This window comes from Taudactylus pleione, unplaced genomic scaffold (genome assembly GCF_031769625.1).
Source record: "Taudactylus pleione unplaced genomic scaffold, aTauple2 ptg000306l, whole genome shotgun sequence".
Taxonomy (NCBI): domain Eukaryota; kingdom Metazoa; phylum Chordata; class Amphibia; order Anura; family Myobatrachidae; genus Taudactylus; species Taudactylus pleione.
In genome coordinates, this window is record NW_028284707.1 from 2,548,605 (window position 1) to 2,620,693 (window position 72,089).

At 43.9% G+C, this 72,089-nt stretch overlaps 2 protein-coding genes across 2 annotated transcripts in view; one reads left to right on the forward strand and one right to left on the reverse strand.

Moving 5' to 3' along the window:
* The first annotated feature begins 759 nt into the window (after positions 1-759).
* Positions 760-44,003, forward strand: LOC148511446 (1-aminocyclopropane-1-carboxylate synthase-like protein 1). Its single transcript, XM_088442193.1, has 14 exons — positions 760-870; positions 3,779-3,838; positions 7,117-7,187; positions 8,762-8,831; positions 11,847-11,913; positions 14,943-15,040; positions 15,885-15,962; positions 16,727-16,827; positions 19,706-19,789; positions 21,481-21,526; positions 24,807-24,948; positions 30,616-30,758; positions 41,444-41,597; positions 43,919-44,003. The coding sequence occupies exons 1-14, from the start codon at positions 760-762 to the stop codon at positions 43,960-43,962; spliced, it is 1,269 nt and encodes a 422-aa protein (XP_088298319.1). The 3' UTR covers positions 43,963-44,003.
* A 15,171-nt stretch (positions 44,004-59,174) lies between these two features.
* LOC148511447 (1-aminocyclopropane-1-carboxylate synthase-like protein 1) overlaps positions 59,175-72,089 on the reverse strand; it is a 60,642-nt gene continuing 47,727 nt past the window's right edge. Inside the window, exons 12-14 of the mRNA XM_088442194.1 lie at positions 70,455-70,597; positions 67,657-67,810; positions 59,175-59,260 (exon numbers count right to left, since the gene is read on the reverse strand). Coding sequence (XP_088298320.1) covers positions 59,217-59,260; positions 67,657-67,810; positions 70,455-70,597 — 341 coding nt within the window. The 3' untranslated portion in view covers positions 59,175-59,216. The remainder of the gene's footprint in view (positions 59,261-67,656; positions 67,811-70,454; positions 70,598-72,089) is intronic.

The following is a 72,089-nucleotide window of genomic DNA, read 5'->3' on the forward strand; positions in this document are numbered from 1 at the left end:
AAACCTAAGCCCCCCGCTGCGCGAATGTACAAGGACTGAGACGTCCACTGTCCTCGCCGTAGGTGCTGAGATGTAGATTGGCGCATGTTTAGAAGCCGCCATCGGTCGCACCATCAAAACTTGCACAAGCCCTAAGGCAGGTACAGTGTCTCCGTCCGAGTATGGCGTCCTAGCGGTTGAGCATCTGCAGATGCAACCAATTTTTACCGATACGCACGTGACACTATCTCTGTGCCTACGCTAAACCACACTCACTCACCACCCAGGAACGCCCATCACTTATACAAGACATTTCTGATACTTCCGTACACTCTGTAATGCATGCGCTGTAGGCGTCTTCAAGGATATTCACGCGCGATCAGGTGCAAAAAATAAATAATTGCTAAACTGCGTCAACATCGGCATTGCGTGCGGCTGTGAATCAGGGCCCTATGTAGTTCCCACGTCTACAGCTGCTCATGGGTTTTTCTTCCCTAAGGATGTTTATCTGAGTACTTGTTGAAGTCACATGCTTTAACAGTATTATTATTATTATTTACTTCTTTATGTTCACAGAAGTGTACGTTCATTGACTTCTTCGCCCTGGGACAATATATTATGAGCAATATAGTAGTGTATATTAAGGCATTTCCATCTGTCTGTGTGTAATGATAAATATTGTCAATGCAATATATTGACGACATATTCTCTATTTAAGCTCAGGAGTTTTGTTAGAGTTGCAGCACTCTCTCAGTGAACATAAAGAGCACGTTGATCATTATGGAGGACCTTTCTGTTAGAGGAGCAGCGATTGCCACCCATACAGACCTGTGGGAACAGAGTTTTGTAATGTGCATGAATGATTCCTATGACAAAGACTGCAACCCTCAGGTAAGCTGATGAAATAGGGGAACGCCAATTTCTCGTGGATGTGCATCTGCGGTATGCAGGTGCTCACATCTGCAATAATAACAGTAAGCTAACATGGCACTATGGGGTGTTAGTGAGGTCATTTATCTGGCACCTAGCGGCCATCTCTGCTAAAAGAATTGCCTTCCCCCCCTAATGTATTTATGAAAAATAGACTACAGCAGTTGGTCTTGATGTTGTGGAACTATCGGGAGTGCAAATAGATTTCTTGTAAGTGTCACAAAGCTGGAACGCAGGGATGTCCCTCTACACAAGAAATTCTGGATACCAGACAGGCCAATTAGTAATAAATACTGCCGCACAGCAGAAGCCTCAAGAGTTTCCATTCTGTAACAGCATCTATTTAAATAATTTTATAAATAATTGGTGGATTATAGAGATCATTGCATTTTCCAATGCAGATATTTTGAATTCTTATGGAGATGACAGAAATAGCACCAAAAGAGGACATATCATTACCCTATTAAGAACTGCATGGCTTAATACTTCTAAACCTATAACAGAGTTTGCCGTTTGTACGGAGAGTAAAGGTGCGTACACACGCAGCGATTTTTTGGACGACTGAATGATAACGTTATCGTTCAGTCGTCCAAAAAGTCGTCCAGTTTCTTCCCTAAAACGATGAACGATAACTACCAATGCGCTCTCCCGTTTGTAGTTGGTAGTTATTGTTCATCGCCCGAACCTCTGGTCCAACCTGACGATAATGTCAGGTTGAACATGTGCGGTGATGAGGGAGGGTGGCCGGCACTGAACTAAATCGTTCAAGATTTCGTTCAGTGTTTCTGTTCACGGGACGATGTCGTTCAAGGAGCGAATCGTCCCGTGTGTATGCACCTTATGTTTGTGGGTAACAATGACTGTTATATACCCTGTGCATAGTTTTAATTGGAGCTTAAACATATTTGGGATAGGGCTGCAGTCGGCTGCATTATAAAATATGAATTTAATGCCAGATATATATAATATGGGCTATGGTTTCAGTTCCTTTTTCAACAATTTCCTTTTGCAATGCATATCTTGAGAATTTCATTAAATACAGGTAATTATAACAATATATGGTATAGATTTGGTTCACTGCGATGATAAAACAGTGCAAATATAAGATTAGATACATACATATAAATGAAGTGCACAGTGCCCTCCTTTGATGAATTAACAACATGTCTGACACTCTCAAAAAGAACTGGTGAACTGATCTGCGAATAGGAATACAGAAGGCACCTGATAGTACAGTATATAAATAGTGATGAATATAATGTGCAATATAGGTGTGTTCTAGATAAATATATAAAGTGAGCTTATCTGTATTGATTCACTTGCCACAGCAATACCCTATATCAGTGGGTCCCAAACTTGGTCCTCAAGGCACCCTAACAGTCCAAGTTTTAAGGATATCCATGCTTGAGCACAGGTGGCTTAATTAGTATCTCAACTGAATTAACCATATGTGCTCAATCATGGATATCCTTAAAACCTGGACTGTTAGGGTGCCTTGAGGACTGAGTGCCTCATTCAGAGGCGCTCGCAAGCGGCTCGATGTTTATGGTCTGCGCATGCGCCGCGTCCGGCATGCGCGAGCCCCGATGAGTGACTGAGCTTCAGTCGCTGCGGGGCTCGCTACAAGATGGGGTGGCTGTCGATGGTGAGTGACAGCTCTCCCCGTTTTGTAGGCGGAGAGGGGGGTGGTTGGGCAAACGCAGGCGTTCCCAAAGGAACGCCTGGTGTTTGAGGGCGGACCTATCTATTAGAGCAGGAAGTCCACTCGGGCTTGCGGGAGCGGAGACCCTACCACAGGGTCTTGTTGCAAGCCCGATGGTCGCGATAATCACAATGGACTCCAGGCCGCTCACACAAGCTGTGGGTGGTCACCCACAGCTTTGCGAGCGGCCTGGAGAAAAAAAAAAAAACACGCCCTGATTCAGAGCGAGCTCTCGCCAGCAGTGAGCGACTCTGAATCAGTCCCTGAGTTTAGGAACTACTGCCCTATATTAATGATAAAAGCTGAGAAAGCAACACAGAAAAGTGTAGTGCTTATAAATAGTAACACATATTTGAATACATATTCATATATGAGTATGTGAGCAAATAAAATAGCGGGCTTATCTAGGTCACATCTCACTGTGATATCTCACATGGCTTCCAACATAAACGATACGGCTCCATGAAGAGGAATCAATTACAGGATGGTCCAACACGTTTCATCCACAAGATAAACTTCATCAGGGGAGGGGGGAATAGATTTATATAATACATTAGTGTAATTTTTGAAAAGCACTGAACAAAAATTAATCTGTTAATTAAATTGTATAATATTTTATAATATAATACCCCTTTTACACCGCAGCTAAAACCCGGGTTATTGAAGGGTTAACCCCGGGCAGCTCCCTGGTGTAAAAGGGGAGAGGGTTGGATTGCCGGGTAGAGTGACCCGGCAATCCAACCCAGGTAACTAGCAGGGTTTAACACGGGCGTAGCCCGTGAAACCCTGTTGTGAGAACAGCGCACTTCGGGTCACGATGACCTGGAGTGCGCTGCTAGCCGGCCGATTTGTCCGGCTTCAGTGGCGCTTGGAGATGACATCATCTCCAAGTGACCACTTTCACTCCGGAAAAGCCGGATCTATGCAGACCCGACTACGGTGTGAGCGGCGCCGACTCAGGAATATTCCGTGTTGGCGCCGACAAAATTCCGGGTCTGATCCGGATAGGAACTTTGTTCCAACTCCGGGTCAGACCCAGAATGTAGGTGGAAAAGGGGTATAAGTATTGGTTAGGTTATAACATTTAAAAGCATAGGATTGGACTAAACCTGTTCTGTATGAACTGATAGTTACATATTAAATTTTTTTATAAACTTATCATTTTAGGGATTTATCAATCTAGGAGTCACTGCCAACCATGTCTGTTTTGATTTGCTGAAAGAGAGGGTGAGTAAATTATTATTATTATTATTATTATTATTATTATTATTATTATCATTATCATTACTATTATTATCTTTTATTTGTAAGACACAGCAAATGGTCCCCAGCGTCGTACAATGCAAAATTATGCAAATACTGTATATAAGCAGAACATAGAATTGCTGAGATTTAGTCAGAATGTTGACCTTTATTATACCGACACCATAATTTTGACAGGTTCAGAATGTGTACATGTAAGATGTTGACATTGACGTTATATTGGCATGTTCAAAATGTCAATATTGTAAATGTCGACTGTTAGAATGTTGATACGTGTAATTAGGGTTAGGCTACAATTAGGGTTAGGCTGTAATTAGGGTTAGGTTTAGGCTACAGTTAGGGCTAGGCTGTAATTAGGGTTAGGCTACAATTAGGGTTAGACTACAGTTAGGGTTAGGCTGTAATTAGGGTTAGGCTACAATTAGGGTTAGGATTAGGCTACAATTAGGGTTAGGCTACAATTAGGGTTTGGATTAGGCTACAATTAGGGTTAGGCTACAATTAGGGTTTGGATTAGGCTACAATTAGGGTTAGCCGACAATTAGGGTTTGGATTAGGCTACAATTAGGGTTAGGCTACAATTAGGGTTAGGATTAGGCTACAATTAGGGTTAGGCTACAATTAGGGTTAGGATTAGGCTACAATTAGGGTTAGGCTACAATTAGGGTTAGACTACAGTTAGGGTTAGGCTGTAATTAGGGTTAGGCTACAATTAGGGTTAGGCTACAATTAGGGTTAGGGTTAGGCTGTAATTAGGGTTAGGCTACAATTAGGGTTAGACTACAGTTAGGGTTAGGCTGTAATTAGGGTTAGGCTACAATTAGGGTTAGGCTACAGTTAGGGTTAGGCTGTAATTAGGGTTAGGCTACAATTAGGGTTAGGATTAGGCTACAATTAGGGTTAGACTACAGTTAGGGTTAGGCTGTAATTAGGGTTAGGCTACAATTAGGGTTAGGATTAGGCTACAATTAGGGTTAGGCTACAATTAGGGTTTGGATTAGGCTACAATTAGGGTTAGGCTACAATTAGGGTTTGGATTAGGCTACAATTAGGGTTAGCCGACAATTAGGGTTTGGATTAGGCTACAATTAGGGTTAGGCTACAATTAGGGTTAGGATTAGGCTACAATTAGGGTTAGGCTACAATTAGGGTTAGGATTAGGCTACAATTAGGGTTAGGCTACAATTAGGGTTAGACTACAGTTAGGGTTAGGCTGTAATTAGGGTTAGGCTACAATTAGGGTTAGGCTACAATTAGGGTTAGGGTTAGGCTGTAATTAGGGTTAGGCTACAATTAGGGTTAGGATGAGGCCAAAATTAGGGTTAGGCGACATTTAGGGTTAACCTGTAATTTGGGTTAGGCTGTAATTAGGGTTATTGTAACAACACAAGAAGAAAAAAGAATGTCCTCTCTGTTGGCGCACTGAAGGTTAGTTTAAAATATAACTTTTATTCATTAAGCTAAAAATTAAACGTAAACTCATAACGTGAAATATAACAGAAATATTGTATGTAATAAAAATATATTAAATAAGTGATGGTATCTTGTGTCCCAATTAATAATATCGATCAAATCATATATTTACTCATCATTGTGGTTATGCTCTGCATTTAAGCTGAAATCTTATATAAAAAAATCAGTTAATACAGCAAATAAAAAGTGTTCTGGTCCAGCTCTGAATATTGATGCTTGTGATACAATACATTTAATAAATAACAATTTTCTTAATTGCTCAACAATGTTGCAATTCAAAAAACCACAAGTATTTTCTTGCCCACTAGATGTCACTATCGACTAAAAGGACCTAAATAACAATGATGTACATGAGTTTATGATATCAGTCCAGTGAAGTTGTAATTTCTAACACAATATTAAATCATAAAAAATATCAATGACTACATAGAGTTGGATAAAGCAACAATTGATGGCAAATTTTATAGTGAGTATTCTTGATGACTGTATAATTTAAATATAGATCGATTTAGGAGCTATGTATGCTTATTTAAGATCCCAAAATATAGGATCAGTTCAAGTATTAAATCCCTCTTAATTCAAGGAGTGTCAGGTACTGGCAAAATCCCTGACTTTTAAATGTAAATATTGCTTAATGGTTGAGTAATCAAAAAACACTGAGCAATATCTCTGCTCAGGATTAATCTTATGCTGCTAACATACAATATATTATATTGCGTTCTGCACCACGCGCTATTAGATTTGGGCAGTGTTATATCGCAGTAAGGAAAAATGAATTAGTAAGATAACTGCTAACCTGCATGCTGCCTATTGAGTACTACTGACACGTGCACAGCGTATTGTGTCAATGTTTGTATTAAACGCTGTTATATATGAATAATACTAGAACTGAGTAGTCTAAAAAGCTAAACACTGGGCACTACCTCCACTCAAGATTGTTTCTATCAGACAGTACTATTATTATACTGTATATTGTATTTGGTTATGCATCCTGCGCTGTTAGATTTGAGCAGTAACTGCATCACGCCCGGCACTTAGCATGGGGGAAGCTGCTTAACATGGCTATTCCCGTGCATTCTTGCCCGAAATAGTGTCCGTCATGGGAATTAATTAAATAGCTCCCGAGGGCTTGACCTAGGAGCTAAATTCATGTCTACCAATTGAAATGCCCCCTATGAGAACCTAGACTTCAAAAGAATCACACTAAAGGAAGGAGAGTCGCAGTGCATTCTGGGAGTCACGCACTTCCTGTAATATAAAGCATGGTGATATTATTATTATTCTTTTTTTATATGGCGCCACAAGTGTTCCGCAGCGCCTTACAAAGTACATAAACAAAACTGAACAAGGAACCAGTGACTTACAGTACAATACAGGACAAGGATATGCTGCATTAGTGATTATAACACTCAATTAAGCAGCAAGTAGTCAGCAATCAAGTGTTAGATGCCCCTGTGGGGAGTATGGAGTAGAAGAAAGTATAAGGAGAAGCACATGAGGGAAAAGGGTCCTGCTCGTGAGAGCTTATTAATATTTGATGTTGATAGAAATGGACAATCCTATTTAAAATGTGCTTTTTGTCTGCACACATCTGAGTCATCCATTTTATGAGCTAAGCTAATATTCAGCCTATTTGGAACTCAAGCCTCAATGATGATGTTACTGGTTCCTAGTGGTCTGATTCAGGCCACAAAATGGCCGTCCTCAGTCTATGTAGACTAGTGCAAAAACTGTATATTCATACTGATTATAGCTGTTGTTTTACACAGCTCACACGGCCGGATATGAATTATATAGAACCAAGTATGCTGAGATATAATTACCCAATGGGCATGAAGAGGTATGTTACAATTACTGTCATCTACAAATAAAACTATGCATCACATGATATCAAAATATTTTCCGTATACAGTAACATCCTGGTCATTACATGTATGTTGTGTATTTTTCTCTTCAACTTTTTATCTTAAACATGTTTATTCTTTTTGCTTTTTGCTTTGCAGCTGTGCAAACTTCCAGGCCACAGCAATAAGCTGTATGATATGCCACCTTTTACAATACCCCCATTTGAGAGTCTAAGCAGTGGCGTCACAAGGGGGGTGCAGGCTGCACCCAGGTATCATCCGCCGAGGGGTGACGCCAAAAGGCCGACTCCCCCTTAGTGACAGGAGCCGGGTGCTGCACTGTATCATTATGTGCAGCACTGGGCTCCTGACACAATGAGGGAGCCCACACTGCAAATAGACTGCTCCCCAAGGGGAAAGTTCGCACCTCCGGCCCCCCCGGGGGTTCGGGGTGCGTGGCCAAGCCCCCTATCCGCATGGTCACACCCCCTTTTTACCGGCACTACGCTCCTACCCGCACCAGGTGCCACCCAGGGGAGGGACGCCACTGAGTCTAAGGGCCCGATTCTGAGTCTGACTCGATTATCAACAGACCGCACACGTGCCGCAAGAAGCAATCACAGACTGCACATGCTCTGCACCATGTATACACACCTTTACAGAGGATACAAGAGCTGATGTTTTGCTCCATGCGTGGCCGGATCACTCTGTTCGTGAAGTGGGGTGTTTCTGCGGCTGTGGACGTAAAAACAGAGCGCAGGGTCACACTTTAGCATAAGATAGTAGATCTTGCAGTGCGAGCACCCGCATATGCCGGCACTTTGTGTCTGGCTCAGCTTCAGGGTCTATTTAACCTATATGACCCATATCCAGCTAGGGCATGTTGAGGTCTAGTAAAATGTACAGAGTAGATGTCAGTACAGCAATAATGACCTTTGGAATGCTTCAGCATGCATGCTCATAGCATAATCCCCTCCCCCCTTGTCACTCCTCAGCCACCATGTGACCACTGAGGGGCTTTTTCACTGACTGGCTCAGACATGGAGATGCTTTTTTTTCTTTTACATTGGCTGTAATATCAATTTGCCTCCAAAGACCATGTTTTTTAAATCTGAGTTATTGGAGACTTATGTAACCTCATGTCACAAAACTCGCTGTTTACAATAAGTTTGTGTGGGATTGCAGCCTTATTAGCATAATGGATGGAGCCTATATACTCTTGACTAAGGGTGCGGTGTGGGGTAATTGGAAGCTATGGGCCTTTTTCAGAGTTGTACACTGTTTGCATCACTGCTCTATCTTTCTACACAGCAGCGATATATAGGGTCAATCATGCTGAGGTTTAGGGGGCACTGCGACCGTTGTCGCAGACAGAGATCGGCACATGAGCAATATAGATCCTGCGCATGCGCCTATCTGAAAACATCAGAGTTGTAGGTAAACCATTGGGTATACGTAGAACTCTGAATCAGGCCCAGTAAGTAGTGGTGCACCTGTAAGTACATAGTATAACCTATCATATAAGCAAGTAATCGTTCCCTGTAACTGTTACACTGATTATGTATTTCAGCCTGCGAGAAGAAGCTGCCAGGTTCCTTACAGACTATTGTCATTCTCCAGTCCCACTGAATCCAAATAATGTAAGAATTTTTGTTTTCTATGCACGTATCTTGAACTTAGCGCAACTTGCATGAAATACATCAGTGGTTCCCAAACTGGGTGCATGGCACCCTGGGGTGCCTCAGGGCTCTTGCAGGGGTAATACGGGTTGGTGGTCCAGGACCCAATCAAATTATTTATGGTCAGTATTATAGGCTAAACCAGTGCTGGTAACTACCAATCATAAAATACCACATAACTGACCCTAAGGGTGACCTATAAGCACAATTTACTTCATTTAATCATTTTTCTGAATTTGTCAAAAAGAAACTTTTGACCTAGGGGTGCCATGAAGAAAATGCTGATACTCTAAGGTGCCGTGATGTAAGAAAGCATGGGAACTACTGAAATACATGCTTTACAGTGTGATCTCATCCTGGAGCCTTGCTACCTCCCGGCACTAAAGTCCCAGGTCTTCAGTTTTAGGCCTATATTTACTAAGTGGCGGATTTTCAAAGTTGCCAATTTTTGGGCACTTTTAGGATGGCAGGCAATAATATTGAAAGCAAAACCACAGCATTTAATATTTCTTACCATTTTAAATACCATGGGCAAAATCACCGTAAATTGTTGTCGGTCATAGTGCAAATGGTCTTTTTTTCAATTAGGCTTTTTCTTTTTATTGGAGAACCTAGTAAAGCCCCGGATTGTTGTGACAACTGTATTAATATCTGACAGAGATGTATTTTGACACCATGTTAATGAATTGGCCATTAACACTTAATTGACCAAATTTTTCTAAAAAAAAATAAATAAAAAATAACGCTCCAAAATTTGAATTTTTTTGTTTCATGATTGAATCAGGTGAAGAACATCTCTTTAATACTTATCCAACACGATTTAATAAAAAAAAAAATATATATATTTTTTAAACATTTTACATTTAACATTAACACCAATTTTAAATATATAGGTCATCGATATATATGCCCAGCGGCTGCTCCTCTGAGTAGCTGCCAGGTACTCACCAGGGGACTGGGGGGAGAATTAATTTACATTTCCCCGGTGTCTGCTGCTCTCTGCAGTCACCAGGTTGGGGGTCCTGCCGTGCTGACGGATCAGCAGTGATCGACAGCACTGCAGTAACTGTGGGAGGTTGTAGTATGGCCGGGAGGTCCCTCTGCTAGTGGTGGCTGCTGGAAGAAGGTCCCTCTGCTAGTGGTGGCTGCTGGAAGATTATTTTCTGACAGCCGCCCACTGTTTGTTACTGACAGGCCGCATCTTTTGCGACCGTGGGGGGTATTCAATTACAGGCGAAATCGGCCGTTTTCGCCGTCGTTGGCGAAATCGGCCGTGCGATCAGCCGATATCGCGGCTGATAGCGGCCGCGAACGGACGATTTTGCGGCCGATTTCGCCAACGACGGCGAAAAACGCCCGTTTCTCACCTAAAACTGGAGAAAACTTTTCGTGTTTAGCCAAAGTGCGCAACTTACGATTTTTTTTTCCGCTAAAGTATCATTAGGGGGGGCTGTCCAAAGGGTTCTGAAAGAAATCCCCACATTTTTAGCCAAAAATAGGGATTTTGCATTTTTTTTCGCCTGATCTGGGATGGAGAAAACTTTTCTCCAGTTTTTTTTCTCCAATTGCGTTTTCGCCTTTTATTTGGCGAAAATATCGCCGTGTTTTGGCGAAATATGGCCGTTTTCACCTATGTCGAAAAAACTGCCGTTTTTGATGCTAATTGAATACGGCCCAATTAGATAACGCACTGCCTGGTGTGGTCGGAAAAAAATGCGACCACGCCAGGCAAGTGGTTAAAGCAGTTTTCAACTTCAAACACTTTCAGTTCATTGGTTTCGACAACTTTTACAAAGTATACTTTTTTTCCCCTCCTTGTGTCTGTGGCTTGCTACAAAATATCTATTCTATATCAGCCAGGCGAATGAGTTTCTTCTGGCTACAACACACATCTGTGTATTGGACACAGGGCCTGATTTAGACCCGCTCGCGAGCGCTATGCGCTCACAAGCAGGTCGATGGTGGCCCAGTGCGTATGCGCACGACGGAGCCGGCTCCGTCGTGCGCATGCGCGAGACCCGGATTGCGACGGACACTCCGTCGCTCCGGGTCTCGTACCAAAGGGAGCGTGCTGTCGATGTTGAGAGACAGCATGCCCCGTTTGGTGGGTGGGCCGGGGGAGGGGCTGCCCATACTGAGGCGTTCCCATGTGAACGCATCCATTTGGGGGCGGCCCCACTGACATCACGACGTCTCTCCCATCACTCACTGCGGGAGCCGGAAAATGGAGATCGTGAGTGAGCTCCAGCCCGGCTCCGGCAGTGGGCGCAGCAGCCAATGAGAGTCTGTCTGACTCTCATCGGCTGCTAAAACAAACACAGCTGCCGGCGCCAGCGGCTGTGTGTTTGTTCCTAGTAGTGTAGTGCGGACTGCACTTATGTGTGGTCCACACTACACCTCAATCCAGCGGCGCCCTGTAGTGGCCAGCACTCTTACGCAGATGCCTAAGTTTGCCTAGTGGTAGCGCCGACCCTGCTGGGCAAATCGGAACGACAAATCGGGCATATCATTAAGTGTGTATGCCCAATTTGTGTGCTCCCACGGTCGCATGCGATATATTCTGGTTGGCCATGCTGCACAGTCAATCAGAAGATATCGTGTACGATGCCAAGCTGCCACATGCAGCATAGCACCCTACATCGCCCCCTGCAGTATGTAAGTGTGTATGCACTTGCCGATGCAGGATCTTGTCACCCGCCGGATTGACCGGCTACACATCGTTCTGATGTGTAGCCGGCTTAAGGGTTATAAAAGCTTAAACATAGACCGGAGGAAAAATAAAACAGCAATATTTTAATTAAAAGTTAATGAATAATGTGCAGATCATAAAATTAAAGTTGTGAAATGGTGGAGACCCCAATAACTGTTATATTTTCTTGAGCACAGTTTACGTCTGTATTAGTTTACAGTGTACATGTTTACCAGTATTCTCTTTGTAATTGCTTAGGTAGTGACATTATACTCTTCTATATATAGATAATCATCATGAATGGATGTGCATCATTGCTGTGTGCTCTCTCCGCTGTGATTGGTGATCCAGGAGGTAAGCCTGTGACGATATAATGGCAACATGCCTACATTAGTTGTCCACTCGTAGTTACTCAGATGGACAGGTCCGTCACTCTTTTCTAACGACCCTAGAGCTGGGCATGAATGGATAAATAACATTGGCAGATTTGCTTGTTATCACTTGTTTCTCCTGTTTCTTTTCCATTCCTCCGATTCCTGATCATTCCACACCAACTGCCAGTGAGTCCCGGACGGCGATGTCTGGCAGCGTTTGGGGTGGCAGTTGGTGTGGCTCCCCTGTTTAAAATTTGGACTGCGCTGCAGCCTCACCTCTGGAGCCACCATTATCTGTCACACACTTGGCACACAGTCACTGCGGGGAGACTTTCCAAACTACCTGTATGTGACACCGGTGCTTATTGGGCAAAGGCCAAGCAGGCAGGCTGCCAAGGGACACTGACCTGCCATTACTACCACGTTATCACACTCTGTTAATACTGCGCTTACATAAGTAAACATGTCCTCACAGCTGGAAACACACATTTTATTTATTCTTTAATATCACGAGACAATAAAAACATGCAAAGCGCCTAGAAAACCGAAACAAATATTGTTTTCAACTTAATGGAAGATATAATAAATGGGTTAACTCACTTGACAGCTGAGTAGAGACAGGAAAACTAGAAAGCATAAAAAGGGGGAGAGTTATCACATTTCATAAAGAGGACACGGAGAAATTACCCATAGCAACCAATTAGCTTCTATCATTTTATAGAAAACACTAGATAAATGCTCTGTTTGCAGAGCATGTAACAAGTCTTTGTGAAGGAGATTTTTTTTTTTTAATACAGAGTTTCATCTCACAGCCCAAGAGAGTCATAGCTAAGGGCCTGATTCAGAGCCGCTCGCTATTTGTGGTCGTTCGTTTAAAAAATAGGGCTGGCTATTCAAATGAACCGTTCGCTCATTGCGGTCTGTTCACGCCTATAAGTCTGAACGAGCGAGCAAAACTTGAGGTCGAAATTTTGAAAAATACGCCCCCTGGCCGCTCGCATCATACGTCATGTCCGCTATTTATTAGATTAATCGAGTACATCGAACAGCGTATGAACTGCTCGCTATTCTTGTGGTTGGTTTTTCCTACCACTATATTGCGAGCAGTTCTGACTATAAAACAACCAGGTGACGTGGTCAATGACGCTGCTGTATTAATTATGCACACCTATAAAACGCCCGTTTTGACCTTTAAGCACGCCTGCGTTCTGATCTCCACTCCCCGTTTTCAAGCACCTTCCCCTGTTACCACCCACATACGCCTCCTCCTGTAGCAGGCATTCGCTATATAGCAAACAAACGATTTTTGGCCGCACTGACTGGTTCGCGCATGCGTATTACAATCCGTACGCATGCGCAGATGAGCGAACATCGGTCACAACGAACGAGCGGCCGCTTACGAGCGGCTCTGAATCAGGCCCTAAGTCTCTACAACAGTATAAGTGTTGATAAGGTAGTATGCTATTGCACAGACTCCATTTTGTTCCTCTAGGAAGGCTTCATTCCCTGTTCCAAGATGGCCACCAAAGTTTCTACTGAGCATGGGCGGGGCCATCTTGTCTTTACTGTGAGAGAGTGACACAGTGGGAGACGGGCAGCTCCTACTTAGCTCTGAGAGACCCGGCATATTATTCTGCAATTACAGCGGTTACAGCATCTTGCACCGCTACCTGTAAGCTATATACAGTCACTGGCTGGTGAGCTGTATCACACTCACCGCTCCACCCAAACTCTGCTCCATCATAACCAGTGTGTCACAGTGAGTACGGCTGTACATCACATATCTTTCAATCATAAGTCATTCTGCTGGTGTGTACATATTTCTGCCATATCAGAGCAGAACCTCCCCTGTCATACTTCTGAGATTTGATATAAAAATGATTAGCATGATACAAAGAAGATATTTGTAACTTATAAACGTCTTTGTTTATTGTAATCATTTTTATTGTTAGCAATCACCAGCTTTGTGGCGCTCTCTGCGACTGCAGGGAGATGAGGCGGCAACAGCTCAGCCTCTCTCCTGTTTAGTCAGACACTGTTTGCAGAGCTGGGGGCTGGGCCACACCACGGGTAGTAAGCTGCACCCCAAGAGAGCTGATAGAGGCATGACTCTGAGTTTGGGGGGCGTGGCCTTGGACACCTTGGATATGTCCTATGACCAGGAAGTGCACTGCAGTGTTTAAAGATTGGAACTCAGCAGCAGCAAGAGAAGACACAGTGATGCAGGTAGGAGAATCAATGGGCACTGAAGCTTAGTGTAGTAAGGGGAGAGTTACAGTGAGTAGGGGGTGAGACAGGCTCCAAACACTCAGACCCATCTCCATGTGTTCCTCCCCAGCCGTTGACCACACGTCACTGGGATACAGAACAACTGAAAGGGTGTGAATGTTGAAACCACCCCTCCAACTCACAAGCACTACATGCACCCAGAAAAACAGACACAATTTATTGGGCTTGTCCAGCTGGCTGTGTACGCCAAATATGGACATATCATCAAGGATGGTATATGCCCCTTCTTGCTGTACCTCTGGGGGAAAGCAGAAGTATATGTGCCTGGGTTACGACAGGAGGTGTCGCTTCACGGTGATAATAGAAAATGGCAAAAGTACAGCACACAATTCATACACAATGCAGTACATAGCTGGACATAGTTATTAATAGCAAATACAGTTTACACCATGTGAAAGGAAATTAGAGGCAAAGTTTAAGATATTAGTAAGATCAAATCGATAAACACACATCAATCAGTTTCCTTTGGGAGGAATTCAGACACATTCAGCCAATCAGCAGCGACCACATCATGTCATCCACATCCTCCCACCCTCATCCTGGTCCCCTTGAGGCAAAATGCAGCCCATTCGGCATGGGTAACACACAGGTGCATTAGATAAAGATGGATGGAATGGTCATGCAGTTGAGGTGGTATATTATATTTATTATTAGTATACGTGTATTGGCATGTATTTATTGGCCTGTATATATCTTCTAAACTAAGCTCTCTTGTTTTAGATGGCTTCCTCACCCCTACACCGTACTATCCTGGAATAGCTCTGTATGCTGCGGCATATTGTGGATTACAGCCTGTACATGTCCCCCTGAGCAGCCAGGTCAGATATCCCATCATTAATGCTTATTTCCCTGACAGTCTCTTGTATATTGTGCACTCAGGCTTGGAAATCTCTTGCTTTGTAAGTAGAGAATTTAAATATTGAATTATGCCTCAGACCTCACCTCATTTTGCTGTAGCTGGTTGAAGCGCTTGGTCATCAGAGTACATTTCGGGATAGGGTGAAGATGGCGTTGCCCACCAGGTCGAAGGTCAGGAATGCATCACATTCTGGAGCTTGGTACATATTAAAAATGTGGCCAAATTTCGGAAAACCGTAGTTTTCAGACTTTTGGACGCATTTTCCTTTTAGTACATCCCGCCTTCAGTGTGGTAGGTGCTATGGGACATTGCAATAGAGCAGAAAGATATGGGAACTCTATAGAAATTAATGTTTTATGGAGTTTCATAGATATTAAGTTTATCAGTTTTTAAAAGTCGTGTTCCAAAGATAAGGATACAAATATTTTTACTAAGATGCCCCTTCTCCCCTAGCTGGAGGCCTGGTGGCTGCTTGAAATGGCAAATCAAGCTTGCAATCTTTAAATGGTGCCGCAGAAGGGGTGTAAGTAGGAGGAAAGATGACAAGCCACAATCGCCCACCCCCTATGGATATCGACTGGGAAATGGAGGCTAGGGGTCAGGGGCACATTAGTATATTTTCCTATTTCCAGTGAAGCCTTAAGCGCTGATCAGAGCTCCCCTTGGCTACACATTACACATGTGGCTTTATAATTACAAATGCTTGGAAAGAGCTATGAAAGCTTTCTGCAAGGGCCGAATCTCTAAGTTTCATTCTTTCAGTTCTTAGTTAAATAACTGACACGTGCTGATGTCTCTGATAGGTTACAGAAGAAGACGGTCATCCCTTTCAGTTAACGATTCAGTCATTGGAAGAGGCCATGGAGAAAGGAAAACGCCAGGTGAAAATCTTTTTAATTATTCAATAACTTTATATAATAATCTTTAGCACCATTGATATATTGATATGCCTCACAGCCTTGCATTGCAATCTCTGCTGCCTTTTGGGATTTCTATATCTTAGGTAAAGTCAAAATGCACCTATGCTCCTAAAGGTTAAATATGTCACATTACGTTTTCTAAAAAAAGAAAAACATGCAGATTATCTGCTTAAACCACCTAACTAAAGTGTAAATATCCAGAAATGTAGCTCAAAGACTCTGGGCCCCAAGGAAGAATATAAGTAGGGGATCCCTCAGTCTCAGGGCTGGCCCTGGGCATAGGTGACCTAGGCACTTGCCTAGGGCATCCTAGCTCCAGAGGGGTTGTCCAGGGGCGGGCTTGGCTGGGCAGAGGCTGCTACACTAACGGAGCAGGAGCAATATCATGGCACCAGGCGGGTCTGACCATCCATCCGTCGGAGCCTGTGCTGAGCTGTGATTGGAGGAGCACATAAATGCTCCTCTAGGGTTGTAGGGTGGCCTATACAGCTGCCCGGAGCATCCTGAGGAGGGGGGGAGTTTCTTCTTCCCCACTCCAGAGACTAACATGTTAGTACATCTCAGGGCTATTGCTTCCTGATTCACCTTGATAAACAGTGTTGGAACAGTGTTTACTGTGATAACATCTCCCCTATGGTCTCTCCAAAATTTTGGAATTGATGCAAATAATGGTTACAACAATATCTGTTTTCATGTTGCGTTTTACTATATTGTCTCTTTTCCAGGGTATTAAAATCAAAGCGCTGATCCTAATCAATCCCCAGAATCCTTTAGGAGAAATCTACTCCCCGCAGCTGCTGAAAGAATGTTTAGAGTTTGGATACAGGTTTGACTTGTGTAATCTTAGTATTTCTCTATTTATTCACCATAACGTTTCACATCTCTGCGACACCTTCTCTGCCCAATCCCTGTATTCTCTTGTCTTGATATGGCATTTCCACACCTTGCCCAAACCGTAGCAATAACCTTGATCGAATGGCTCAAACTACACATTGCCCTCAGTGTCGGCCGCAATCTTACCCGTGGCATGCTAAGGTAACAGCGCAATAAGAGTATTAGGATGTCAATTCATATGCAAATATGACAATATATACGTTTTAAAAAGGTATAATTGTTTGCAATAATAATATAAAACATACACAATGTCTACAATTCATTTGTAATAACCACAAATATTGAATGAAAACTATCTAAAAATAAATAATATATTAGCAGAAAGAGTAAAATGGAATCACACCCCTCTGAGGAAATCCCCATTAGGGTAAGAAACGCGTTAGGGACTCTCAGTACCACTTTGCTGAAGGGTCTGGACCAGCCGCTTTTGAAACAATTTTACCGGCTACCCGCTGCTGTACCACATACATTTGGATACAATGTACAGCCTCCTGGACATCAGTTTGGAAAACGCCTGATACAAGCTTACAGAAGGAGGTGAGGGAGTTAATCACCAGGGGCTGCTGCCGCAAGTGTATCTCTCCTCCCAAAACCGGACACACCAGAAGTCCAGGACGGCAAGTTACAGCTCACTTGAGAGACGGGAACACAGTGTTATTGCGAGCCGGCATTACACGTGCACCCCTCCTCTGAAACTCGGTACACGCTAAGTCCAGGGCTGCACGGTACAGTCAAACACAAGCGATTGAAGTACAGTGATCCCGGGAGCTGTATTGTATACCATCATAATATCCAAAGCCGGCGTTGTGCCTACCCTCTTTTCTTTTTATGGTACATATAAATAGGATGTGTGCATAAAGGTTATATTATATATACAGTATATATATACAGTATATATATATATATATATATATATATATATATACAAAGAGAATTATGGTCCAGCGTGACGTCATCAGTCCGCGACCTCAGGAGTCCCGGGAACCGAACGGAGATGGAGTAGCTGCCTTGTTTGAACACGCAGCGGGTGTCCACTTCTTATTTAAGGTACTGTACGTTATTTTCATTTGCACTTGTTCACACCTTGACAAAGGAGCTCAGTGCTCCGAAACGTTGGTTTTTTGATTATGTGACGCCATTTAATATATTTCCTCCACAACCAGTCTCTGAGTGCAGCAGCCTTTTTGCTTTATTTTATAAAAATATATATAAATATTTATATACCATAAAACAATCGTAGCTGTAAAAAAGGATTTTTTGAAGTGAGCACACTGGAAGACTAATTAAAGGCACACATCTAATCAAAGCAGCTATTTTCAGTAAAAACTGAACGTTCATCGATACAGACTACCTTCAAGCTATTTTTTGTATAAATAGATTCAGCAAGATATTTTCACATTAATTATTTTACATTTTATTCCTTCTGCTGGCATATTATTTCTTTTTAGATATGTTTCATTCAATATATGTGGTTATTACAAATGAATTGTAGACATTGTGTATGTTTTATATTATTATTATTGCAATCAATTAAACCTTTTTAAAATTTATATTGGCATATTTGCATATGAATTGACATCCTAATACTCTTATTGCGCTGTTGTTACATACACCATTTTTAGTTTTTTTCTGTGGCTTGCTACCATTTCTTTCAACAGCAGCAGAAGATTGAGTGCATAGAGATACACATATATATTTCTACTTTATATATTTATTTATTTTTATAGATATTTAAAAGTTCATTCTAAACAGAAAGTGTGAATTCTAGTCCTTCTAAGCGCCACAGGCTATCTATTTATTTCTAAGGAAATGCGCTGCCTGAAAAAAACTTTCCAGAGAAATAGAACAAAATTGGTAAATGTTTAATACTTCCTACTAGTCGTTCCTTAACCAGACATTCATCCCTGCAATCCATGATGAATGCAGCAGCTAAACATGTTTTCCTCACAAAACCTTGTTCAGCTGCTGCTCTGCTCATCGGTCCCTTCATTGGTTACCAGTATTTTTACTATACTCGAACAACCCTCTGGGGGGAATTCAATTGTTCTGCCGGCGGCTTTTTTTTTACGACGCCCGACAGAGCAATTCAATTGTTGCTCAGTAAGGGCGCGATAGCCGCCGGCGCCGGCATTTCTGCATGCACTCAAGAGTGCCAGGGGCTGCGTCTACGGACGCAGTTTCCTGGACTCGCAAGCCGGCCAGCCGGAGTAAGCCTCAGCTTACTCAGCTAGCCGATGGCCTGGCGCCGATGGTGGCAGTGCTGGGATCGCACATGCAGCAGGCTGTTTGAAAAATGACAGGAGCGGATTGCTGATCCAAGACTTTTTTTGTTTCTAATACATCCCAAAATGAAAATAAGTAGGCATTAAAAAAAAAAAAAAAAAACCTGTAAATTGCTGTTTTTTGTAATGAAGCAGTGAAAATCAGTACTAGTGTCCTCACATCATACAAACAAAATGTACTTAAATGAAGTCCTTCTTTACGTGATTTTTATTTTTTATTTAAAAAACTCCGAAAAAGTAGATAAAAAAGCCTTACTGGGGAGAACGGAGAGAGATATCTGTCCCTGGTAACATGGGTTATAGTGGCAGGCAGGAAGAAGTATAAACTTCTACAATAGAGTAAAACAGCGCCATCTTGTGTGTGGATGTGGTACTTCTGCAACATACTGTATGTCACTTTAACTGTTTATTGTTAACCTGTTGCTTATGTTATGTCTCATAAGAGTCATTTATATTCATGCATTATTAACAGAGAAAACATACAAAAATAATCATGAATATACGATGTTCCCTTTTATCTATGGATAGGTACAGCTTACATGTCATAGTGGATGAAATTTACATGCTCTCTGTAATGGACACCGCTTTCTCTAGTGTTCTCTCCTTCCCTGAGTAAGTATCTTATACATTTCTAATTCTTCTTTGTTTGTTGGTGAGTCATTAAAGCACTTTACTCCCACATTATAGCCTTATATTAACCATGGTCAGTATTTACAACATGAAATCTCCTCTCATATGTCCCCTGGGTGCCCTACAGGACCCTCCTGAGTATTTGTGTGTATGTGATGTGTGTTTAGGAGGGGAGGGGGGTCTTAGGGGAGCGGGCTACATGCAAGACCTCCCTCACAAGTTCCCTATGGTACACAGAGTACCATGCAGGGGCTTCGTCTCCTTCAGTTCATTATGATACATAGCAAAACATTATATATTCTTTGTAACATACAGAAAATCTCACTCATTAAGTCCATCATAATAATTTCTAGCAAGTGCACCCCAGGTGCAGATCACGTCATTGCATGGTCATGTAGCAAAATTTGGAGGGGCCCCCAGTGAGAGTCTGTCCACTAGGGGACCCCACTGAGCTATTATGAGCATACGTAGGCAACTGCGGCCACCATCACTTCCAGCCCAGGAGCCACTGCAGCCCCTGAAATTTTGATAGATCCGCCCCTGGTGCTCTCTCCCTAAGGTTATGTCAGTATGCAGCAAGACCCTTTTTCCAGGTGATAATACACATGTAATATACAGTACGGCTCCTTTTCCAGTCTCATACAAGTGCACATTCTACCCTCTTCCAAAGTTCATTACAATATACAATACACCCTTCCCAAATTCATTATGTTAGGCATTCACATTGTAATTACCATTCTGCTGAAAAACAAGCACAGAACACAGAGTACAGAATTCCACTGCAATGTGTGTATGCATGACACAGAATTATTACTTGCCACACTTAGGGCCTGATTCAGAGACAGACGCTAACGCATGTACGCAGCAGCTGTGTGACAATAAGCAAATGTAGTAGCCACCGGGATTTGTATTGAGACACCCGCACAATTCTATTAATCTCGGTCCCCCAAATGAATCTCACTTCCACGCTACCGAAATCCTGATAATCTCATTCACATCTCTCCCACAAACTCTGGGCCTGATTCACAGCCGCTCGTTCGCTCTGAGCGATGTTCGCACAACTGCACATGCGTATGGTTCGCATTGTGCATGCGCAAACCAGTCATTGCGGTTGGAAATCGTGCGCTCGTAAAACAAAGAGGGGCTGCTAATTTGATTGACAGATGGTGAGTTTTGGGGTTAGGGGGAAGCTTAGAGTTAGGTTTAGGTTTAAAGGTGGGCACTAGGATGAGGGTTAGGATTAGGCTGCGGGGAGGGTTAGGGTTAGGCTGCCGGAGAGGAAGGTAAGGGTTAGGCCGTGGGAGGAAAGGTTAGAATACTCCCCTGCTTGTATTGGGATTTCCGTTGCTGGGATTCTGACCGTCGCATTATCAGCGTTGGGATCGCGTACCTAACCCCATGGCTATATCAGACTTTCCCCAGAATCAACCATGACACCGTTACTGGATACTATCAATTTATAGCAATGCCCCACAGTGGATCCTGACTCAGGAAAGGATCAGTAAGAGGAAGTTAGTGTCTCCGTGGAACCATTTATAACTGTATACTGCTCGCCTTGTCTGACGTGGCTGGAAAAGACCCTATAGATTAGAACATGTTATTATTACGGCGTTTTGACTGTTGACCATTTGTACCTGTCACCTTCTTACATGCAAATTCTTTTTACTTTACAGTATCCCAGATCCAAAGAGAACACACTTTATATGGGGACTCGGCAAGGTAATTTCTGCAGCCATACAACACTGATGATTCAGAGATGAACGCAGTGCACAGCCGCGGCTTCTTTGTACGCAGCGACTGTGCTAAAATATGCAAAAGCCGCTGCTGCATCCAAAGTCGCAGCGTTGGATCAACTGCGTGACCATCGGACATCTGCGTAACCCTCAGGTTACTCAGGATGTCTGGCAAAATCACGCTGCCGGGGCCAGTGAAGCTGCGTCTAAAGACGCAGTCACTGGCTTTGGCGCACCCAGAGAACGGGGCCGCCCACCTCGCCCCCCATTTTCTGTAACGTTTTTATACAAGCGACATCGCAGCCCCAGATCTGCACATGGTCAGATCTACAAACATCAGCAATGTGCTAAACATCGGGTGTACGTATATCTCTGAGTCAGGCTCACCATCTCTAAGAACAGCTGAGACTTTGGGGTCTGATTCAGAGCTGTACGCTTTGCGATGTATTGTGGTTGGGCGATTATCGTCCGTCTGCGTATGTGACTGTCGATCGCAGCGAGTATATAGTTTCTGTGCGGCTGGCAATCAGGGATCGTTTGGGGCAGGTAACGCGTCTGTGATCCCGTACACAAGAAATATGGCTCCGGCGTCTCCATTCCTGCGGCTATTCTGTGCGACATTAGAGTAACTCAGGACAGCTAACATCGAATGATCTAGATATTTGGGTTTGCAAAGATGCTGGTGGGTGCTTCAATGCATATCCCGGTGGCGGCGATATTTAGATATTTTTGCGCGGCAGCTGCGTACGGGATGGCGGCTGCAGTGGCATTAGTCTTCATCTATGATTCGGGCCCCTGGTGGTACCATAGACGTGCAAAATTAATGTATTCATTTGTCTTGGCAAGTCCTATAGTTAGTTAGTTTTCATCCAACTCGCAGCCGGGGAAACTTGACATGGGAGCATCATTGCATCATTGCTCCGATGCGGGGACAGCTGCTCCGAAAAGCAGCTGTACCTCCTCCCCGTCGGCCCGGCTACACATATGAGGTCACACAAGCACACAGCCGCCGGGGAGGCAGTAAGGAGGCAGCGGAGGGATCCCTCTTCGCATCCCCGGAATGATGAATAGGCCCCTTAATATCTAGAGGATATGTACTAAGCTCTGCCGTCAGATAGAGGATATCGCTTTTATTTATGTGTGGCTCACATATTAAACACTTGCCTGGCGCGGACGCATCGTTTGCCACCACACCAGGCAGTGCGTTGGCTGACATAGGGCCTGATTCAGAGTTGAACGCAAACATGGTGGTTTGCAAACGTCGCTGATATTATGGGGTCTACACATGTGCAGGACCCACTCTACGCATGTGCAGAACACGTCCTGCGATCTTGCTCACAGATCCGCCATGATTGACATGCTGCGACGTTTGGGGGGGGCGAAGTGGGGGCGTGGCTGGCTAGCATTCCCGGAAACTGGGGCGTGTCACAGGCTGCCGGGAGCTGGCCAGGCTGAGTAAGTTTCAGTTTACGCAGCCTTAACAATGGAGCCACCATTACGACCGATGGTCGCTATGGTTGCAGTGGTGATCCGAGGCAGCATCTGCAGACACTGCACTCGGATCGCAGATGCAACAAGGAGACGTCTACTTTCTACAGACACCTCCAGCTGCGTTTGCATTTGAGCCGCTTCCTTGCGGCTCTGCAATTCCGCCCATTTCTGAATCAAACCCACAGTCGCAAATATGCGACCTGTCAATAACGCACAGCGGGCGACTGCGAGGAGATAATCTTCCTGCAGCCGCCAATAGAAAGGGACCTCCTGGCCCCTCTGCATCCTCCCCTAGTGTCTGCCGTGCTGCCAATCACTGCCAATCACCAGCATGGCAGAACCCCCCGCCCAGTGGCTGCAGAGAGGAACAGCTGCCGAGAAAATGTAAATTCACCACCCCCCAGCCCTCCAGTATGTACCTGGCAGCTGCTCAGACCCATGTACTAAAAATCGTTCTGTGTTTCCAAGATTTTTTTTTAAATAAAACCGCGTTGGATAAGTTATAAATATCTGAGTGGTATTCTGCCAGGGCACAAAGAAAGAACATTCCTTATTTGGGGCACTCTTATGTAACCAGTGTATTGTGGTAATATGTAAAACTTAACTTTTATTTCTACCTACTTAACTAAAATAAATATTTTTGAAAAAGAAAAACTAAAGAAGACAATAATGGCGAAAGTATTAAAAGATTATATATATATATATATATATATATATATATATATATATACAGTATATATCTACACAATATCCTTAGATCATGTATCACACAATGTGTCCAAGAAATCCAGTCACAACCAGTGTAATAAATTGATTCTGGTATGATATAGGTTCTTATATGGTCCTTAACCGCAAAAGGAATCTGTTGTGATGATACAGAATTCTGTATATAGAATGCAGTGCGATTGTATAATTTGCTCTATGGTGAGTATTGTAATCCAATAGCAGAAGATCATTCAGTATTATGCAGTATTCAAACAGAATACCAATCAGATGTACAACTATATTAATTCCTAGGAGCACCACCAACATCTTATTATTGATATGGATATGAACCAAGAATAACTTACAGTTGGTTATAAACTTATACTACATTACACATATCACAATTACTACTCCTGTGCCGGATCTATTTCCCACTTCCCCTGTTTCCCAACCATTATATAAGTTATAAATAGGTGCTCTTGACCCAATTCAATCATAGCAAAACTCAACAATTTCTGACCGGTTTTTGGAATAAAAGAAATTGCCAGTTAAGTGGTAAAGTTAAATGAGCACTTACAAATTTTAGGGGCGTATTAATTATCAAGGGCCGATAATTTAGTACCCAATTTGCCGTGAGTTGCACTGACACTAGTGCTCATGTTCAGATGGATAGTCTGCACCTCCATAAGGCTGGTGCAATGTTTGATGATGCAGCCGATGATGCGTCCTAATGCGCACAGTGGTCGGATTAGCGCCGCAGCCAGTTGGTGGCTCTGGACGAATCCCATTGGCTGTAGCATTAGCATAAAGACGCAGTCGAAGCGGCATTAGCGCACACCCTTGAATCGAGACCTAAACCAACGTAGATGCAGACTAGTTTGGATTTGAGGCCCAGACTGAATCTTATTAAATTGACCCCTTAGTATCTAATGGATATTTAGAGGCACTTTGTGTATGCAGTCTCAGAGTAACTAAAGCTGGGATCCGTGGCTGTCCATAGTCTGTTTATAACATGTGAATTGGGCCTTTTATCTAACTATGGAACTTTTTCTTTTATGATTGACATAAAGGATTTTGGATTGAACGGCCTCAGAGTGGGGATTCTTTATACAAAAAACCAAGAAGTCCTGGACTCCATGTATCCTCTGGCATTTTTCCACCAGTGCCCAGGACCCACACAGAACATGGTGTATCAGTTTCTCCGAGACAGAGGTCAGTCCCCACTTTTTCTAGCTACCTCCATGCAGGCTGGTCACATAAATCTAGATCTACAGTTTGTTCTGGATCTATGGAGAGCAGTGTTGACACGATGGTGAGTTTATTTGCTAATGAAACGCGTGCAGTCCTGTGGACCAGTGCGTATGACTGTTATAGTGGACGCTCTCTGAACACTTGCTTTGTGCAATCGCTGCCGGGTGCATGAATAGCTGGCACTGGCAATGGCCATGTGTTCCACCATGAAGGGAACTCAATGACCAATGATTGCTCCAGTGATAGATTTAGAATAGAGATGAGCGGTTCGGATTTGCTGAACACTGAACACACCCGAACTTGGAGGTTCCGAGTAGAACCAGGTTCCGTCTGGGGTCTTCCCGCAAGTTTGGAACTCGGATGTAAAAACCAGGTCTCGGGTTTTGGATTGCATGTAAACAGGTGCAAATTACATGATTTTAGCTCAACACTTGATGGCGGTTTTACAAAAAACCATAACTAAAACACAGGGTTCTGCGCACATCTTTCATTTAGAACAAGTAGAGGTGTTGTACATACTAACCAATCAGATTCTAGCTATCATTTTATAGAATGTACTAGATAAATGATAGCCACAATCTGATTGGTCGCTATGGGAAACACCTCCACTTGTCCTTTTTAGAAAGTTTGATAAATCTCCTGCTAAGTGGCTAGAAAGGTGATGGCTGTTTTTATCACTTACCAATGGCACCTGGGTGCTGCTCTTTATACTAGCTACTAGTAGGGTGGTAGGGATCATTTGTGGAGTTAGCAATGGTGCTTGCACCTGGTTTTAATCAGCCACAGAACCTGTGTAATTAATTAGTATCCAGAACTAAAGGGATGATACGATAAGGCTAATAAATATAATAGGTAATGCTAAAACCATATTCAGTGTACTTATTGCTTTTAGTTAAGGGATGAGCGGGTTCGGTTCTCAGAGAACCGAACCCACCCAAATTTTGGGAATCTGGGGCGATCCGAGCAAAGCTCGGATCTCCCAGCCTGCCCCGGATCTCTCTCCCGAGGCAAAACCTCTGCTGTCGGATCTCGAGGTTTTGCCTCGATCGGTCATTTTTTAAAATCCCTTTGCCTTTAATGGGCAAAGCACTGATTGGCTGACAGAGCCGTCTGTCACGGCTCTCAGCCAATCAGCGTTAATCCCATGAATGCAGGGAAAAGACAACTAAAAGAAGATGGCGCTGGTCCCCGCGGTCGGCACCCCCGCTGCCGACACACCTGCTGCCGGCACCCCCCGCTGCCGACACACCAGCTGTCAGCACCCACACTGCTGACACCACTGGCTCCCCCATACTGCCGGCACCCTGCATTGAGAACAAACCTGCACTGAGGACACCGCTGGCACCCCCTGTTCTGCCAACTCTACCCTGCACTGAGGACGCTGCCAGCACTCCCACACTGCCAGTCCATGTACTGAGAATACCGTCAGCAACCCCCGCACTGCCGACACCGCTGGCACCCCCGCACTGCCGACACCGCTGGTACCCTTCACTGAGGACACTGCCAACACCACAGCACTGCCATTCCATGTACTGAGGATACTGTCAGCAACCCCCGCACTGCCGACACTGCTGTCACAGTAAGTGTACTTTTGGTGTATCCAATCCACACTGTTTCCAACCTGAACTGCATCCAACCCATTATGTATCCCGCACTGCATTCAACCCACACTGCAGCCGGCCTCCACTGTATCCAACCCACACTGTATCCCGCACTATGGGCCTGATTCAGACCCGCTCACGAGCGCTATGCGCTTGCAAGCGGGTCGATGGTGGCCCAGTGCGCATGCGCACGACGGAGCTGGCTCCGTCGCGCGCATGCGCGAGACCCGGATAGCGACGGGCTATCCGTCGCTCCGGGTCTCGTACCAAAGGGGGAGTGCTGTTGATGTTGAGTGACAGCACGCCCCCTTTGGTGCGCGTGCCGGGCCCATGGGAACGCCTACCGTCTGGGGCCGGCCCCACTGACATCACAAGTGATGTCAGGGGGAGTGCTTTCGGCTCTGTTAGAACCGAAAGCAGTCTGGGGCTTGCGGCAACGAGACCCTACCACAAAGGTCTCGTCGCAAGCCCGATGGTCGCGATGGTCTTGACCATCGCGATCATCTTCCTGGCCGCTCGCTATAGCTGTGGGTGGTCACCCACAGCTATGCGAGCAGCCAGGAGGCCGCTCTGAAAAACAAGAAGGACGGCCCTGATTCAGAGCGAACGATCTGTCAGAGTGTCCGGCTCTGAATCAGGGCCTATATCAGACCCGCACTGTAACCAACCACACTGTATCCCGCAATATATTAGACCCACACTGTGTCCGACCTGCACTGTTTCTGACTCACTGTTTTCAATGGTCAGGGAGATTTTGGGGAACTGTTCAAGAAAAAGTCTGATTGATCAGGGCTTTACAAGGGACAGTCATTGGTGGCCCGGTACCCCCCATGAGGAAAATACAGATTGGGCAGTGAGAATAGGCATGTGCTGGGGGCGACTAATTGTTTTGACCAAGAATATTCTATGCACAATGTAAATTTTTAGTAAATATCTGAGTTGCATTGTTACTTTCTATTGAACGTACTTGTGAGTTGGTTTGGCCTATACCTATGTTGGTGAACAATATTGTGTGAGGTGGTCAAAATTGACTGGAAATAAATGTTATTGAGGTTAATAATACTGTAGGGACAAAAAAAGGCCCAAATGATGTGATTTTAGCTATTTTTATAATTTTTTGAAAAAAAATCCAGATCCAAAACCAAAACCGAAAAACAAAACACCAAGGAAAAAAATCCAAAACCAGATTCAGGCCCTGATTCAGAGGCGCTCGCTCTGAATTAGGGCGGGCCGTTTTTTTTTTTTGTTCACCGGCCTCCAGGCCGCTCGCTAAGCTGTGAGTGACCACCCACAACTTTAGCGGGCGGCCTGGCGATGGTCTCGATTATCGCGACCATCGGACTTGCGACAAGACCTTTGTGGTAGGGTCTCGTTCCATTGCAAGCCCCAGTGAACTTCCTGCTCTAATAGAGCAGGAAGTTTACTACTGACATCACTGGTGATGTCAGTAGGGCCGCCCACAACGGCAGGCGTTCCTTCAGGAACACCCCCGTTTGTCCAGCCACCCCCCCTGCACGCCTACAAAACGGGGCGAGCTGTCAATCACAATCGACAGCTGCCCTGTCTTGTAGTGAGTCCTGCAGTGAGTGAAAATTCACTCGCTACGGGGCCCGCGCACGCGCAGTGTGCACGCCATGCATGCGCACTGCCTGGCTATCAACCCGCTTGCGAGCGCTATGTGCTCGCAAGCGCGTCTGAATCAGCACTCAGATCCAAAACCAGGGGAGATCCAGATCCAAAACCAAAACAGGGGGTCAGGGCACGGCCGCATTTACCGCTAGGCATCCTAGGCGGATGCCTAGGGCCCGCAGGTCTCAGGGGGCCCGGCCACGGGCCCCCCCGGAAACCGCCTCTGGAGAGAGCTTGCATTTTAACACCACCTCCTCCTTCCCTGTCCTGGTAGGAGCAGGGCTCTGGACATGCTGCTGCTGTGTCTCCTCTCACCGGCCGGTGCCAGCAGCAGCACCACCATGTCCAGAGCCCTGCTCCTACCAGGACAGGGAAGGAGGAGGTGGCGTTTCAGTAAAGGGCCAGTGAACACTTGTCTCTGAAGTGATCGGAGGATATTGAAGCCTCCGATCGCTTCAGAGCCAGCGTTCCCAGTGATGCACTGTCATGACGTCACCCGCGACGTGAGGAGCCTGCGGAGCCGCGACTGCTTGATCAAGTTAGATGCAGTCAGTGCGGCTGCGGGAGCTTCAGCCCGGACGACGGCCGCGTGGAGTGAGGTAATTAGGGGATGGGGATGGGGGACTACTACTACAGGGGCAAAAGGCACAACAAAAGGGGCACTACTACAGGGGCACTACTACTACTACAGGGGCACTACTTTAAAGGGCACAACTACAGGGGGCAATACATATAGGCACAACTACAGGGGGCCCTGCATAAGGGCACTGCTACAGAGGGCATTACATAAGGGGCCCTGCTTAATGGGCACTGCTACAGGGGGCATTACATAATGGGCACTGCTACGGGGGGCATTGCATAAGGGGCCCTGCTTAATGGGCACTGCTACAGGGGGCATTGCATAAGGGGCACTAGTACAGGGGCATTGCATGGGGAGGGGTCTATGCTGACTGCTGAGACGGGAGAGGGGGTCAGTGAAAGAGCGGGTCTGTGCTGTGAGAGGAGGAGGGGGGTTCCGTGCTGAGAATCAGAAATTAATTAGTGCTATGGAATGTTTGAGGGAGGGGGGCCCCAAAACTGGTATCTTGCCTAGGGCCCCATGAGATCTACATCCGGCTCTGGGTCAGGGCACATCTCTACTTTTAGTTAGTCAGACTAACCAATACAGTATGTCCCAAGCAGCTAAGAGCGGAGGGAGGTAACTAATTGGGATTATTAAAGTGTGTGACCTGTATGCTGTGAGTCCTCTGTGCCTCATATATGTAGAGAATGTACAGAATGTAGGTAACGCACATATTATTCCTACTGTTCCCACTCTACCACGCCGCAGGCACCGCCAAGTACTCAATCACTGCACCGCCTAGGGAATGTAGTCGTTATGTCGGCATTCTGAATGATGATTTTTTTTGCAAGTGTTCTGTGGGCGTGTAGCGGAATTGCCGGCTATTTAGAGGTGCGCGTGCACAGACATGGTCTCACTTCAGGCGGATCTCTGGCACCAGGTATAGGGCTGGTACAAATGTGCATTGTCCGTGAAGGCGGCTACTTTAACGAGCAGACCGATAGGGGCGGTGTGCCACATAGATGCGGCCAAATACATAGATCCTCATATATTTCCGAGCTCGCAGTGTGGCCGTCTTGTGTGCTATTCTGCATTGAGCCCTGAATGTTTAGTCTATGAATAGAGCTGGGATGATAGTCGCTCATCTCTATTCTCTGTTACAGTGTAAAGTTTAATCGGCTGCGATCCCATGGTTGGTGCTCAGAAACACTCATTTCACGCATACCGTGTTCCGCTGGTAGATGGATCCATCCGTATGCACTAGCGAACTCCATTAGTGTGTCTAATGGTGCATACATACGGTCAGATTTGTTGTCCGATATAAACGATAAAGATTTTAAAAATCGTTCATATCTGAAAGAAAATCTGACATGTGGGCCTGCAACGATGAACGATGCGTGTTCCCGCTTGTCAGATAACAATATCTGACATCCTCTGTGTTTGCAGTCAGGTTTTGACGATTTCATTCATTTTAATACTGTCTGAAATTGTTCAATCGTATAAAATCGTTGGTAAAATCGTTCAATCGTTCATCTGAAAGATCTGGCCGTGTGTTTGCACCATAAGTCTGATCTGGCATCAGCACGGTCGCCGAATTCTTTCCTTAGCGCATGCGTGGTATCCTGAGGTCCGCGAGACCCATCCACATAAATTGTATGTTACACATACAATGTTTTTCTGATTCCGAAACTCCCCCGGGCCTGACCTGCTCAGGTTTTCCTGTAATCAGTATATTGACAGTTATTAATATTATTGTTGTTATTATTAGAAGAAGAGAGAATGAATCATGTATCCACGTGCTACTCACGGCCCTCTCTGATTGTGGTGTGTTTATAGACTGGCTGGACAATGTATTCTTCCCCATCAATAGACAACGCCTTAAGGAATCACAGATGGCTCTTAGCGCTGGACTGAAGGAGATCGGAATACCAGTGTTCAGCTGGTCCACAGGGATCTTCGTGTGGGCTGACTTCAGGAAAGTATGTTCTCCATCAATACATTGTCACATAAGGGTCATATACAGTATGGGATGTAGTCAGGATCCCGACCATCAGAATGCAAATGGTCACAGTACCGACGGTAAGTATTAGGGGAGGTTAGGTTTAGGCACTAGGGGAGGTGTAGGGTTAGGCTGCTGGAAGGGTGGGTTAGGGTTAGGCTGTGGGGCGGGACGCTTAGGGTTTGGCTGTGGAAGGGGATGGTTAGAGGTAGGTTGCGAGAGAGGTTAGGAGAGGCTGCGTGAGAGGTTAGAGTAAGGCTGCGGGAGGGGTGGGTTAGGGTTAGCCTGCGGGAGGGGATGGTTAGTGTTAGGCCGCGGAAGGGGTGGGTTAGTGTTAGGCCGCGGAAGGGGTGGGTTAGTGTTAGGCTGCGGGAGGGGTGGGTTAGGGTCAGGCTGCGGGAGGGGTGGGTTAATATTAAGATTTGTGTTAAAATACTTACCAAATGTGGATTTTGGCTGTTGGGATGCTACTGTCAGTATCCTGCCTGTCGGCATTCTGACTGTCCGTATCCCGTACCCAACCCTTCAGGACATAGAACAGTGGGCAAAATCCGCCAGCTGGCTGGGTGGGGGAGCAGCGCGACGGGGCCGGGACATTATGAAATGCTGAGGGACAGATAGAATAATAGGAAAACAGGGATAAATCCGATACTCAGCTGTTAAGAAGATCCACTACAAAAGAGGCTGGGCTGAGTTCTAGCCCAACCTAACTCCTCCTTCCAACAATCCCATAGGATCATCAAACCAGCTGACATACATACATTTACCCAGCAACAAGGCTGTCATAAACACTAACACCCAGCAGAAAACCAGCAATCTTATCTATTCTCAATCCTATACAGATTTCGTCTTCCATAGTCACTTGTCATTTATTATTTATTTATTAAACAAATGTTGCGGGAAATCACCTCAAAACTGAAGTTTTTTGGGCGATATGCTATATTGCTTACCAAGCTTCACATTCCATAGCCCGGCCCCGATATCTAACTCCATGTTAAGATGGCGTCAGCCATTGTAGCCTCCAGGATACATATCGCAGATTTTACTGGGAGAGGGATCCCCTGGTGACTGTGAATGTGTAGTAGGCCACCAGGGTTTCCCGCAGCGCAAAGTGAATTGATTGCAACAGGATTTCTTATTGCCGCGAATAAGGGCGATAAGAAATTTTAATTATTGAATCTCATTAATAAATGGGCCCCTATGTCACACGAACATACGTGCACTTTGTTCTTAACTATTGAGTACTTCTTTTATACACATTTATTTATGTAATGTTTTAATTGCTTTAAAAAAAACAGGCAGGTTATCCAGAGGGGTGTAGTGCAAAATGTTGACTTCAGAATGTCGACATGGGTGTTACATTTACATGTGCCATGTCGGCATGCACATTGTGAATGTCGACAGTTGGCATGCTGACATAACATTTTCTACTGTTAGAGCCCTACCCTAGCCCTAAACATAACCTTAACCGCAGCCTAACTCTAACTCTAAACCTAATCTTAAACCTGTAATGTCTGTTGAAAAGGGAGTGCGCTACTGTGCGAACTCCATTTTGTTCCTTCAGGGAGGCTTCATTTCCTGTTCCAAGATGGCCACCGAAGTTACTACTGAAAAAGGGGGGGGGTCATCTATCTACTGTGAGAGAGTGAATCAATGGGAGATGGATGTCTCCCACTTAGCTCTGAGAGACCGGGCGTATTATCCTGTATTAACTGCTGTTCCAGCATCCTGTACTGCTACACGTAAGGTATATACAGTCACCGGCTGGTGAGTTGTAACACACCCCGCTCCGCTCAAGCTATGCTTCCTCATAACCAGAGTGAGGGGGATATGTACCAAAGCTTGGAAAAGGAGATAAAGAACCAGTCAGCTCCTAACTTTACGTGTTTGAAAAATGACAAACGCTGATTGGTTGGTACTGAGTGAACCGGCAAACACCGGCAGCGCGTGCTGATGCGAGCGCTACTGTCTGACAGGAGGAGATGTCACGGCAAAGACCGCTCTGCTGGAGCTGTCTGCCGTGTGTCTCCTCCTGAGAGGGGGGAACTTACCTCTAACACTTCGCGGGCACAGTTCCTGCCCATACCAGCTGTTGTTCTGCGTGATGACCGGTCGGTGCTTCCTGTGACGTCGCTGGATGTGTCACGCGACCGTGTGGAAATAGATGGTTCCTCTGCCCGCGTGTAAAAGGGGGGTATTCCAGGATGAAGTAGGCAGGCGTTCGTGGTTCTTGGTTATAGCAAAAAATATGAATTCATATTTTTAGCTATAACCAAGAACCACGAACACCTGCTTACTGTCAGGAGCCCCAAGAAGAAACTCCCGGGCATCTCTACATAGCGCATCATCCCAGCACATCAACGTTAGTGGGACGCCACTGACATTAACTATTTTTTCATCAAGACTTTATCCTCTGCATTGAGACTTATTTACAACATCTGTTCTGGCCCTTGGACAATACAGATCATAGTTTTTGAACCAAGCTCCCTTCCACCTAACATTGGATCTCACCCATCCCCATCAACCTGTTACTATTATTCTACACACTGGCTCACACAAGCTCTGATCATTCACACTGATCAAGTTAGTGCATGTGCATGTTTTCAGTCCTTCAAGGTTTGAGCACACATCATGTGCAGGTTTTCCAGTTGTTCTATGGCTTAGCATTTTTTACATACCAATAAATATTTTCTTTACCTTTACTTCTGTTTATGTTTTGGTACAATTCATACATGGTTACCATTGACAATTGTCATTTGGTACAAGGTTTTCTGTTTGCTATATTTTTTTATGTTATATTTTATTATATCTACCATTTAGATCCCATTTGTAGACCACCTTTTCCTTCCCCCCAGGTGTATTCTTCATCAGCCAATACTCACACCATTTGTAATTAGTTTATCTGGTCCTAAACAGTACACATATCAGCTGAGCGCAGTATAATTTATTCCTTTGTTGCATTCATCCAGCATCACTGGGCACACACACACACACACATATTTTCACTCTCTTTGTCCTCTATTGAACTAAACACAGCGGTTCAGCACACACAGAGAGTGAGTTTTAAGCGCAGACCTTCTGCATATGTTTACATATGCCCCTCTTTCAAACATTGTCCTAGAAGAATAAGGGATTTTCTTCAGTTAGGTTTTGCTGCTAACCACCAGAACCCCCATCTAAATGAGCGCCTGTGACACCATTTTTCTATTAAAATTCTATTAATCCCCGTACCAGGCTGCACCAACACATGGGGCTTCTAGACATCAGGAAAGGTAGGGAAACTAAGGCAGACCGAGTATTCACAGAACTTAGCAGTACCACTAGTTTACAGACCAATACCAATCAATTCTGTGACACTTTCCTATCCCTAGAAAAACGAATTACTAAAGAATCTAAAATTTGGTGGAACACTAAAACATTGGAATGGTACCTGACAAACAACCTTATACCTAAGGGTCTAAAGATTAAAAAATCTCCCACACATACCGTATATACTCGAGTATAAGTCGACCCGAATATAAGCCGAGGTACCTAATTTTACCACAAAAAACTGGGAAAACTTATTGACTTGAGTATAAGCCTAGGGTGGGAAATGCAGCAGCTGGTAGTGCCCCCAGTAGTAATCCCCCCTGGTAGTGCCCTCAGTGGTAATCCCCCCTTTTAGTGCCCCCAGTAGTAATCCCCCCCTGGTAGTGCCCCCAGTAGTAATCCCCCCTGGTAGTGCCCCCAGTGGTAATCCCCCCTTTTAGTGCCCCCAGTGGTAATCCCCCCTTTTAGTGCCCCCAGTAGTAATCCCCCCTTTTAGTGCCCCCAGTAGTAATCCCCCCTGGTAGTTCCCCCAGTGGTAATCCCCCCTTTTAGTGCCCCCAGTAGTAATCCCCCCCTGGTAGTGCCCCCAGTGGTAATCCCCCCTTTTAGTGCCCCCAGTAGTAATCCCCCCCTGGTAGTGCCTCCTGTAGTAATCCCCCCTGGTAGTGCCCCCAGTAGTCCCCCCCCCCAGTAGAGAGAGACGTAATAAAAAAATAAAAAAAACACTTACCTGAAACCCCCGCTCCTGGTCCCGCCGCTATCAGCTCCTCCGTCCGCTTTGCATGGGAGAGACGTCATTACATCTTGACGTCTCTCCCATTACCCACTACAGGAGCCGGAAGATGGCTCCCGCAGTGGGAGCAGTAGCAGCCGATGCACTCTCATCGGCTGCTGATTACGATTACAACAAACACACAGCTGCCGGCTCCGGCGGCTGTGTGTTTGTGCAGTGTAGCGCTGACCGAACTCCGTCCGGTCAGCGCTACACACATCACTCGAGTATAAGCAGAGGAGGTGCTTTTTCAGCACAAAAAATGTGCTGAAAAACTCAGCTTATACTCGAGTATATACGGTAATTTAGAGAACACTGATTTCATGCTCAAATGGGAATCAATACTCCATGACTGTTCCCGTAACCTAATCGGTCTCATTTTGGAAAAACATCAACCTGAACTTGACACTCTAAACACAGATATTAAGTGCCTTTATGATAAGCTTGAGACTTACAAAGATGATGAAGAATTCATAAATTTAGAAAGACTTACACATAACAGATTGCAAAAACAGGAAGATAAATTAATACTCATTAAAACCTCAAAAATAATCAGAGACAAAGTTGGCAAAAAAGAAGCCATTTTACACAAAGACAACATCTTAAAGAAACAAAAAAAGAAAGCGACACATACCCCAAACAAACATAAACAAACTCTAGTCACCACAAGAGGACAAAAGAGCCCAATATACAAAAAATTAAACTTGACATACCAGCAATTTATGACCCAGTTACACTCTAACACTAAAAACATCACGCAACAAGACCAAGTTAAACAATACAAAGAACAAAGAGAATCCACCTCAGATAGAGAAACGGACATATCAGTTGACACTACCTTTTCCACATATAGCATATACGAAGATAATGAGTACGATCAATTAGCAAGGTTGTCAATTGAAAAAGGTTTAACAATAGAGCTAGACAAAACAATCCCCACCAACGAAAATAATATAATTCAAACTGACCCCCATAGGACTGACATTGACAAAAAACCTGGGGAGCACATTTTTTAGAACTGGATGCAGGCCTGCGAGGATCTTTGCAACACCCAGAACAAAAGGAAAAGAGACGAATCAGGAGAGGGTGCAGAGGAGGGACAAGCAAAACATCCAAAAAACACACTAATGACCAATCAAACAACACAGGGAGAACAGGAATCTTCAATTTAAGCACAGTCCAGCTTGACAATGCACATATTTCCCTCCTTAATAAAGGTTTGAACTTTGCACCTAGAAAATGTCTCAACAAATTTGAGACTTATTTAGACATTCATCGATTTACAAGAAAGCTTACCCTGGCTAAATATTTCACAAAAAATCCTTAGATGCGTCAGAACCAAGAGCCTAACACCACACAGTATAGGCATACAGACCTCAAACCACCTTCCATATTTTACCCTTCGCATATGAAAGGGCCATTAATAGAAACTTTTGAAAATTTAGTGTCTAAGGATTTAGATGAGTTACCAACCAAAATACCACCTAGGAACATGAATTTAACCTGAAAAGAAAAACAAGCTTTGAATGAACTTACTCAAAACGATAAACTCATAATAAAACCAGCAGACAAAGAGGGTGGCCCAACTACTCAATACCAAACTCTCTTGAAAAAATTACTACATGAAGGTTTAACAAAAGGGATTCTAACACAACAGGAATACAAATACATTGACAACCCCCATCCAGTCATTCCAGTAATGTATTATCTACCGAAAATTCATAAAAACATCACACAGCCACAGGACGCCCCATAATATCTGGAAGTAACTCACTTCAAACCTTTCATAATATATCGACATCTTTCTACAACCATATGTACAAATCCAAAAATCATACATCCGTGGCACAACAGACATTCTTCAAAAATTATACAAGCTTGACTGGTCCAGAGATTATTGGCTCTGTACTAGCGACGTAACTTCATTATACACGGTCATTAACCATAAACAAGGAACAGAATCACTTAAACACTTCTTAGAACAAGACACGAACATGACGAACACACAAACCAACTTCATAGCTGACTGTATACAGTTTATTTTACAGCACAATTATTTTTGGCTTCAGGGCAGCCACTACAGACAAGACACTGGGACAGCAATGGGGACCAGGTTTGCCCCGAGCTATGCTAACCTTTTATGAGTAGGTGGGAGGAGCGCACCATCTGGTCAGAGCATAGATTCTGGACAAACCTGGTCCTCTGGAGACGTTTTATAGATGACGTCATGTTCATCTGGCATGGGGACAAACAAAAATTACTAGAATTCCTTCAAGATATCAATCAGAACGACAATAACCTCATCTTCAAGACAAACTGTAGCAAAACACAAGTCAATTTTTGGACATAACTATATATATTGAAAACGATCAAATTTGCACCAAAACCTGCAACAAGCCAGTCGATGTAAATAATTATATATACTCTCAAACAGTGGGCATCACCCAAATTGGTTAGAAAATATCCCGACAGGTCAATTTACAAGAATCAGGAGAAATTGTAGCAACTTGGCCAATTACGTAACACAAGGAAATGTATTAGAACAATAATTTGTCAACAAAGGCTATGACAAAGTAAAGGTCCATAAAACATTTGAAAAAATTGAGACCACTGATAGAAACACGTTATTGACATATAAGACAAAAACAAAAAAACCTTCTGACCTTTTGTTTATAACACAATACAACGATAACTACAAACAATTCAATAAGATACTACAAAAACATTGGCACATATTGCTAGGGGATGAAACCCTTATTCTTCCTGCAAAACCAAAGATTGTATTTAGAAGAGCCCCGAACTTTAAACAAAAGCTAGTACACAGTCATTTGCCATTAAAAGAGCAAACACAAAAAACATTGAGAAGGCAACAACTCACCCCAGGGTTCTTCTATTGCGGAAGGTGCCCACCATGTAAACTCTCAAGGAACTTCACCACCAAAAATACCTGTACATTTACCTCCAAGCAGACAAATATAGAATTCAAAATACAAGTTCATATAACCTGTGACCACGAAGGAGTAATCTACCTCATCACCTGTCCCTGTGGGCAACAATATATTGGAAGAACAACCAGGAAATTAAAAATACGGATTTTGGAACATATAAGAAACATTCGGAGAGGTTTGGATACACATAATCTATCCAACCACTTCAAACTGTATCACAACCAAGACCCAACAGGTATACTTTTCTTAGGCATTCAATCAGTTAAAAAGAATTGGAGGGGAGGTGACCATAATCAAAAAATAAATAAAGAAGAACTTAAATGGATGGTGACCTTAAAAACACTAGCCCCTTATGGACTAAACCTTGATAACGAGGTAAAAGCAGTTATCACAGGGAAAAATGGGTAAAGAAGGGAAGTAGAATTTATTCACAATTCTGAGAATAGTTTTTTTGACAGATCATTTATTTACGGATCCATGCAAGACAATTTCTATTAGTAGAATATACCAATTAGAGATAGCTTTATTGTTATTGTTATTATTATTATTTTTTTAAATAATTTTATTTAATTATTATTTTTATTTTGTATGTAATGTCTATTGTTAATTTCAACATCAGAGCCTTACAAAATTATTAAATTATTACATCTCATCATGTAATGAATATATTTATTTACATCATTACACTTTTTTACACAAAGTACATATCTTACTCAAAACATCCAAATTAGTAATACCCACTTTTATTAGTTTTACTTTATTATTCCCTTAATCATTAAGGAGAATAAATAAAAATAAGTACCAATTGATCGCAATTTTAGGAATAATTTTTGTCTGCTGAACAAGCTCATATTTAAGAGCACACTCCAATTAACCTACTGAAACCACCACCTGATATTACCACATTATTATTCACCACAATTACCTCTGGAAGGATTCATCTTTAACTTAAACAACAAATCCCTTTTATAACCATTCTTATCAAGAAACGACATAAGCCAAGTGTGTGTATATATTATATTATTGATGTAAAATGGAGACTGTGCCAATTATCCAGACAAACCCCCATGATGTCACAAGCTGACGAATAAATACCACCCATAGCAGGACTACATTCACCTAACTCCCTAAGGAAGGCCGCACGGCAGACACGCGTAGGAGATCATTCCCCTATTCATATTTTTTGCTATAACCAAGAACCACGAACGCCTGCCTACTTCATCCTGGAATACCCCCCTTTTAACGCGGGAAGAGGAACCATCTATTTCCACACGGTCGCGTGACACATCCAGCGGCGTCACAGGAAGCACCGACCGGTCATCACGCAGAACAACAGCCGGCAGGGGTAGGAACAGTGCCCGCGAAGTGATAGAGGTAAGTTCCCCCCTCTCAGGAGAAGACACATGGCAGAGAGCTCCAGCAGAGCGGTGTTTGCCGTGACATCTCCCCCTGTCAGACAGTAGCGCTCGCATCAGCACGTGCTGCCGCTGTTTGCCTGTTCACTCAGACACACGACCGGCACTGCGGCTGCCAGCGACACACGCTGTCAGGAGCATACCTCCGCAGCACCGGGTCCACCCAATCCTAGCCCCAAGAAGAAACTCCCGGGCATCTCTACATAGCGCATCATCCCAGCACATCAACGTTAGAGGGACGCCACTAACATTAACTATTTTTTCATTAAGACTTTGGCCCTCATTCAGAGGCGCTCGCATAATGCGAGCGCTCGTTCTGAATGTGGGCGGCCGCTTCTGTGTTGAAGTGTGGCCTCCTGGTCGCTAGCTAAGCTGTGGGTTACCACCCACAGCTTTAGCGACCGAACAGGTTGATGGTCGCGATGGTGAAGACCATCGGGGCTTGCGACGAGACCCTAAGGTTGGGTCTCGGCAATCGCCAGCCCCAGGGAGCTTCGTGCTCTTATCGAGCAGGAAGCTCCCCACTGACATCACTGCTGATGTCAGTGCGGCCGTCCACAAAACTTCCTTAAGGAACGCCTCCGTTTGTGAAACCACCCCCCCGCCACGCCTACAAAACGGGGCAAGCTGTCGATCAACATCGACAGCCGTCCCTTTTGTAGTGAGCTCCGGAGCGAGAGAATTTCTCTCTCGCTCCGGGGCTTGCGCACGTGCAGTGCGGCCGCTGCGTGTGCACAGGGCCTAAACATCGACCCGATTGCGAGCGGGTCTGAATGAGGTCCTTTATCCTCTGCATTGAGACTTATTTACAACATCTATTCTGGCCCTATTATTCTACACACTGACTCACACAAGCTGTGGGCCTAATTCAGACCCGCTTGCGAGCGCTGAGCGCTCGCAAGTGGGTCGATGTTAGCCCCATCCGTCATGCGCATGCGCGAGACCCGAATAGCGACAGCCAAGCCGTTGCTATGGGTGTCGAACCAAAGGAAGCGTGCTGTCGATGGTGAGTGACAGCACGCCCCCTTTGGTAGGCGTGCCGGGGGCGTGGCTGGCCAGACGGAGGCGTTCCCATGGGAACACCTACCGTCTGGGGCCAGCCCCACTGACATCACTAGTGATGTCGGTGGGAGTGCTTTTGGCTCTGATAGGGCCAAAAGCACTCCAGGGCTTGCGGCCACGAGACCCTACCGCAAGGATCTCATCGCAAGCCCGATGGTCGCGATGGTCTTGACCACCCACAGCTATGTGAGCGGCCAGGAGGCCGGTCAAAAAAGAAAACAGCCCGGCCCTGATTCAGAGCGAGCGCTCTGTCAGAGCGTCCGGCTCTGAATCAGGGCCTGTGATCATTCACACTGATCAAGTTAGTGCATGTGCATGTTTTCAGTCCATCAAGGTTTGAGCACACATCATGTGCAGGTTTTCCAGTTCTATGGTTTAGCATTTTTTACATACCAATAAATATTTTCTTTACCTTTACTTCTGTTTATGTTTTGGTACAATTCATACATGGTTACCATTGACAATTATCATTTGGTACAAGGTGTTCTGTTTGCTATATTTTACTATATTTTTTATGTTATATTTTATTATATCTACCATTTAGATCCCATTTGTAGACCACCTTCTCCTTCCCCCCAGGTGTATTCTTCATCAGCCAATACTCGCACCATTTGTAATTAGTTTATCTGGTCCTAAACAGTACACATATCAGCTGAGCGCAGTATAATTTATTCCTTTGTTGCATTCATCCAGCATCACTGGGCACACACACACACATATATATTTTCACTCTCTTTGTCCTCTATTGAACAAAACACAGCGGTTCAGCACATACAGAGAGTGAGTTTTAAGCGCAGACCTTCTGCATATGTTTACATATGCCCCTCTTTCAAACATTGTCCTAGAAGAATAAGGGATTTTCTTCAGTTGGGTCTTGCTGCTAACCACCAGAACCCCCATCTAAGTGAGCGCCTGTGACACCATTTTTCGATTAAAAATCCCCCCCTAAAAGTCTAAGGTGTAGTATACCGCCCATTATTTGTAAGTTTAGTATAGTGGGGGAACCATTTTTGTGGTGAGTGATCTGCATTTTTAGCAGGTGAATACCTCCCAACTCTGACAAACATCCCAATCGCCAAAATTTGGACCATTGGTTGGTATGAAAATAGTTTTAAAGAAAAGTTCTTGTCGTTTACACTAATTTGTCTTCTACGTTTAGTTTTTAGCTTCCCAGACATTTGAAGCAGAGATGGAATTATGGAAAAAAAATTTTGATGAGAAACTTTACATCATTCCCGGACAAGCCTTTAAATGCTGCGAGCCTGGATGGTTTCGTTTGACCACTGCTTACCCAAGTGACATTTTACTCGTGTGTAAGTAAATCGCCTTCAAACTGACGGAAATTCACAAGTGCATACCTAGAAAACACAAAGGGGTATATACAATTACCCGCGGGACTTCTCCTGCGAGTAATTGGGGCTTGAAAGTCCCGCGGTGCGGGGTTAAGCTATTCAATAAAATAGCTTTTTCCCCACGCTGGGAAAATGTGCTCTCGCGCGCGGGAACACACTGTTTCCGCGAGAAGTGCGGAAACAGTGTGTTATTCTGTCGTGCGTGAGGCCGACAAGGGCAGCTTCGTGCACCTGTTACCTCGCACCTACATGAGGTGCGAGGTAAAGCACGACAGCGGGGGACTCGCGCGCGGGGACTCGTGGACACCCGCGCGTGGAATCCCCATTAATTGACTCACCACCAGCGCGACAATTAGTCACGTGGTAAACCCCGCGGCTAATTGTATATACCCCAAAGTGGGAGTTGTATCAAGCCTCAGAGAGAGATAAAGCTTCTATCCGTTAATTATCTAGCAAGGTCGGTAAAGTTGGGTACACACTGATATATCGGCTGTTCCATTGAATGGTCGATATATCTATAGTACATCGGCGGGATTGTTCACCCGATATGTCTGTGAACGACGTTGTTCACAGACATATCGGATCAGCTCTGAAAGATATATCGGTCATCTGCTGGTGTGTACGGTGGAGCCGCCGATCGCCCGTACACATGCTGCAGGGACCCGCCAATGAGTGACAACTCAACTGGGTGGGCAAATTTAAATGCGGCACATCGGGAAGACGATTGGTAAGTGTGTATACACTGACCAATCGTCAGATAGCCCGACCCGTCGACCTAGTTTGTGCCCAGCTTTAGAAGCTGATTGGTTGCTATGGGCAACTACTCCACTTTAGCTCTCCCCAAGGCTTGAAAGATCTCCCTCAAAGTGAAAAAATATATTCTAAATTTGGTGTCGCAAAGCAACAAATCATAGTAACCCGGTTGCCACAGGTACGTGTCCTGGCTACTAGAACTCCCTGACGCACACTGGCCTTTCCCCAGCTTTCTCATTGTCAGCTTCAAGTGTCATTTATTTTGAAAGAATTCTGCCACAAGTTCAGTCTCAAGAGACCTGTAATCAGAGGGGTTACCCGTATTCCATATGTCCAGGTATTTCGATATGCTAGTCCATTACAGCAATAGGGGAGAGTCGGATAGTATGGATGCGACCTATCCCAGGGGAAAATACTTGGACCAGTAAATCCAGGGAACAGAAAATAAAATAGAATACGTATAGGACTATTTTACAAAATAATGTACACATTCAAATGCTTTATTAAAACAATAAACCATGTTCCCATGATTATCTATTGCTATCGCCGAGAGGGCGATAACTGAACAGTAAATGTGTCGGTGCTCATGTTAAATAGATTTAGCCATACCGTGCATGTGGAAGCGGTTGCCAGCAAACCCAGTAATTCTTATTATTAGGCAGGCAGGAGCGCTGAGAGGTGGGGGGAGCAGGTATTGTTGGTTAGATACAGGGCCTGATTCAGTACATATCGCAGCTACGATTTCGTACGGAACGCAACTGTGAAAATACGCTAATACCTGCCACAGCTCAGCTGGTATAAAGACACCCACTACTGCTTTCTCATATCCGTCCAATGTCGCCAATCTGCATAAGCATCGGTAACATCGATGCACATCGGTCAGTCACGCAAGCATTTACAACAGGTCTGTCCAGCCGCAGACACTTCATGTCTCCTCGCATGCAGACGGCTCTCATGCGGTGTATGCAATCGCAGTGGCTTATTTATGCACGCCCATGAAACGGCGTTCAAACAAACACGCCCTGCGTTTTTCTGACCACCCCACTGTCACCAACCTCAAACGCTGACAGCCTGTCACTCACTTTGCGTGGTATTGCTCTGTGCGTCCAGAATCGCAGGGCAATTGCTGCGCACGCGCTGTGCGGCTTATACGCCTGTGCAATGGCAAACAATCTCTCTGTGTGCATCTGTAATCGCATTTACTACTGAATCAGACCCACAATCTCTAGATGATACATAGTGGGGGAGGACATGTACGGTGAACTGTATGTAATGCTGCACCTATCTTACCCCATCCCAAAGAAAGAAGATTCTTCAATTTATGCAGATTCATGTCAACATACTGTATGTGGACCTGTCCTAATTGTCTTATTTCTGGTTATATTTTAAGAGCCATGCTCTGTTGTGCTATATTAGTACTTGTTTCTGATAACTCTTAAACCATGTACAGAACTAGCCTGTGTGCACAATTCATTGCACAAAACATCAGAAATATATCATGGTCGACCTTGTGTATTTTTTATCACCAGGTATAAAGAAACTGAAGAAAGTATTACAGCGCGGATCAGAATGACAGGATGGGAACTACAAATGCAAATAATGTAATGAGTCCAGCCAAATCGCTAGGCTTTCAAGGGTTTATTAATGTGTTGTTTCAATAAAAGAATTTGTCAGACATTACAGTAGGATTTATTTTCTATCACTCCCTTTTGCTTATAATGATCTCGAGTACTTCTGAAAATCTGGGGTCCCTGGTATGGTACCCCCACAGTTACAGTATGTGCAAAAGAGATATGCTGGGCTGGCACCAACTGGTAATCACTAGTAAGTCTGACAACGCGTTTCTCCGCCGCTGATGGGGATCCACAAATAAATGAAAACCAAGTCTTGGGGGCATATTCAATTAGCTGCGGGAGTTCACCCCGCGGCTTATTGTCACGCTGATCTGATTCAATTAGGGGGGATTCCTCGAGCAGAGTCCCTGAGACCCAGCACGAGTCCCCGCAGTCGGACTTTACTACGCACCTCATGGAGGTGCGAGGTAAAATCTGCGTAAAAAAAGCCTATTCGGCCTCGCATGCATGAGGGAAAAACACACTGATTCCGCAGCTTTCGCGCAATCTGTGTTTACGCGCGCGAGTCCCGATTTAACGACGCGTGGAATAAGCTGTAATTGAATAGCTATTCCCCACGCTGCTGGACTTTGGGCCGGCAATTAGTCGGGGGTGAACTCCTGTGGCTAATTGAATATGCCCCTTAGAAGTGTAAATCCACAAATACAAGTTTAAATGCTTTTAAAGTGAAGAGGATGTTTGAAGTACAGTATATTTGTATGTCTGAACCTGAGCAGAGGAACAAATTATTCCTTACTCTATTATCAGGGGGAGGTGTGTCAAGACTTGGCGAGATATAAATTGGAGAAGTTGCCCAAATCAACCAATCCGTTTCTAACTGTCATTTATCTAGCACTGTCTATGATATGGCAGGAGCTGATTGGTTGCTTTGGGCAAATTCTCCACTTTATCTCTCTCCAAGTCTTGATACATCTCCCCTTCAATGAGCTAGAATCATAGATTTTTCTACAGCCCCTCTGTTGATTCCTACCAATTGCAAGGGACGCCCGGCATTATATTTCCACCACGGCACTGAATAGACTGTTGACTGAACTTTTTTGTTTCGATACAGGATGTAGCTTAAAAAAAACAAAATACTGTGCTCATATATTTTGAGGCATAAAATGATTTATTGCATCTAGAAATGCACAATAGAAACAATATACAACAGACCTAATTTCAATTCCAGTGGGGAAGCAGTCGGGAAGCCGACAGACGGAATCCCGACCGTCGGCTTCCCAACTGTCTAATCCCGGCAAGGGTTAAATGCCAGGCATCAAAATCCCGATGCCTGTCAGTTTACCTACGCCGGGAGCCCAACACCCGGAACCCTGATCGAAGGTAAGCAGGGTGCGGACAGCCGCAGGGAGGGGGGGAGGGTTAGGTTAGTGGCTCCCGTGTGGGACTTAGGGTTAGGCCAGGTGAAGGGGGGGTTAGGGTTAGGCACCCCCGGGGGGAGGTTAGGGTTAGGCACCCCTAATGGAGGGTTAGGGGGGGAAAAAGATTAGGGTTACTTACCTTAATCACAGTTCGGGATTTTCACCCATGTCAGGCTGCCGCTGTCGGGATTTGAACCGCCGGCCGCATGGCCGATCCCATTACAGTGTATTTATAATTTAAAGGTTACTTACTAACACCTCACTGGCCTGGGCTGGTTTTACTATTCTATAGTATGCTGTAATTGTAATATCGCAACAAGTGTATTAGATGCAGATGATGAATACGTTCATACTTTGCCAGGTAGTGGTGAATCCCTCTGTGTTATTTTTTTTGTTTACCTTTTTTGTTGTTCCACCAGAGAGGTAATGAGTGTCACCCCCAAACGCAATGATCAAGTCCCTCTTTCAAGCAGAAGTTTCTTTATGCGAGGCAGAGATTATTAAGTTAGGCTGGGTTGTGCTATGTACATAACCAGTCTAAAGGCAATACATTATAATATTGAACATTCACAATAAAAGTCCTAATAATTGATGAAACGCGTTGGGTTGGCTGATTACGTGAAGACTATGTGACGTCACCCGCCGCCTCCAGAGGCTGAGATTTGCACAGTAAGAATAAACTGAGTTAATGATTCCACATCTCATAAATTGGATACAAACACTGCGGGAACCAGGATAAAGCTTAATTTGTAACAAGTTATACATTTCCTAAAGACATTTATAACACTACAACAGGGTAACTTTTCACTAGTGAGTAGATCTCCCTGTCCTATCCCTAACACTGAACAGAATATTTTCTACCACATAAACTTCTATTTAAGTTCTTAAAAATAAACTATAGCAATTTCCCCAAAAAGGGGGTATTATTATTATCATTTATTTATATGGCGCCACAATGATAAACCAATAAGTAACCAGTGACTTACAATACAATACAATGCAGGATATGGACATGGATAAACCTTTACACCCACATAAGCAGCCAAGTGTTAGTTGCCCTAGTGGGGAGTAAGAGATAAATGAAATTACAGTAGGGAAAAGCACAAGAGGGTAGAGGGCCCCAGGGGCGTAGAGAGCCACGCCGGGAAAACAAAACATTGTTTTGCAGCAGCGCTTCGCGCTGGGAAAGGGGCACTGTGAGCCCCTCAGCCCGGCGCAAAGCCAGAGGGGGGCGCGATCAGTGTGATCGCACCCCCCTTCAGGCATAGGAGATTGCTGTGGCTGCTGCAGAGGGAGGGAGGAAGTGAGGGGGGGGGGCGGCGCCGGGCCCCTCTGGAAGCCCGGGCCCGGGTAAACTTTCCCCCCCCCCTCTCGGCGCCCCTGGAGGGCCCTGCTCGAAAGAGCTCACATTCTTTAAGGGAGGGGCAAACAAACAGGAGTGACATAGATGGGGCAGGCGGGGTAGCTCTCCCCTGTCTCAGTTTAACTTTCACACTTTATTGTGCCTCAGCAAACAACCTCCCCGTGCGCAGGCTTTCCCACTCTGAATGCCACCTCAGGAGTGACCAATGGTCAGTGCGGATCTCCTTTTTATAACAGGCAGTCACGTGCCAACCAGCTTCCTGACGGCCACACATGCTGCCTCTAACTGACATGCTCCATCCACGTGTCATCCAGGCTACAGTGCGAGCAGGGCTTCTCTGCCTTTTGGGTAAGATCAGGTGTAGATGCCTATGTACACTCTATGGAATTAAAGGCACCCCCAGTATACAATGGACCATCACCTGTTCCTCTGGCTAAGAGGCCGGCTGCTTGAAGCCCGAGGTGTTATGTGCCCCTGATGTTGCCTAAACCAGGGATGCCGGAAAATGCACTGGTTAAGGACCACACCTTTGCACTAGTATGGCACTTTGCACTAAGCACCTATTTTTCAGGCAGCACTATTTTTCCTTCACCCGCACCTTCTGTCCAGGGCGAGGATCATTTTTTTTACTTCCAGACAAAATTCTGGGGCCTATTTATTTATTGCACTTTCTGCACTTTTTTTACTACACTTTTTAATGTTTTTTTGTATGTGTGTCTCACGTTTGTAGGGGTTTTGGCAAGATCCTTATGGGCCGCCCCTCTCCCAGTCTGAGCTTTGCAGTGGAGGGAAGCCTGAAGAACCTTGCACTCCCCCCCCCCCCCTCCATACCCAGCGCTAGACAGGCAGGAGGATCAAGTATTAATGCAGCAGTAGAGGGAAGAGGTGACTGTCAACCTCACTTGCAAAGACAGAACAATGAAATACTGCGCTTTAATACTTATGTTGGTACATTAGTAAACACAGAGTGATTTATAAACATGAAATTATTTAATAATAAACAAGTAATATAGGCAAATCATACATAGAATAAATATAAAAAAATTAATAATGCATACATCTAATAGTATATTCACATATAAAAAAATAACCAATTGTACAATATGAATACGTATTCCCTTTAAATGAAAAGAGAATATTAATAACAAACAATAAAAAAGAGAGTTGATTAGACTCTCTGTATATGTTGTACAACAGGAATAATAAGTCCCATACAAAACAGCTATAAATTAGGTAAATATAGCTCGTAGCAGTAGATAATTCTGTATTGCAATTTAATTGTATCCATATAGCTGATGTTATTGCAATTACCTCAGTGATATTTCCCTGGAGATTCTCTCTGAACACATATATACACACCAGCTCTCCATTATTATTATTATTATTATTATTATTATTACCAGTTATTTATATAGCGCACATATATTCCGTAGCGCTTTACAGGGAATATTTGGCCATTCACATCAGTCCCTGCCCCAGTGGAGCTTCTATTCCCTATCACATGCACACACATATACACACTAGGGATAATTTGTGTTGTGAGCCAATTAACCTACCAGTATATTTTTGGAGTGTGGGAGGAAACCGGAGTACCCGGAGGAAACCCACGCAAGCACAGGGAGAATATACAAACTCCACACAGTTAGGGCTGTGGTGGGAATCGAACCCATGACCTCAGTGCTGTGAGGCAGTAATGCTAACCATTACTCCTTTGAATCGTTATACCTGAGGATAGAGAATAGCCCGTCACCGTGAAAAAATTGGGTTTAGCAATTGAACAGGCTAAATAGCCAAACATGCAATTTGACGTCCCCTCAGCCTATCTGCTGTAAATAGTCCCGTGTATGTGCATAACAGTGCACAAGGTATTTATCAATACACAGTCACTGGCAGCCTGTATGTTATGCTGTACCTGTAAAGTGTCCTGGGCACTGCAGAGGGAGACTGCCTGATGTAATGAACCGCTGTGATGGATAAGCATCTCCCGTCTCTTAATGGTTACAGCGCATGATACAACGGGTAATGATCAGCGGTCAGCGCTCACATGTATCAGCGCTCTTATCACGGTTGACTCCCGTCTCCACAGTAACCTGGCAGTATAAAGACTGCGGCAGGTGAAGGGCTTTGTAATAGTCACTTGCCTGGTGATAGTCAGCGGTAGGCGGCTGGACACAGGGTCTGATTCAGAGCCGGACGCTATTTGCGCTCGCTCGTTCATAAAAAGGGGCTGGCTATTTAAATTGACCGTTCGTTCTTTGCGGTCTGTTGACGCCTCCACAACTGAACGAGCGAACAAAACATGCGGTCGTAATTTTGATAAAACCGCCCCCTGGCCGCTCGCATCATACGTCATGTCCGCTATTTATTAGATTAATCGAGTACATCGAAAGGCGAATGAACTGCTCGCTATTCTTGTGGTTGCATTTTCCTACCGCAATCATGCGAGCAGTTCTGGCTAAAAGACACCTAACTGACGTGGTCGATGACGCTGCTTTGTTAATTATGCACTCCCATTAAACGCCCGTTTTGACCGTTTGGCACGTCTGCGTTCGGATCTCCACTCCCCGTTTTCAAGCACCTTCCCCTGTTACCACCCACATACGCCTCACTCTGTCACTCAAAATAGCAGGCATTCGCTATTTTGCGAGCACACAATTTTCGACCGCACTGACTGGTTCGCGCATGCGTACTAAAACCCGTACGCATGCGCAGTTGTGCGAACATCGCTCGGAACGAACGAGCGCCCGCTTACGAGCGGCTCTGAATCAGGCCCACAGATCGAATCTCCGGTGTTCTAGTGAGAAAGAGCAGCAACGCGTTTCGGCTACCTCTGTAGCCTTTTTCAAGCTGGAATGCTCTCCTCTATCCATTATACGGTTTAAGTAGCACAAGAACAGGAATGATTGGGCAATTAATTAATCCGATTTAGCCATCAGTTGTCTGAAATGTTCAGCTGAAAATCTCCTAATCAGTCTCATTTGATCTATCTGGAACCCCAGTAGTTCACTTTAGCTAAGTTATTTTAAGCAGACAATATCATTCACATTGACATAGCGGTATGCAATAAACGTAAAATTATAAACCTTTGGTGTGTTGGTTCAACAATTCCGCAAATATGAAAAGTATTATAAATTAGAAACAACATACATGATATATTTTAGCCTAATGTCCCAACAAAAAATATGACATAACATTATCATTATCGAATAATAACCTATGACATTTATAGAGAGAGGATTAGTTCCATAGCTTTTTAATTAACTCATAATAGAAATAAACAACTAAATGGTGTAAAGGAGAATATATAAAACTTATTAATTTAAATTATTTTATTTATAGTAAGTCCATTACTGATGAACTTATTAAGAGCCTCAAAAGTGAAAGGAGGAACTTAAAAACTCAGTTTAAAGGGCACCCATTGTTTATTAAATGTCCTCACTACCAAAATACCATTCTAATGACATGGATATAGAAAGAAGAAAGAAGAAACACAAATAAAGAAATTAAATAGTAATAAAGAACAAACATTTATCTTATATTATATAAATAAATTATATCAATAAGGAAAGATACTAGTAGGGAAAAAAATTCTATGAAAAAAAAATATATACAGTAAATGAAAATAATATAATATGATGTTATTCGTGTAATCATACAAGATGTCTAACCTGTAGAAATATTATTAATAAGAGCAACAAAATATCATCAGTAAACGTGGGTACTATTTTCAAAATCAATAGTTTCATTAAATTGTAAATGTACTTATGTTGTGAATGTATTAAGCTGTGGCTGCCCTACACAAAATGTAGGTCGCTCAACAAGAAAACTTAAAGAACGCTTCCGTGAACAGAGGCTCAATGTACTTAAAGGCCCGGAGACACATAGTGTCTCTAGACACTTTTCTGAGGTCCACCAAAACAATCCTGCATGTTTGAGGGTCATAGGGATAGAGAGCATAGGCAGAACTACAAGAGGTGGTGATAGATTCAAGAGACTATTTGAAGCTGAATACAAATGGATATTCAGACTTCAAACACTATCTCCAGGCGGTCTAAATGAAGCTCTGGAATTCAATGAGTAGCCTTTGGTATGAAGATGTGGGGTCGGGTCGACATTGCTCCATATGTACTGTCGGTCAATAGTGCGATCTTGACCCCCCACATCCTCTCTACTATTCCCCGATAAAGATATTTGGGCCCTCCTCCTAGATTCTCTGCTGCTTTATCTATGGATTTATGTGTATATATTCTTTATACGTCTATATATATGTGTGTGTGTATATATATTCTATTTGCTTATACCCTTGTCTATGTAGGGGTTCTTGTACAAGACCGGTTAATGTTGTCTGCTTATTTTCAGGCTGGTTTACTTAAGTAACAATATTAATATCAAATAATAAATAATTATTATTATGTGCTAAATATTACACTATTGCTGTTACTATTGGATATATGAGACCTACATTGGTAGTACCTCTATATAGGATTATTATAATTATTATTATTATTAGTAAAGAAGACATCTAGTATATAGGGGGGTACTATATTGTGTATATATATATATGTAATATAGATGTAATCCTTTAACAGACAGACGCACGCTTGTCGCTGCTGCTTTGAGGATGCAGGTGCGGCTACAGCCCACACATTTCACAAAGACAGAAAAAAAAGAAGAATTTTTTATTTTTTGTGGGGTGCACTTTGGGGGTTACAGCACCCTTTAACGGACAAGCCAGCCGGCCCTTTATTTATGACACAGGCGTATGCTTGGCGCTGCTCCTTTGTTGATGCACGTGCAGCCACAGTGCACACAATTCACAAACACAGAAAATAATTCCTCCACCATTCTGTCAGTGGTGAAAGTATCATATGCAGTGACAGTAGACATGTCAGAAATTGTTGGCACATCCTTCAGTCCGGACCAGATGTCCAAACCGGCCCTTGACTTTTGACACAGGCGCACGCTTGGCGCTGCTGCTGTGTTGATGCACGTACGGCTACGGTGCATACATTTCGCACACAAACACAGAAAAAAAAGAATTGTTTATTTTTTGTGGAGTGCACTTTGGGGGTTACACCACCCTTTAACAGACAGACGCACGCTTGTCGCTGCTGCTTTGAGGATGCAGGTGCGGCTACAGCCCACACAATTCACAAAGACAGAAAGAAAAAGATTTTTTTTTTTATTGTTTGTGGAGCGCACTTTGAGGGTTACACCACCCTTTAACAGACAGACGCACGCTTGTCACTTCTGCTTTGAGGATGCAGGTGCGGCTACAGCCCACATAATTCACAAAGACAGAAAAAAAAAAGAATTTTTTTATTGTTTGTGGAGCGCACTTTGAGGGTTACACCACCCTTTAACAGACAGACGCACGCTTGTCGCTGCTGCTTTGAGGATGCAGTTGTGGCTACAGCCCACACATTTCACAAAGACAGCAAAAAAGAAGAATTTTTATTTTGTTTGGAGTGCACTTTGGGGGCTACAGCACCCTTTAACGGACAAGCCAGCTGGCCCTTTACTTATGACACAGGCGCACGCAGTCGCTGAATGGCAAAAGTGGCCAGAAATTTTTCGGGCCACCCAAAGCATCTCCTGCACGCCCCTGCTCGCTTTTCAGAAAATTCTGCACCACCAAGTTTATTGTGTGAGCAAAACATGGGACGTGCTGGAATTTGCCCAGATGTAATGCCCGCACAATATTGGTGGCGTTGTCAGATATCACAAATCCCCAGGAGAGTCTAAGTGGGGTAAGCCACTGGGCGATGATTTCCCTCAGTTTCTCTAAGAGGTTGTCGGCGGTGTGCCTCTTACTGAAACCGGTGATACACAGCGTAGCCTGCCTTGGAACGAGCTGGCGTTTCTGAGATGCTGCTACTGGTGACGCTGCTGTTGTTGCTGCGTAAGGTGATACATTTACCCAGTGGACTGTCACAGTCATATAGTCCTTAGTCTGCCCTGTTCCACTTGTCCACATGTCCGTGGTTAAGTGGACATTGGGTACAACCGCATTTTTCAGGACACTGAGGACACTTTTTCTGACGTTTCTGTACAGTCTCGGTATCGCCTGCCTAGTGAAGTGGAATCTAGACGGGATTTGGAACCGGGGACACACTACCTCCATCAATTGTCTAAATCCCACTGCACTAATGGCGGATACCGGATGCACGTCTAACACCAACATAGCAGTCAAGGCCTCAGTTATATGTTTTGCTTCAGGATGACTGCTGTCGTACTTCATCCTCCTCGCTAAGGACTGTTGGAGGGTCAATTGTTTATTAAAAGTAGTGGTGTTCCTACTTCCTCTCTGGGATGATGAACAACTCCCAGCAGCAGCAACAGCACTAGGAGGAAGTGGTTCTTGATCTTTCCCTATTTTATTTTTATCGGAGAAAGTTTGGTCCTCCATTTATGTTATATTGATATATACGTGCAGCTAAGGCGCACACAAACACAGAAAATATTTTTTTATTTTTGTTGGAGAGTAGTGCACTTTGTGGGTTATACCACCCTTTAAGAAATGAGCCAGCCGGCCCTTTACTTATGGGACACAGGCGCACGCTTGGTGCTGCTCCTTTGTTGATGCACATGCAGCCACACTGCACACAATTCACAAACACAGAAAATATTTTTTTATTTTGTTTGGAGTGCACTTTGGGGGTTACAGCACCCTTTAATGGTCAAGCCAGCCGGCCCTTTACTTATGACACAGGCGCACGCTTGGCACTACTTTGTTGATGCACGTGCGGCTACTGCGCACACAATTCACAAACACAAAAAAATATATATTTTTTTTTTTTTGGAGTGCACTTTGGGGGTTACAGCATCCTTTAATGGTCAAGCCAGCCGGCCCTTTACCTATGGGACACAGGTGCACGCTTGGCGCTGCTCCTTTGTTGATGCACGTGCAGCCACAGTGCACACAATTCACAAACACGGAAAATATTTTTTTATTTTGTTTGGAGTGCCCTTTGGGGGTTACAGCACCCTTTAACAGACAAGTCAGCTGGCCCTTTACTTATGGGACACAGTCGCACGCTTGGCACTGCTCCTTTGTTGATGCACGTGCAGCCACAGTGCACACAATTCACAAACACAGAAAATATTTTTTTATTTTGTTTGGAGTGCACTTTGGGGGTTACAGCACCCTTTAACGGTCAAGCCAGCCTGCCCTTTACTTATGACACAGGCGCACGCTTGGCACTACTTTGTTGATGCACGTGCGGCTACTGCGCACACAATTCACAAACACAGAAAAAATATTTATTTTTTTTGCACTTGGGGGGAGCACCCCTGATGGACAGAGCACCCCCTGGACAACACTACAGCACCCCTTTAGGACTGGGACTCTGCACAGGACTTTGGAGTGGACACAGCCCCTATGGACAACTGACTGCACAACACAGTCCAGCCCGCCCCTATGGACTTTGGAGGAGTGGACACAGCCCCTATGGACAACAGCAGCACAGCACAGCCAGCCCCTATGGACTTTGGAGGAGTGGACACAGCCCCTATGGACAACAGCAGCACAGCACAACACAGCCAGCCCCTATGGACTTTGGAGGAGTGGACACAGCCCCTATGGACAACAGCAGCACAACACAGCACAACACTACACTGCACCACACTACACTACACAGCCCAGCCAGCCCTAACTCCCACCCTTCCTCTTCACTGTCCACAGCCAAGTGAGAAAATGGCGCCGACGCGGGTACCTTATATAGGATCCAAAACCCGCGAGACCCGGAAGGCGGGATGATGACGTTTTGCCTCGATTTCAGATCCGAGTCAGACCGGAAAAGTCGATAATGATAATGTTATGTCATATTTTTTGTTGGGACATTAGGCTAAAATATATCATGTATGTTGTTTCTAATTTATATTTATTTTCATATTTGCGGTATTGTTGAACCAATGCACCAAAGGTTTATAATTTTACGTTTATTGCATACCGCTATGTCAGTGTGAGTGATATTGTCTGTTTAAAATAACTTAGATGAAGTGAACTACTGTAGTTCCAGATCAAATGAGACTGATTAGGAGCTTTTCAGCTGAACATTTCAGACAACTGATGGCTAAATCTGATTAATGAATTGCCCAATCATTCCTGTTCTTGTGCTACTTAAACCGGATAATGGATAGAGGAGAGCATTTCAGCTTGAAAAAGGCTACAGAGGTAGCCGAAACTCGTTGCTTTCTCTTTCTAACAGGAACACCGGAGATTCGATCTGTGTCCAGCCGCCCACCACTGACTATCACCAGGCAATTGGCAAGTGACTGTTACAAAGCCCTTCACCCGCCGCAGTCTTTAGACTGCCAGGTTACTGTGGAGATGGGAGTCAACCTTGATAAGAGCGCTGATACATGTGAGCGCTGTCCGCTGATCATTACCCGTTGTATCATAACCATTAAGAGACGGGAGATGCTTATCCATCACAGCGGTTCATTACATCAGGCCGTCTCCCTCTGCAGTGCCCAGGATGCTTTACAGGTACAGCATAACATACGGGCTGCCAGTGACTGTGTATTGATAAATACCTTGTGCACTGTTATGCACATACACGGGACTATTTACAGCAGATAGGCTGAGGGGACGTCAAATTGCATGTTTGGCTATTTAGCCTGTTCAATTGCTAAACCCGATTTTTTTCACTGTGACGGGCTATTCTCTATCCTCAGAAATAACGATTCAAAGGAGAGCTGGTGTGTATATATGTGTTCAGAGAGAATCTTCAAGGAAATATCACTGAGTTAATTGCAATAACATCAGCTATATGGATACAATTAAATTGCAATCCGGAATTATCTACTGCTACATTTAGCTAAGTTATAGCTGTTTTGTACGGGACTTATTATTCCTATTGTACAACATATACACAGAGTCTGATCAACTCTCTTTTTTATTGTTGGTTATTAATATTCTCTTTTCATTTAAAGGGAATATGTATTCATATTGTACATTTGGTTAGTTTTTTTATTTGTGAATATACTATTAGATTTATGCATTAAAATATTCGAATGCTTGAATAAGCTTGAGAAGATATAAGCACACTGTTTTTTATTTGGTACAGTACTAGTTAGAGCTGGTTTTTGTTGATAGTTATAATTGGTAGAGGTCAGTTGCCAGTCATTATCTGTTAGCCTATTAGTTGCCCCGTCGAGGCGGGGTTTAGCAGTGGTATATTAAGGCTGGAGGAGGAGTCAACTTCCTCTTTCCAGCTTGTGATCCCAGCCACCCACCCGGCATATTGAGAAATTGGTTTGTACCAATATTTATTTGTTGTGAGAAATTGGTTTGTACCAATATGTATTCGTTGGAGTATATTATGTTCTTTTCTCCAGCAGGTGAGCCGCAGCGGGCGGAAAGCAGTGCTCCTCGGCAGCTCAATTTAGCGCAGCAGAGCTTGGCTAGCATTCCCCATTTGAGAGAGACGAGTCGGTTGCTACTTTAGGGGAGAACCATGTCTTCATCTTAGGGAGGGACCAGCACTGTGCTAGTTAAGGGGAGGTGGTACTACCCAGGATAGCTTGCGCACGGGGTGGAAAACTCCACCCCATTTTGGTAAAGCGAACAATTATTATGAGCTGTAGACCGAGGTAGCACTGCTTTTTCACCACCATGACTAATTAATTCAATTTCTAATCTGATCTAAATAAATTTGGCTGTGACCTCTTTTTTCCAATTCTATACAGTTGTCTGTGTCTTATTTATTAGTTAAGTTAAGCTTAAGAGTGGTGTTTAAAATAATAAAACTATGGGTGACATTCATTTCTTTTATATTTATTTTATGTATGATTTGTCTATATTACTTTTGTTTATTATTAAATAATTTCATGTTTATAAATCACTCTGTGTTTACTAATGTCCCAACATAAGTATTAGAGCGCAGTATTTCATTGTTCGGTTTTTGCAAGTGAGGTTGACAATCACCTCTTCCCTTCACTGCTGCATTAATACTTGATCCTCCTGCCTGTCTGGCGCTGGGTATAAATTCTTTCTCCATTGAGGGGAAAAAGGCAAGAGTAACCAGACCACTGGAGCCAAAAGACTCTTGGGGAGGGGGGGGGGCATCAGGAAGCTGGTTGGCACGTGACTGCCTGTTATAAAAAGGAGACCTGCACTGACCATTGGTCCCTCCTGAGGTGGCATTCAGAATGGGAAAGCCTGCGCACAGGGTAGTTGTTTGCTGAGCCTCAATAAAGTGTGAGAATTAAACTAAGACAGCAGAGAGCTACCCCCTTTTTGGGGAAATTGCTATAGTTTATTTTTAAGAACTTAAATAGAAGTTTATGTGGTAGAAAATATACTGTTCAGTGTTAGGGATAGGACAGGGAGTTCTACTCACTAGTGAAAAGTTACCCTGTTGTAGTGTTATCAATTTCTTTAGGAAATGTATAACTTGTTACAAATTAAGCTTTATCCTGGTTCCCGCAGTGTTTGTATCTAATTTATGAGATGTGGACTCATTAACTCAGTTTATTCTTAAGGCTGGGTATCCACTAATAGACGGAGAAACGAGAGCACAATTACGACACTGTAATCGTGCTGTCGTTTCACAGTCTGTGATGTGCCTACACTGAGCATTCAGTCGTTCAGTGTAGGCACATCCATCATCCATCCGTGATCGCCAGTTTGACCAGCAGTACGGGCGATGATAGATGTCAAAAACGACCAGTGGGCGGGTGCACCACTGGTCGTTTTTGACATTTAAAAGCCCGATATGCGGCCGTTTACTGGGCGATTGCACGATTACGATGTCGTAATCATGCAATCGCTCAGTAAGGTCGCGTTGTGGATAAGCACCTTTACTGTGCAAATCTCAGCCCCTGGAGGCGGCGGGTGACATCACATCGTCTTCACATAATCGGCCACCACCAACGCGTTTCATCAATTATTAGGACTTTTATTGTGAATGTTCAATATTGTTCTAATGTATTGCCTTTAGACTGTTTATGTACATCGCACAACCCAGCCTAACTTAATATTCTCTGCCTCGCATAAAGAAACGTCTGCTTCTGAAAAAGGGACTTGATCATTCTGTTTGGGGGGTGACACTCATTACCTCTCTGGTGGAACAAAAAAAAAAGGTAAATCAAAATAACACAGAGGGATTCACCACTACCTGGCAAAGTATGAACGTATTCATCATCTGCCTCTAATACACCCGTCGTGGTATTACAATTACAGCATACTATAGAATAGTAAGACCAGTCCAGGCCAGTGAGGTGTTAGTAAGTAACCTTTAAATTATAAATACACTGGAATTGAAATTAGAGCTGTTGTATATTTTTTTATTGTGCATTTCTAGATGCAATAAATCATTTTAAGCATCAAAATATATGTGCACAGTGTTTTTTTTAAGTTACATCCTGTATCGAAACAAAAAAGTTCAGTCAACAGTATATTCAGTGCCCTGGTGGAAAGATAATGCCGGGCGTCCCCTGCAATTGGTAGAAATTAACAGAGGGGCTGTCGAAAAATCTATGATTTTAGCTCATTGAAGGGGAGATGTATCAAGACTTGGAGAGAGATAAAATTGAGAATTTGCCCAAAGCAACCAATCAGCTCCTGCCATATCATAGACAGTGCTAGATAAATGACAGTTAGAAGCGGATTGGTTGATTTGGGCAACTTCTCCACTTTATCTCTCTCCAAGGCTTGGTACACCTCCCCCTGATAATAGAGTAAGGAATAATTTGTTCCTCTGCTCAGGTTCAGACATACAAATATACTGTACTTCAAACATCTTCTTCACTTTAAAAGCATTTAAACTTGTATTTGTGGATTTACACTTCTAAGGGGCATATTCAATTAGCCACAGGAGTTCACCCACGACTAATTGCCAGCCCAAAGTTCAGCAGCATGGGGAATAGCTATTCAATTAAATAGCTTATTCCCTGCATCGTTAAATCGGGACTCGTGCGCGTAAACACACTGATTCCGCGAAAACTGCGGAATCAGTGTGTTTTTCCCCGAATAGGCCGTTTTTACATGGATTTTACCTCCCACCTCTATGAGGTGCGTGGTAAAGTCCGACTGCGGGGACTCACGCTGGGTCTCAGGGACTCCCGCTCGAGGAATCCCCCTTAATTGAATCGGATCAGCGCGACAATTAGCCACGGGGTGAACTCCCGCGGCTAATTGAATATGCCCCTAAGACTTGGTTTTCATTTATTTGTGGATCCCCATCAGCGGCGGAGAAACGCGTTGTCAGACTCACTAGTGACTACCAGTTGGTGCCAGCCCAGCATATTTCTTTTGCACATACTGTAACTGTGGGGGTACCATACCAGGGACCCCAGATTTTCAGAAGTACTCGAGATCATTATAAGCAAAAGGGAGTAATAGAAAATAAATCCTACTGTAATGTCTGACAAATTCTTTTATTGAAACAACACATTAATAAACCCTTGAAAGCCTAGCGATTTGGCTGGACGAATTACATTATTTGCATTTGTAGTTCTCATCCTGTCATTCTGATCCGCGCTGTAATACTTTCTTCAGTATCTTTATACCTGGTGATAAAAAATACACAAGGTCGACCATGATATATTTCTGATGCTTTGTGCAATGAATTGTGCACACAGGTTATAGGCTAGTTCTGTACATGGCTTAAGAGTTATCAGAAACAAGTACTTATATAGCACGGCAGAGCATGGCTCTTAAAATAATAATCAGAATTAAGACAATTAAAAGGACAGGTCCGATGTGATCACCAATAAAAGCTGGTGGGATTGGGTTCCCCTGCAGCTCCCTATACTACCCACCTATATACCTCTCAACTACTGGACCCCGCTGCCTTTGTGGGTCCTCTCCAGGGGCAAACGCAGGATTTTTTGGGGGGGTTTCCACAAAAAAAAAATTATATGTATATATTGTTGGACATACAATACAAACAAAAACCGAGAACAACTAGCTAGACCATATTAAAACCTACATAAAGAGAAAGGGGTCAGGAGAAGGGGAAAAAGAGAGAGAAAAAGAAAGAAAAGTGTCTCAATTTACTGCTATATCTAAATTATTTGCTTCCATTACTGAAGTACTGGCTCCCTCTTGTGGCAACTTGTTGTAATTTCTCTATATGTACAATTACGTCACTCTTTAACAGCTGCATTTGACATCTTAGCACCTCGCATATGGCTCCCTAAACACCAGATTTCATACCCTCTGGGAGTCTATTCACTGGCCTTATCATCTTAATCATCTCTCTGACCTCTCTCCGACGGTGAACTGCCTTTACCGTCATGAACAGATCCAATACGAGAACCAAGAAACCAAGTGGCGATATCGCTCAACATTTCGCGAAAAACGACAAAATGTCACAACCGCAAAATTCTACTTCTCCCTCACTTCCGCTTCAAGATGAAGATAGATCCTCTTCCCCTGCCCTCTCTACCAAGGACGATATCCTAGCCCTAAGGTCACTAATTACCGATTTTAAAGATTCCTTGGAGACCAAACTTGACAAGGCAGTTTTATCTATTAAAACAGATATCTCCTCCTTGGCCTCTAGAACATCTAAACTGGAATCACATCAGGATATTCTTCATAAAGCTCAGACTGAGACCGACAAAGATCTAGATCATATAGCTCAAGAACTTTCTGATCTTTGCACGAAAAATGAAGATCTTGAGAACCGTGAAAGAAGAAATAACCTCCGTATACGTAATGTACCAGAATCAATAACCTCAGAATCTTTGAAGCCCTACCTTCATAAGATGTTCTCTTTTATCCTCCCAGATCTGGGCTCTCGTCACATGCCTCTGAAACAGGCACATAGAGCACTCAGACCCAAACCTCGGGAGGGCGACCCCCCAAAAGATGTCATTATAAGATTTCTCAGTTTCAAAGATAAAGAATCTATCCTAGCCCCAACCCGAGGCAAACCTCACATCCTATACGAGAATACCAAACTTCAGTTCTATCAAGACCTTGCACCTACCACAATTATTAAAAGAAGAGAACTTGGAGAACTAACAAGGGCTCTACGTGAACGTGGAATTCGATCCCGCAGGGGTTTCCCCTTCAAACTTATTATCGATCTACGCGGTAAAACGATTATTATCCGAGACCCTAGAGAGGGTAAAGACTTGCTGACTCACCTTGAAGAATCCGGACCCCCTCCTCATTCAACTAATGACAGCACTTGAACTTTTCCTTCATCGAAAATGAACGTATACTCGTCTAATAGGTTTTGTTTTTTTATATGAATCCTACTCAGTCATACCTATTACCTTGGATCCTTGACTCCCACCTTTAAATCAATACCCAAGACGATCTATATCCTTTTTTTGCTAATATAGACTGTTCTTATTACGAAATCTATACACCATGATTTTTTGTTTTCCTACCTGTATGTAGTTGTTTATCCATAGGTTGTACATCAGTCGTTTACCAAATATTCTAGAACATGTTATATAAGTCTTTCAAACTTACTTCAGCTTCCATTCATAGCCAATACCTTATTTAATGGTTCTTGAAGTTCTTATTATTGGATTATATATATTAATTATATGTTTTTTCTAATACAATATAGGCCTTATCATACATTCATTATTTTTAGAACACACCCAGAGGGTTCTATCTAAATTCAATTTTGTTTAGATTCATTTATATTTAGCCAGTGAATATTTTGTATACTAAAAATTTTTTTTTGTCTGTTTTCTTTTTTATTTTTATTATTTTCATATTTTCTAGAGGTTATAGAAATCAAGTTTCTTAAACCACTCTGGACTCTTAAGTCCTAATCTCTGTGTGTGTTATCCTCCGCTGGACTCGGGGATTTCATAACTGGTCTTCTCCCTTACCCTTACCCCCCTTTTTTTTATTTTCTCCTCCCCCTACCCCTTAGGCGAGTCGGGACCCAACGTTTATTTATTTCCCCCCTAAACCTAGTCTTGTATTCTAAAATCCGTTAAAATGCCTTTGACCTTCGCTTCCATGAACGTCAAGGGTCTCAATACGCCTCAGAAGCGATCATTATTATTTCACTCCATTCGTGGCCTTCAAGCTGGCATTGTACTTCTACAGGAAACCCACTTTCGTACCTCCTCTCACCCGTCTCTCCAATCTAAATATTTCTCAAATGTGTTTTACTCCTCCAGCCCGACTAAACATAACGGTGTAGCTATACTAATCAATAATAAACTACTCTTTGTTCAAGACTCTGTCTTTACCGACACAGATGGCAGGTTCATTATTATAACATCAAAATTGGGACATTTAGATTTGACGATAGCTAATATATATGCTCCTAACACAAACCAAATTTCCTTCTTCAATTCATTTTTTTCAACTCTAAATAAATGAAGGAAGGGTTGTCTCATTGTAGGTGGGGACTTTAATGCTGTCCTTAATCCAGACCTAGATAAATCGCACTCTCCAAACTGTTCCCAAGCACATCAACTAAGTAAATCTCTTAATAAACATCTGCGAGAATTGGGACTTTTCGACGCATGGCGAGTATTTAATCCCTCTTCTCGCGACTATACTTTCCCCCCCCTTCATCAAACCTATTCTAGAATTGATTAGTTTCTCTGTTGCACTCAATTTTCAGAACACATAATCGATTCCTCTATTCTACCCAATATATGGTCGGACCATTCTATTCTTACAATCGCTCTCAATCTCCTAGAGACACCTATGTCTAAACATTCTTGGCGCTTAAATGCAACACTTCTGAAGATACCTCAATTTCAAGAAAAAATTGGATCTGCATTGACCGATTATTTTTCTATTAATAAAGCAAATTCCCCCTGTTCACCCTTGGTTTGGGAAGCCCACAAATCGGTTATACGCGGACGTATAATTAGCTATGCCTCCTATAGAAATAAGACTAATAAACTTCAATTAGCTCATTTGACTGAAGAAGTTCAAAGATTAGAAACCTCTCACAAAAACAATCCTTCCCATATTTATAAAAAAACTTACATCAGCTAAAAATGATCTTAACGCCCTTCTGGCGGAAAAAAACGAGAAATCCATCCGCTGGCTTAACCAGCGTTTCAAAAAAAAAGTAATAAGGCGGACACTCTACTAGCCAACAGATTAAAATCCCGGAAAGCTAAATCTGCCATTCAAGCCCTTAGAGATGACAATGGGGAATCTCAATACAACCCAGTAGCCATAAATACTATTTTTAAGACCTATTATAGTCACCTATATAACCTTCCAGGATCAGCCAGTTCAGATCCCAATGTTGACTCTCAAACTGTAGATTATTTATCTTCATGTGATCTTCCCTGTATTGACCAACAATTGTCGGGAACACTTGGACTTCCCATAACAGAAGAGGAAACTTGTAATGCCCTGAAATCACAAAAACCATCTAAAGCACCTGGCCCTGATGGATTCCCAATAGCCTACTACAAAACGTTCCAAGCCTCCTTAATTCCACATCTTACTGAGATGTTCAACCAGATTTTGAATGGTGAAACTTTTCACCCCTCTACCACTAGAGCTACCAACACAGTCATTCCCAAACCAGGTAAGGATCCACTCCTCACCTCTAATTACCGACCTATTTCATGACCAGGTGGGCTTTGTTCCGTCCAGGCAGGCACTTGATAATACTAGGCGAACAGTGGACATTATTCACTATATAAATAATCATCAACTTCCTTCTCTTGTGCTTGCTCTGGACGCAGAGAAAGCCTTTGATATTGTTTCCTGGTCATTTATGATGCACACGCTTACTACTTTTGGCCTCGGGGTAAATTTCTACAAGCTATTAAATCCCTTTACTTTAACCCAACTGCATCTGTTCTTGCTAGGGGGATACTGTTGGATCCTTTTTCTATAACTAATGGCACCCGACAAGGCTGCCCGTTATCGCCCCTTATATTTGCATTGATTATTGAACCGCTGGCTAGGAGAATACGGGCTATGCCTGACATATCTGGTGTAACTATTGGAAACTCTCAATACACTCTCTCTTTATTTGCTGATGATATTCTTCTTACTTTGACTAAACCACTCACCTCTCTACCAAACTTATTTCACGAATTGTCCCTATATGGAGACCTGTCGGGCTACAAAGTCAATCAAACTAAATCTGAAGCTCTTCACATTCACCTCCCGGGTGATCTGAAACGGCTATTGCAATTGAATTTTAATTTCCATTGGAGAATAGACTATTTGCGATATCTTGGGGTTAATATTACTAAAACATATGATCACCTATATAAAGCGAATTATCCTCCTTTGTTTAAAACAATTGAACAGGATATTCTACAATGGAAAACTTATTTTATCTCATGGATCGGGCGTATTAATGCAATAAAGATGAATGTTCTACCAAAACTGCTTTATTTGTTTCAGACTCTACCTGTGGCAATACCAACCCAAGTCCTCAACCAACTCCAATCTTTGTATTGTAAATTTATATGGAACTATAAAAGACCCCGTATACGTCGAGATATATTAGCCAGAAGATCATCAGATGGAGGCCTAGGTTTGCCTCTTCTACTACGCTACTATAAAGCTTCTCAATTGAGTCAGATGGTGGCCTGGCATGCTCGTAGTTTTACTAAACGCTGGGTTGACCTCGAGAATGATTTAGTGGGTTTTGATTCAATCTCACATTTGCCTTGATTACCTTGCAAATACAGACCACGCACTGCCCTCTCCGTACCAACGGTAGCTCTGACACTCTTCATATGGGATAATCTTAATAAAAAACTCTCTCTCTCCAACTACCCATCTCCTCAAACCCCCATATGGAACAACCCTTCCTTCCCACCAGACCTCTCACATACCATGGTATCTACCTGGTCCAGGGCGGGTATTACTCGCCTTTGTCACATTATAGGACAATTCGCCCCTCAAACATTTAATGATATTCAGGAAAAACACAGCATCCCCAACTCGTTACACCATCAATACTTGCAAATTCGCCACTTTACCACCTCTTTATTTTCCACTACCTCACCTTGAAATCCCTCTCCTATAGAAAGATACTGATTTCACCGATCTACTGACAAGGGTACTATATCTTTTCTTTACCATTCTATATTGGCACCGGAATCCCCCTTATCCTCGACACACGAACTAGCATGGCAGGCAGATTTGGGACACCCATTGGGCGGTGACACCTGGGAGACAATACATCATACTATTTCTAAATGTTCCATTAGTGTGGTAATCAAAGAAAATTCATATAAAGTTCTCACCAGGTGGTATTTAGTCCCAGAACGCCTCCATCATATGTACCCCAACACCCCTTTAACCTCTGCTGGAGACAGTGTGGTCATGTTGGCACATTTTTCATATTTGGTGGTCGTGCCCAAAGATAGTGCCATTCTGGAATATGGTCTGCTCCCTCATATCATCTGCTGTTACCCTACCTTTCTCCATTTCCCCCGCTAACATTTTACTCTGTGTCCCGATTGATCAGGTTTCCAAAGACGCTAACAAATGAATTCTCCACATCTCCTGTGCAGCCAAATACCAACTGGCACGCAACTGGAAAAAAAATAACACCCCAACTGAACAAGAACTTTTAAATAGAATCTGGTTTGTTCTAAAATGGAGTATACTACCAGCCTCTTGAATAACTCAGGCCCTGATTCAGAGCCGGACGCTCTGACAGAGCGCTCGCTCTGAATAAGGGCCGGCCTTCTTGTTTTTTAGAGCGACCACCCACAGCTATAGCGAGCGGCCAGGAAGATGGTCGCGATGGTCAAGACCATCGCGACCATCGGGCTTGCGACGAGACCCTTGTGGTAGGGTCTCGTGGCCGCAAGCCCCAGAGAGATTTCGGCTCAGTGTGATGTCAGTGGGGCCGCCCCCAAACGGAGGCGTTCACATGGGAATCAAGCCCTCAGTGCATAGATTTAATTCAATTTGGTCACCCAGGTACTCCTCCCAAGCAATTCCTCTCCCAGGTCTTTCATGAATCACACCCCCTATATCTATTCCTGATGTTTTCATTTATTATTTTATACCATGTTGTCGTGACTCGCTGACACACTCCCCCTCCTCCTTTTTTAACTTCTATACTTTCCCTTCATCCCAAACTGAACTTTACTTTTTATCACATCTTACCAATGTTGTTATGAATACTTCAGCTAATTTGAAATTGAGGAAAATATTATCTTATTATGATGTCACCGGTGTATTCTTTCTATATGACTATATATATTGTTTTTGAATAATATATCTATTATATCTGCAGTATGTTGACTTTTCTGGCCCCCTATGGTACATAAATCTGCATAAATTGAAGAATCTTCTTTCTTTGGGATGGGGTAAGATAGGTGCATTACATACAGTTCACCGTACATGTCCTCCCCCACTATGTATCATCTAGAGATTGTGGGTCTGATTCAGTAGTGAACGTAAATGTGATTACAGATGCACACTGAGAGATTGTTTGCCATTGCTCGTGCGTATAAGCCGCACAGCGCGTGCGCAGCAATTGCCCTGCGATTATGGACGCACAGAGCGAAACCACGCAAGGTAAGTAACAGGCTGTCAGCGTTTGAGGTTGGTGACAGTGGGGTGGTCAGAAAAACGCAGGGCGTGTCTATCCGTTTGAACGCCGTTTCATGGGCGTGCATAAATAAGCTACTGCGATTGCATACACCGCATGAGAGCCCTCTGCATGCGAGGAGACATGAAGTGTCTGCGGCTGGACAGACCTGTTGTAAATGGTCGTGTGACTGACCAATGTGCGTCGATGGTACCGATGTTTATGCAGATCGGCGACATTGGACGGATATGAGAAAGCAGCAGTGGGTGTCTTTATGGTGGCTGAGCTGTGGCAGGTATGAGCGTATTTTCGCAGTTGCGTTCCGTACGAAATCGCAGCTGCGATCGGTACTGAATCAGGCCCTGTATCTAACCAACAATACCTGCTCCCCCCACCTCTCAGCGCTCCTGCCTGCCTAATAATAAGAATTACTGGGTTTGCCGGCAAATACTTCCACATACACGGTATGGCTAAATCTATTTAACATGAGCACCGACACATTTACTATTCAGTTATCGCCCTCTCGGCGATAGCAATAGATAATCATGGGAACATGGTTTATTGTTTTAATAAAGCATTTGAATGTGTACATTATTTTGTAAAATAGTCCTATACGTATTCTATTTTCTGTTCCCTGGATTTACTGGTCCAAGTATTTTCCCCTGGGATAGGTCGCATCCATACCATCCGACTCTCCCCTATTGCTGTAATGGACTAGCATATCGAAATACCTGGGCATATGGAATACGGGTAACCCCTCTGATTACAGGTCTCTTGAGACTGAACTTGTGGCAGAATTCTTTCAAAATAAATGACACTTGAAGCTGACAATGAGAAAGCTGGGGGAAGGCCAGTGTGCGTCAGGGAGTTCTAGTAGCCAGGACCCGTACCTGTGGCAACCGGGTTACTATGATTTGTTGCTTTACAACACCAAATTTAGAATACATTTTTTCACTTTGGGGGAGATTTTTCAAGCCTTGGAGAGAGATAAAGTGGAGTAGTTGCCCATAGCAACCAATCAGCTTCTAAAGCTGGGTACAAACTAGGTTGACGGGTCGGTCTATCTGACGATTGGTAAGTGTCCGCCGACCGCCGGGCGATCGGCGGGTCCACCGTACACACAAACAGATGACCGATATATCTTTCAGAGCTGATCCGATATGTCTGTGAACAACGTCGTTCACAGACATATCGGGTGTACAATCCCGCCGATGTACTATAGATATATCGACCATTCAATGGAACAGCCGATATATCAGTGTGCACCCAGCTTTACTGTCATTTCAAAGACCTTGCTAGATAATTAACAGATAGAAGCCGATTGGTTTCTTTGAGTAACTTCTCCAGTTTATCTCTCTCTGAGGCTTGATACATCTCCCACTTTGTGTTTTCTAGGTATGCACTTGTGGATTCCTGTCAGTTTGAAGGCGATTTACTTACACAGGAGTAAAATGTCACTTGGGTAAGCAGTGGTCACACGAAACCATCCAGGCTCGCAGCACTTAAAGGCTTGTCCGGGAATTATGTAAAGCTTCTCATCAATACATTTTTTCCATAATTCCATCTCTGCTTCAAATGTCTGGGAAGCTAAAAACTAAACGTAGAAGACAAATTAGTGTAAACGACAAGAACTTTATTTAAAACTATTTTCATACCAACCAATGGTCCAAATTTTGTCGATTGGGATGTTCATCCCGTCAGAGTTGGGAGGTATTCTCCTGCTAAAATGCAGATCACTCACCACAATAATGGTCCCGCCACTATACCAAACTCACAAATGTTGGGTGGTATACTACATCTTAGACTTATAGGGGGAGATGTATCAAACCTTGGAGAGAGTGAAAGTGAAGGGAGATAAAGTACCAACCAATCAGTGTCTGTCATTTTTCAAACACGTAAAATGAGAGTTAGGAGCTGACTTGTTGGTTCTTTATCTCTTTTTCCAAGCTTTGATACATATCCCCCTCACTGTGATACTCTGGTTATGATGAAGCAAAGCTTGAGCGGAGCGGGGTGTGTTACAACTCACCAGCCGGTGACTGTATATAGCTTGCGTGTAGCAGTGCAGGATGCTGGAACAGCAGTTAATGCAGGATAATACGCCGGGTTTCTCAGAGCTAAATGGGAGACATTCATCTCCCATTATTTCACTCTCTCACAGTAAAGACAAGATGGCCCCACACATGCTCAGTAGTAACTTTGGTGGCCATCTTGGAACAGGAAATTAAGCCTCCCTGAACAAAATGGAGTCCGCACAGTAGCACACACTCCTTTATCAACAGACATTACAGGTTTAAGATTAGATTTAGAGTAAGGCTGCGGTTAAGGTTAGGTTTAGGGCTAAGGTAGGGCTCTAACAGTAGAAAATTTTATGTCAGCATGCCAACTGTTGACATTCACAATGTGCATGCTGACATGGCACATGTAAATGTAACAGGCATTGCGAATGTCCATATTTGTACCACACCCCTCTGGATGGTATGCGTTCGGCATCCCGGCGGTCTGAATGCCGATGCTTACCTTACCGGTACAAAAAGAAAAAGAACAAGTGCACAACTCCAACATTACTAATTATATATAATACATTTTGCAATAAAATTTTGCAATAAATAAATAAAAAGAGGTTTTAGCATAATCATGGCCATGGTTATGGGCCTACCCATCGCATCCAGGTAACCTCTTAGGGTTGGTCCCCCAAACCAGCCCAGCTGAGCCACCCCAGGGCATCACTCTAATGGCCATGATTATGCTAAAACCTCTATTTATTTATTGCAAAAAAAAGTTTCACAATATAACCAATGGGGGACAGGTGGGGAGGGGTGCTAGCCTAGGCTGAAGGAGTCTCCTGCCTTCAGGTGTGCATAGGAGCACACTAAATAGAGTATGTGAAAAAGGGCCCTGGACTGCACACCCTGAATATATACTGTATAATTGGAGGTGCTACCTGTTGAGACTATTGTTGCAGACACAAAAAGAAAAGCTTGGTAAGTTTCACAATATAGCATATCGGCCCGAAAACGGCAGTTTTGAGGTGATTTCCCGCAACATTTGTGTAATAAATAGGCCCCTTAGAGGCATGACAAGTGACTAAGGTGTGGCTTCATTGCTGTATAACAATATAATCAGATAGAATATCCTTCCCCTGCATTTGTGATATGTGATGCATGATAATGGTAATTGCAAGATATGCCATCCTCTAAATAAAGTAAAAATACACTATGACTTACCACACTGTCTCTCTGATGGTGCAGGCTGTAGTTCCTGTGTGACGTCTCTTCCAAGGTCTTCTTGTTGACAGTGTTGTGTATGCCTCAGGGTAGGAGGGAGAGTGTCTGCAGCCAGCCATCCTCAGTCCTCAGCCCCTCATCACCTTCCTCAGCCCTCAGCCTCTCATCGCCATCCTCAGCCCCCTCACCTTCCTCAGCCCTCAGCCTCTCATCACCATCCTCAGCCCCATGACCTTTGTCAGCTCGCAGCCCCTATCACCTTCCTCGGCCCCCGTCACCTTCCTCGGACCCCAGCCCCTCACCACCGCAGCCTGCCGAGACAGCATGCATGTATAGATCCCCTTCAGTGAATGTACCGGACGTCATGGGCAAGGATGATGTGCGGCGCCTGCGACGTGACTATGATGTCACGCAGTCACATCGCCAACTGCAAGGTCACGCCCAGCTCAGGTCATGCCTGAGCCACATGGAAGAGCCCAGCGCTGCCCAGGACACACAACAAGGGAGCTGCGCACTGGGTATGGGTCCAGCTACAACCTGAAATCCCAGTGTCATACATTATAACCTAGAACACGCCAGTTCCAGAACTGAATTTGTAGGGTAAATAGTACGGAAATGTTTTTCTTCCTAACACTGTTCTATGTCCTGAAGAATGCTGATGGGTCGGATACCGACAGTGGCATCCCAACGGTCAAAATCCACACTGATTTGGTAAGTATTTTAACTCAAATCTTAACACTAATTCACCCCTCCCGCAGCCAAACCCTAACCCACCCCTCCCACAGCCTAACCCTAACCCCTCTCGCAACCTAACCTTAACAATCCCCTCCCACAGCCAAACCCTAAGTGTCCCACCCCGCAGCCTAACCCTAAACCTCCCCCTACTGCCTAAACCTAACCTTAATACTCGCCATCAGTATTGTGACCATCTGCATTCTGATGGTTGGGATCCTGACTACATCCCGTACTGTATATGACTCTTATGTGACAATGTATTGATGGAGAACATACTTTCCTGAAGTCAGCCCACACATAGATCCCTGTGGACCAGCTGAACACAGGTATTCCGATCTCCTTCAGTCCAGCGCTAAGAGCCATCTGTGATTCCTTTAAGCGTTGTCTATTGATGGGAAGGAATACATTGTCCAGCCAGTCTATAACACATCACAATCAGAGAGGGCCATGAGCAGCACGTGGATACATGATTCATTCTCTCTTCTTCTAATAATAACAACAATAATATTAATAACTGTCAATATACCGATTACAGGAAAACCTGAGCAGGTCAGGCCCGGGGGAGTTTCGGAATCAGAAAAACATTGTATGTGTAACATACAATTTATGTGGATGGGTCTCGCTGACCTCAGGATACCGCGCATGCGCTAAGGAAAGAAATCGGCGACCGTGCTGATGCCAGATCAGACTGAGACACGCTAAAGGAGTTCGTTAGTGCATACGGATGGATCCATCTACCAGCAGAACACGATATGCGTGAAATGGGTGTTTCTGAGCAGTAACCATGGGATCGCAGCCGATTAAACTTTACACTGGGGGTGTGCACCAGCCACTTTTCGTGTTTTGTGTTTTGGTTTTGGATCTGGATCTTTCTTCGTGTTTTGGATTTGGATTGGTTTTGCCAAAACCACCCTTCCGTGTTTTGGGTTCTGGGTTTTGTGTTTTGGATCTGTATTTTTTTTTTTTAAAAAAAGCATAAAAACAGCTAAAATCACAGAATTTGTGTGTTTTTCTGCTCCTATGCTATTATTAACCTCAATAACCTTAATTTCCACTCATTTCCAGTCTATTCTGAACACCTCACACCTCACAATAGTGTTTTTATATCCAAAAGGTTGCACCGAGGTAGCTGGATGACTATGCTAAGCGACACGAGTGGGCGGCACAAACACGTGGCCCATCTAGGAGTGACACTGCAGTGGCAGACAGGATGGCAGTTTGAAAAACTAGGCCCCAAACAGTACATAATTCAAAGAAAAAAAAGAGGTGCAAGATGGAATTGTCCATGGGTCCTCCGACCCACCCTTATGTTGTATAAACAGGACATGCACACTTTAACAAACCAATCATTTCAGCGCCAGGGTCTGCCACACGACTGTGGCTGAAATGATTGGTTCGTTTGGGCCCCCACAAAACAAGCTGGCAATTAATCTGTCCCTGCACAAACTGGCTCTACGGAGGCAAGATGTCGTCCTCATCCTCCTCATCCACCGATTCCTCACCCTCTTCAGTGTTGTGTACATCCTCATCCTCACAGAGTATTAATTCGTCCCCGCTGGAATCCACAACCACAGGTCCCTCTGTACGTTCAGAAGGCTGGTCTCCCTGGAAGAGTTGATAATTCATTTTATGAACATCATCTTCTCCACATTTTGTGGAAGCAACCTCCTACGCCTTTCGCTGACAAGGTTCCCGCCTGCACTAAACACTCTTTCGGAGTACACACTGGAGGGGGGGCAACTCAGGTAAAATACAGCCAGTTTGTACAGGGACCTCCAAATTGCTTCTTTTTCCTGCCAGTACAGGTACGGACTGTCTGACATGCCTACTTGGATGTTGTCACCGATGTAATCCTTTAACAGACAGACGCACGCTTGTCGCTGCTGCTTTAAGGATGCAGGTGCGGCTACA

Coding starts and splice junctions, on each gene's coding strand:
- LOC148511446 (XM_088442193.1), top strand. CDS start 760: ATGGAGGACCTTTCTGTTAGAGGAGCAGCGATTGCCACCCATACAGAC. Junction 3,839..7,116: donor TTGATTTGCTGAAAGAGAGG/GTGAGTAAATTA, acceptor TGTTTTACACAG/CTCACACGGCCGGATATGAA. Junction 7,188..8,761: donor TACCCAATGGGCATGAAGAG/GTATGTTACAAT, acceptor TATGTATTTCAG/CCTGCGAGAAGAAGCTGCCA.